The 72,089-nt window shown below is 38.5% G+C and overlaps 3 protein-coding genes and 1 long non-coding RNA gene across 7 annotated transcripts; 1 reads left to right on the top strand and 3 right to left on the bottom strand.

Annotated features, from left to right (window-relative positions):
- Positions 1 to 4,625: 4,625 nt before the first annotated feature.
- Positions 4,626 to 6,090, bottom strand: LOC140806088 (uncharacterized). The gene is made up of 4 exons (XM_073162565.1): positions 5,821 to 6,090; positions 5,623 to 5,696; positions 5,295 to 5,503; positions 4,626 to 5,191 (listed from the first exon to the last, which is right to left on the bottom strand). The coding sequence occupies exons 1-4, from the start codon at positions 6,088 to 6,090 to the stop codon at positions 4,626 to 4,628; spliced, it is 1,119 nt and encodes a 372-aa protein (XP_073018666.1).
- A 10,971-nt stretch (positions 6,091 to 17,061) lies between these two features.
- Positions 17,062 to 17,991, bottom strand: LOC140806083 (uncharacterized). Its single transcript, XM_073162549.1, has 2 exons — positions 17,554 to 17,991; positions 17,062 to 17,421 (listed from the first exon to the last, which is right to left on the bottom strand). The coding sequence occupies exons 1-2, from the start codon at positions 17,989 to 17,991 to the stop codon at positions 17,062 to 17,064; spliced, it is 798 nt and encodes a 265-aa protein (XP_073018650.1).
- Positions 17,992 to 44,139: 26,148 nt separating this feature from the next.
- Positions 44,140 to 48,592, top strand: LOC140829481 (sulfate transporter 1.3-like). The gene is made up of 13 exons (XM_073192747.1): positions 44,140 to 44,623; positions 44,706 to 44,754; positions 44,858 to 45,065; positions 45,145 to 45,319; positions 45,495 to 45,560; positions 45,681 to 45,794; positions 45,876 to 45,992; positions 46,091 to 46,217; positions 46,751 to 47,037; positions 47,135 to 47,325; positions 47,454 to 47,539; positions 47,647 to 47,723; positions 47,812 to 48,592. The coding sequence occupies exons 1-13, from the start codon at positions 44,300 to 44,302 to the stop codon at positions 47,947 to 47,949; spliced, it is 1,959 nt and encodes a 652-aa protein (XP_073048848.1). The 5' UTR covers positions 44,140 to 44,299; the 3' UTR covers positions 47,950 to 48,592.
- Positions 45,168 to 69,344, bottom strand: LOC140829491 (uncharacterized). 4 transcript variants are annotated; one of them, XR_012117475.1, is made up of 4 exons: positions 68,841 to 69,344; positions 47,552 to 47,932; positions 45,858 to 45,990; positions 45,168 to 45,293 (listed from the first exon to the last, which is right to left on the bottom strand). It is a non-coding gene; the product is annotated as an uncharacterized lncRNA (long non-coding RNA). The 4 variants fall into 4 exon arrangements; XR_012117476.1 differs by lacking the exons at positions 45,168 to 45,293; positions 45,858 to 45,990 and adding an exon at positions 47,307 to 47,432; XR_012117478.1 differs by lacking the exons at positions 45,168 to 45,293; positions 45,858 to 45,990 and having other exon boundaries at positions 47,356 to 47,702; positions 47,774 to 47,932.
- Positions 69,345 to 72,089: the final 2,745 nt, after the last annotated feature.

Here is a 72,089-nt window from a genome sequence, read left to right as displayed (position 1 = left end):
AAAATTGTGATTTTCATATACATTATTATGGACTAAATTAAATTAATTCAAGTGTTGAATTAATTAAACACTAGTGGACCTAGTAGAGTCCAAATAATTAAATTAATTCAAGTGTTGGATTAATTAAACAACATTCCAATTAGAAATAATTATTAAACTAGTGACTTGAGTGAATTCAAGTAATGTTTAATTAGTCTCAAATATGTTTGAGATAATTAAAATAAGTCCATGGATTTTTAATTGTTAAAAATCAAATAAATAGCATGCATGGGGAGGTGAAGAGTTGGGAGACAACTTTCTCAATATTCAAGACATGTGTCACACATGCCAACAACAACTTTTTACACTACCAAGGCTAGTCTTCCTCCCTTCATTCTTGCACATCTTGGCCGAAAATTCACTTCACTTTCTCCCTCATTTTTTTTCTTCAATTGTTGAGGAAACAATACACTTCTCAAAGAAAAATGCTCTAATTTTTCTAGTGTAAAATTAGAGTGGTTCTAGCTAGCTGGTGGTGGGCTTAATATTTGAGCAAGGTGGGCTCAAAGGAAGTTTGAAGATTGTCTTGTCATTCAAGAGCTAAGGTGTTTACACCTTAGTTGGAGCCATCATCAACCTCAAGAGGTTGATAGGTATGATTTCTTTACACCCTATGAATGTCATAGTTTGTGTTTTTCGTATTTGCTACACACATCTTGAGGTGCTCGGTTTTCTTGTTCTTGTTGAAACAAAAGTTTTGAAACTTCCGTTGCGCATTCGGGCACCCTAAAATCGATCCCTTTCATATTATTTCGTTGTGTCTGCAGAAGATCGCATAATGAAGGCCGAGATGAAGACGGAGATGAAAGTTGAAGTGGCTAAGTTGAAACGGAAGAAACCCGAGCCCTCCTCTGAGGATGTTGTATCCAAGTCCATCAGTCCCAAGTCTTCAAAGAGAAGAGCTGCCAAGGATAGCTCGGGGTCGGGCTTTCAACCTTCAGGCCCCCCGGTGCTCAAGTCAGCCATCCCTTCGGTGGGCAAGGGTAAAGGTATAATGGAAGATACCCCTTACCAGCCTGAGTTGGTGGGTCTGGAGGGAGCCGGGTCCTCCGTAGCTCTGACATATCCTTTCTGGCTCAGACTGATAGGCGTGGGGCTCTGGGGATGGTCCAAAACCTGGTCTCTTCCCGGGACCTGGGGATTCTGCACTCCGCCCCAGACTCCTTAGTTGAGGAATCCATAGTCTTCGGGTTGATGCAAGTATACTTCCTCTTATTTGTTTACTTGTCTATCATTACTTACTTTCGACTGACCCCTCTTTTATTATTATTATTATTACTACTTATTTATTTATTTATTTTTTTTACTGTTGCTTGGGTCGGCGAGTATACCATTCGAGCTCACTAGGCTCGTACTGAATCCCGAGCCAACGCCTCGAGCATGGACGACATCCTGGCTCGAAATCGGGAGTTGACTCAATGGATGCGGTCTATGAAGTCCGAGCACGATGATGAGCTTCTCGATGTCAGATGCGAGCTAGAGGGTACCCAAGACAATCTCAAGGCGGCCGAGCAGAGGATCCGGGACTTGGAAGAGGCAGCCCGGAAGCACCAGGAGGAGTCTGATGTTATTTGGGCTCAGAAAAGGGAGGAATTCATGCAATCCCCCGATTTTGATAGGCTTTGTGCGGGAAGGCAGTGGTCTATTTTGAGGAGGGGTTCAAGGGCTGCATGGCCCAATTCCGAGCTAGCGGCTATTCTGAAGCCGGCCATCCTGTGGAGTTCCTGGACTCAGAGAAAGCTTTGGACGCTATGCCCGAGGAAAGATCGGTGTCCGAGCCAGAAGACCAAGCTGACCACAGCGATGCTACTGACCCCCAATCCCCTTTAGTTTAGCTTTCTTTTGCTTATTAGCCGGGATCAGCGCTTTTGTAAGACATTTTGTGATTTGTGTAAACCTTTATTCTATATTCGCCACTAGTATTTTTTCATATGCGCACCCGAACACTACGATGGCCTGGGCCCCTGAACTCAACAATAAAATTTGACTAACTAATTTTATAAAAACCCGTACATTCTGGTTATCCGAAATATTTATCTTTAAATTGAAATTTGGACAAGTGATTTTGATAAAAATCCGAGCATTTTTTCTATCCAATCCATGGAATTTGGACAAGATTCTTGTAAAAATCCAAGAACATTGGCTATCCGAGCCATCGAAATTTACACGAGATTTTGATAAAAATCCGAGCACATTGACTATCCGTGCCGTCGAAATTTAAACGAGATTTTGATAAAAATCCGAGCACTTTGGCTATCCAAGACATCGAAAATTAAACGAGATTTTGATAAAAATCCGAGCACATTGGCTATCCGAGCCATCAAAATTTAAACGAGATTGCGATAAAATCCGAGCACTCTAGTTATCCAAGCCATCGAAATTTTAAACGAGATTTTGATAAAAATCCGAGCACTTTGGCTGTCCAAGTCTTCAAATTTTAAACGAGATTTTGATAAAAATCCTAGCACTTTGGCTATCCAAGCCATCGAAATTTTAAATCCCCGTCCGCTCGTCTCATCCATGGTCTTCGTTTTTCTAATTTCTGTATGAAAGTGTCTTCGAGCAGGGATCGGATATCGGGAAGTGTGTCACATTTGGGGCCTTTCCAAGGACTTTTCACATACGAGTATCATATTCGTGGGGTAACACCGAGCATGGTTCGGGCTTTTTGATTCGTGGACTTTGTACGTATGGATGCCACATTCGTGGGCTTTTTGTAATGCCGAGCATGGGTTGGTCTTTTTGATATGTACCACATTCGTGTATTTTGTGCACATGGATGCCACATTCGTGGGTTTTTCGTATTGCCGAGCATGGGTCGGACTTTTATTCATGGAAGTAGTGCATATGGATGCCACATTCATGGGTTTTTTTTGTAACGCCGAGCGTGGGTCGGGCTTTTCGATATGTACCACATTCGTGGAATCTGTGCACAAGGATGCCATATTCGTGGGTTTTTCGTAATGCCGAGTGTGGGTCGTGCTTTTCGATATGTACCACATTCGTGGAATCTGTGCACATGGATGCTACATTCGTGGGTTTTTCGTAATGCCGAGCATCGGTCGGGCTTTTTGACATGTACCACATTCGTGGAATTTGTGCATGTGGATGAGTGCAAACACCATAGTCTTAAAATGAAAATTCTTAACACCTCTTGGTTCACCAATTAACAACCTTAATAGGCACGTAAGAACCCGCGTTGGACAGGCTCTTTTTTATCACTATAACATTATTAAAATAATATTTTTTTAAGGAGTAATATTTCTTCAAATGTTTGGCGTTCCAAGGTCTTTTGCCCTTTTTTCCTTCAGCATTTTCTAGATAATAAGCTGCAATCCCGGCCTTCCCTAAGACTCTGAAAGGGCCTTCATATTTTGGATCGAGCTTTCCTCTTTCCCCGTGGTGCTGGATCTTCCTCATTACTAAGTCTCCTTTTTTGAAGGCCCGGGGGTAGACCCTTTTTTTGTAAGCTCATATCATCCTTTTTGCGGTAGGCGTTCATCCTTACTTTGGATCTTTCCCTTTTTTCTTCCACAAAATCCAACTCCATAGCTCGAAGGTTACCATTTTTCGAGCCTTATCCTGCCACCCGAGCACTCTCTTGTCCAATCTCGGGGGGCAGCACTACCTCTGTCCCATACACCATGTTGTAAGGTGTTTCCTTCGTAGCACTCTGGGTCGTGGTTCTATATGACGAAAGTACGCTCGGGAAGTTCATCTGCCCAGCTGCCTTGGGCTAACGCTTGCACTATTGTCTGATTGGTGACCTCAACCTGTCCATTACCTTGGGGGTAGGCCACGTAGGTGAACAGCTGTTGGATCTTCATTTCTTCACACCAGGTCCTAATTTTGGCTCCGCAGAACTGTCTTCCATTATCAAAAATGATTTTTCGTGGTATCCTAATCGGCACACGATATTTTTCCACAAGAATCTCAAGAATTCGCTTTCTGTAATCCGGGCCAGTGGTTCGGCCTCCACCCAATTAGAAAAATAATCTATTTCCACCAATAAGAACTTCCTTTGCCCCGAGGCTAATGGGAAGGGCCCCACAATGTTCATGTCCCACTGATCGAAGGGACATGATGCAATGACCGTCCTCATGAGCTCTGCCGGCCTTTTTTGTATGTTGGCATATTTTTTGAGAGCTGTGACAAGTTCTGACAAGGATAGAGACATCTTTCCTCAAAGTTGGCCAAAAGGATCTCGCCAACAGCACTTTTCGAGCAAGGGCCATGCTTCTTAGGTGATTTCCACAGCATACCTCGTGTATTTCTCTAAGCACGTCATTAGCTTCTTCTTCTCCCAGGAATTTTAGTAGTGGTCAGGAGAAGGACCTTTTGAACAAGATATTATCGACTATTACAAATTGGAGAGCCCTCCTCTTGGTTTCTCTTGCCTTTCTCTCTTCCCTGGTCAACCTCCTATGTTTCATATGTTGATAGATTTCATATCTCCAGTCTCCTTCTTTCACGTCGGCTATTATATCCTCCAACTGTTTGAGTTGGGAGACAAGCTCCCGACCAATTAGGTCGGGCTCGGTCTCCAAACTCGAAGCACTGGCCAGCTTGGCTAGTCGATCAAATTTCTAGTTATCTGTTCTAGGGATCAACTCCAAGATGAGTTCAGAGAATTCTTCTTTGACATTATTCATCGCTCGGGCATATTTAATCATTTTATCGCTCTTCACTTCGTATTTCCCATTACTCTGTTGGATCGCCAATTGGGAGTCCGAGTATAAGATCGCTCGGGAAACCCCCAAATTTTGGGCTGCTTTGAGCCCCAAGAGGAGCGCTTCATATTCAGCTTCATTATTAGACGCCTTGAAATCTAACCTGACTGAAATCCCTGTTTCCTCTCTCCATGGAGAAATAAGTACAATTCCGACCCCACTCCTTGTCTGGAAAGAAGACCCATCTACCAAATTTCTCCATTGTTCCTCCTCTTCTAGTTGTACTGTTTCTGCCACGAAATCGGCCAACACTTGTGCTTTTATCGCTTTTCGGGGTTCATATCTGATGTCATACTCGCTCAGCTCGGTAACCCACTTGATGAGTCTTCCTAAGGCATCTGGGTGTGCTGCGATCCTTCCTAGGGTGCTGCTAGTGAGGACGGTTATGGGGTGTGACAAAAAGTAGGGCCTTAATTTTCTGGCTGTAATGACCAGGGCCAGAGCTAATTTCTCTTGTGTAGTGTAATTCAACTCGGACCCTATTAGTGCGTGGCTTACAAAGTAGACCGGCTGATGGGCTGTTACCTCTCTTCTTACTAGGACCGAGCTGGCAGCCCGAGGGATGATAGACAGGTAGACTAGCAACTCTTCCCCTTGGATTGGTTTGTGGAGGACGGGGGAACTCTTTCAAATATGCTTTCAACTCCTGGTTGGTTTCTTCACTCTGTTCGTTCCACTCAAAGTTTCTTTCTCTCTGGAGCACTTTAAAGAACGGGAAGCTTCGGTCAGTCGACCTGCGATGAATTTAGCCAGGGCGGCTATCTTTTCGGTCAGTGTTTGAACCTCTTGTAGATTCCGAGGAGATCCCGTGGTGGATAGGGCTTCAATTTTTTGGGGATTGGCTTCAATTCACCTCCTTGTGACCATGTATCCTAAGAATTTTCCAGTCTTGACTCCCAGTGTACATTTGTTGGGTTGAGCTTGAGCCTATAATCAAGAAGTGTCTGGAAGGTTTGTTCCAGGTCGGCTATGAAATGAGCGGCTGCCCTTGTTTTAATGAGGATGTCGTACACGTACACTTCTATATTTTCCCTATCTTTCCTTTGAATACCCGATCCATTAGCCTTTGATATGTTGCTCCGGCATTTTTAAGGCTGAACGACATGACGACATAGCAATAAGTTCCCTTGGTCTTGACAAAACTCATTTTGTTCTGGTCTTCTTTCGCTAGTAGAATTTGATGGTATCCTTGGTAGGCATCCAAGAAACTCAGTAGCTCATGGACTGCGGTGGAATCTACTAACTGGTCTATCCTCGGCAGCGGATAACAGTCTTTGGGGCACGCTTTGTTCAAATCCTGAAGTCGACGCACATTCGCCATTTTCCCGTTGACTTTGGGACTAGAACGATATTTGACAACCAAGTTGGGAAATGCACTTCCCAAATGTGTCCAGCTTTCAATAAATCTTCCACCTGTTATTCGATGATGGCTTCCTTGTCAGGTCCAAAATGCGCTTCTTTTGAATGACGGGTCGGAACTTCTTTGAAATGTTAAGCTTATGCTCGGCCACCTCTCCTCGGACCCATACGAGGTCGGCCACGGACCAAGCAAAAATTTCCTTGTTCTTCTGTAGGCATGCTATTACTTGACTCTTCATGGATTCTTCCAGGGTTTTTGCTATCCTGACCGCCCCTGTTGGGGTGGGGGGAGATGATAATCCCTTCGCACTCTTCCTCCGCGGACAATGTCCCCTATCAAGTTTAGATGATCGTTCCTCCGAAGGCTTGGTCAGCCTGGATTGTCGGTTTTCATGGCTTTCTGTTCAACCCGTACTTCTTCCACGTAGCATTCCATGCTATTTTTTGATCCCCTCTTACTTCTCCGACCTCTGCGCCAACCTGGAATTTGATCTTCTCTTGTAGAGCTAAGGCAACCGCCGAGAAGGCGATCATGGCTAGTCGGTCCAGTATGGCATTATACGCCCAAGGGGCGTCTACAATTATGAAACTGATGATCCTGGTTTTCCTTGTACAAGCGTCCCCGAGCGTCAGTGACAAGTTTATCATGCCGATAGGCTGGAAGGCGTGTCCAATGAATCCAAAAAATGACGTTGATACTGGCTCAACTTTGTATTCTACCAAGTCCATCTGGTCCATAGTTTCTTGAAAAAGTACATTCACCGAGCTTCCAGAGTCAAAAATGTCCGAGCCACTTCATAATTAGCTATCATTGCTCGGATGACTAACATTTCATTACGGAGATCTGCCAGTCCGGCCAGGTCCTCTGGCCCGAACGATATGATAGGTCCTAGCTGGGTTTTTGCCCCAGTGATTTCCAGATTAATTAATCTTCTGCTATTTGTCTTTCTAGCGCAACTGGAGTCCCCATCAGTGGGTCCCTCAGATATCATGTTTATAACTCCTCGAGGGGGGGGGGGGGGGGGCGTGGTTGCTGATTAAGCCCGGACTGATTTTGCTTTGGGGGAAGGTATTGCTCATTGTGGGGCGGGCTCCCCTTTCTCTTGTCTCTGGGATCGCGACCTTCCCTAGTTCTCTTGGAGGGTCGGTAATGTAGCGCCCTTACCCGAGCACTACTAAACAGACTAATAAACATGCAACATTAAAGCTTAATAACAACAATTAAACAGCGGAAATCAATTACTTAATCATCTTACAACCCAAACGAAAACAAAACAATAACAGCAGTCTTAAACATTAATACAACTATAACGAAAACATAATCCGAACGAGAAAACGATAAAACACGGAAAACCTCCACTGGATCACCACTGAAAATCCAATTGCTCTAGCAACTGCCCTGGTCGTCCAAACCGTCCAACCTAAGACCTGCCCCGTGGAATGGGGTGCCCAAGATGAAAACAAGGACGTGAGCGACAATCGCCCAATATGAGAATGTACGAGTATACAAACTGATATGATGCATGCGAAATGCAATATGCTCGGATATCAAGGATCAAGTCAAGAATATCATGCTCAGTGTAGAGGTGCCTGAGTGTGTAGTCTCTGATCTTCCCTAGACATGTTTTGGCTCCCCCACTCATCATCAAGACGTGGACCTACAATGTCCAGGTCATCAGAGCTCGTGGATCCCGTCCGACACTGTAGCTCTCGATGTCCCATCGTCCACAATACAGAATAGGGCTGAGCAGCCCCAACAAACGAGGTATATCTCAAAAGATATCAGGCTCAACATGATATGTCATGCATAATATGCCAAAGCATTAAAACATGTATCATGCAATAGATAAATATGCAGCATATAAGTGTGTATACTACGCTTGGATATCTCATTCATTACATCACGTACCTCACTAGAACTCTCTCTGAAGAATGCGGTGAAGGAGACAAAAGAATTCGGCTTCTATTCTTAGGCTGCATCCGGACAACCAATGAGGCCATTTAAGTTCTTTTAAAAAAAGAAAATTTTTAATTTTCCGTTAATTTTCAAGCGAGAATTTTCGGGTCTTTACAATTGGTATCAGAGCGGTGGTTCCGTATAGGGTTACACTACTACTGACCACGAGAAGCTCACGAAGCCACGCCTTCGGTCTGTAAGTTTTACAGTTCAGCATTTTATTTAAAGCATGAATTATTTTGCCAGCATGCTTCCATGAAATAATTTCGACCAGATTTTTAGTATTTCAGTGTTCATTTCAAATAAATTATGGAATTATGCATGTTAGTTACGTATGGGTTATGTTGGAACAGTATGCCCCCTAGACGCCAAGTAGGACGCCCGAGAGGTGGTGGCGAGCACCGTCGCGAGGACGATGACGATCAGAGACAAGAGAGGCAGACACCTCCTCCTCCTCCTCCACCTCCACCTCCACCCCCACCTAACATGAATTCCCAGATGCTAGCTGGGATGACGCAGTTATTCGCACAGTTTGCGGGGAACAATGCTGTGGTGACTAGGCCGACAGGGCCAGAGGCCGTTTACGAGCGATTCATGAAAATGCGTCCAAAGGAGTTTCTGGGACGTCTGACCCCATGATTGCCGAGGGATGGATCAAATCCCTCGAGGTCATCTTCGAGTTTATGGAGCTGGGAGACGCAAACCGAGTCCAATGTGCCACCTATCTGTTCATTGGAGACGCCCGCTTATGGTGGGAAGGAGCCTCGGTAGCCCTGACCTTGGCTACACTTTCATGGACACGCTTTACGGAGGTTTTCTACTCCAAGTATTTTGCTGAGGAGGTTCGCACCAGGCTGACCACCGAGTTCATGAGCCTGCGATAGGGTGATATGACGGTTACTGAGTTCATCGTAAGTTCGAGAGGGGCTGTCACTTTGTGCCCCTGATAGCGATGATTCAGAGCTAAGTTGATGCATTCCTGGTGGGCCTACGGCCGATCTATGTGCCGGGATTGTTAGGTGTCTGACCACTGCTACTTATGAGATTGCGGTCTCCAAAAGCCCTAGCCGCATAGCAGGATCTGCTGGTATACGAGAAGGATCGCCAGGGCAAGCGCCCAGCCCATGTACCACACCGCCCTCCTCTCATCAGCCTCACCAGTAAAACAAGAGGCCATTTCACTGTGCTGCCTAGAATCAGAGGCCAGCAGCCGCAGCAGCAGCAGGGGCGCCCAGCCCCGAGGACTGTTGAGCACCCAGTCTGTCCCAGGTGCTCACGCCGCCATCCTGGAGCGTGTATGGCTGGCTCAAGAAAGTGTTTTAAGTGTGGCAGCCCAGACCACATGTTGCTGCAATGTCCTCAGAGGAATCTGCCTACCCAAGGCAGAGTTTTCGCTTTCCATGCCGCGGAAACCAACCCGGAGACTATGTTGTTGACAGGTACCTTTAAGCTTTAAGTTATTACTGAATTTCCGTGTTTTTGGGAATCGGGATTGAGAGTTTGAACTTAGAATTGCAATAGGGTTGTATGCTCTACTTAGTATTATTTTCGGGACTTAGTTAGAAGAACTGTGACCTTTGCATGTCTATAAGCTTAGCTCTTATGATTTTTGGGTTCAACTTAGAGTTCCGATCTTCCAAGGAGAATTTTTATAGCTGGTTCCGCTACCAAGGCCTTGATAGATTCAGGGGCCACACACTCGTTTATTTCGGAGGTCTTTGCGAACTTTCTCAAGATCAAGATCATTGGGCTAGACATAGCCTTTTCATTAGTGTTGCCGTCAGGCGAGGAGATGGCAGCTACCAATGTTATCCGAGATATAGACATTGAGCTGCACGGTAATCTTGTTTATGCTGATCTGATTGTGCTACCGATGCCGGAATTTGACATTATCCTAGGGATGGATTGGCTATTGAGGAACAGAGTGTTGATAGACTTCCAGCGGAGATCTGTTCTTGTCCGACCGCCTGGAATGGAGCAGTTCTTATTTGAGCCGGACAGGTACTTTTCGTTACCGCGCATTATTCCATATGTTCAAGATAGGAAACTCATGCATAGAGGGTGTCGGGCATTTCTAGCCACCTTCTTATCTGTCCCCGAGGAACCCAGCCAGTCAGCCTCAGATGTTCCGAATGTCGTAGATTTCTTAGACTTTTTTCCCGAAGACGTCTCTGGTATGCCACCTGAGAGAGAGGTGGAGTTTTCCATTGAGCTTATGCCAGGTACGGCTCCGATATCCAAAGCGCCGTACCGACTAGCACCGACAGAGATGGCAGAGCTTAAGAAACAGATTCAGGAACTTCTCGACAAGGAGTTCATTCGCCCGAGCTTTTCTCCATGGGGCGCGCCGGTCTTATTTGTGAAGAAGAAGGATGGCTCTATGAGGCTTTGCATTGACTACCGGGAATTGAACAGGGTTACAGTGAAGAACAAGTACACACTTCCGAGGATTGAGGATCTGTTTGACCAATTGCAGGGAGCTTCGATTTTCTCCAAGATTGATCTGCGTTCCGGTTATCACCAGTTGAGGGTGAGAGATGCTGATGTTTCCAAGACTGCTTTCAGGACTCGTCATGGTCACTATGAGTTCCTTGTGATGCCGTTCGTTCTGACGAATGCGCCAGCGATCTTCATGGATCTCATGAATCGCGTATTTCAGCCGTACCTCGATCAGTTTGTGATAGTGTTCATAGACGACATTCTCGTCTACTCCAAGAATCAGGAGGATCACAGCAGACATCTGACCACAGTGCTGCAGACCTTGTAGAAGCACAAATTATTCGCAAAGTTCAGTAAGTGCGATTCTGGTTAGAGAAGGTGGCGTTCTTGGGCCACATTGTTTCTAGTAGTGGCATTGAGGTAGATCCGACGAAATTTGCTGCAGTCAGAGATTGGGTTGTGCCGCAGAATGCATCTGAGATCCGCAGTTTTCTGGGGCTAGCAGGATATTATAGGAAGTTCATCCAGGGATTCTCCTCTTTCACCGTTCCACTCACAGCACTGACAAAGAAGAATGTGAAGTTTGTGTGGAGCGATGAGTGCCAGAAGAGCTTCGATACTTTGAAGCAAGCTCTTATTTCAGCACCAGTTTTGGCAACACCGTCAGGACCCGGCGAGTTTGTTCTGTATATCGATGCTTCGAAGCTCGGTCTTGGCGCAGTATTGATGCAGCATGGGAGAGTGATAGCATATGCTTCTCGACAGCTGAAAACCCACGAGAAGAATTACCCTACTCATGATCTAGAGTTGGCCGCCGTAGTTTTTGCATTGAAGATTTGGAGGCACTATTTGTATGGGGAGAAGTGCCAGATCTTTACCGACCACAAGAGCCTCAAGTATTTCTTTACGCAGAAGGAGCTGAACATGCGTCAGAGGCGTTGGTTGGAGCTTGTGAAAGACTACGATTGTGACATTAGCTACCACCCGGGTAAAGCTAATGTAGTTGCGGATGCTTTGAGCAGGAAAGTCGCAGTGATGGCTCATTTGACGATTCAAAAACCTCTTCAGTTTGAGATGCAGAGGTCTGATCTTGAGACTTATCCTCGAGGTAGAGTTCCTCGTCTATCTACCTTGACCATTCAGTCTTCCCTTATTGACCGTATTCGCAGTGGTCAGGCATCAGATGAGCAGTTGGCACAATGGAAGAAGAGAGATGAAGCCAATGGCAGTGTCTTGTATACAGTCAGCGACGGTATTGTGAGATACCGAGACAGGATATGGGTTCCTAGCAGTGATTCTATCCGAGCAGACATCTTATCAGAGGCCCATATGTCCCCGTACTCCATTCACCCTGGGAGTACGAAGATGTACAAAGATATGCAGCTATTGTATTGGTGGCCTGGTATGAAGAAGGTCATCAGACGGTTTGTGTCCGAGTGTCTGACCTGTCAGTTAGTGAAGGCTGAGCATCAGAGACCAGCAGGTTTGCTCAAGCCTCTTCCTATTCCTGAGTGGAAGTGGGGGAACATTACCATGGATTTTGTGACCGGATTGCCGAAGTCAGCCAGGGGATCGAATGCTATTTGGGTGATTGTAGAGCGTCTTACCAAATCAGCGCACTTCTTGCCTATTAAGACGACATTCACCATGATTCAGTATGCAGAGCTGTATAACCGGGAGATAGTCCGACTCCATGGCATTCCAGTTTCTATCGTATCTGACAGAGATCCCAAATTCACTTCCTCATTTTGGAAGAGTTTGCATTCGACTTTGGGTACGAAGTTGCTGTTTAGCACAGCTTTCCATCCGCAGACAGATGGGCAGTCGGAGCGAGTTATTCAGATTTTGGAGGATCTTCTTCGCGCTTGCGTCATTGATTTCTCTGGGAGTTGGGAGTCGAACTTGCCATTGGTAGAGTTCACCTATAACAACAGCTTCCAGTCTTCTATTGGTATGGCACCGTATGAAGCTTTGTATGGCTGCAAGTGCAGATCTCCTATTCATTGGGATGAAGTAGGAGAGAGAGCAGAGTTGGGTCCAGAGATTGTCCAGCAGGCAGCAGAGGTAGTAGTCAAGATCCGTGATAGGATGAGGACTGCTCAGAGTCAACAGAAAAGCTATGCAGATCAGAGAAGGAGAGATCTATAGTTCACAGTGGGCGACCATGTCTTTGTGAAGATAGCACCTATGAAAGGTGTTATGAGATTTGAGAAGAAAGGGAAGCTCAGTCCGAGATTCATTGGACACTTTGAGATCATTGACAGAGTTGGGACGCTAGCGTATCGTGTGGCTCTTCCGGCGAATCTGGCCGGAGTACACAATGTGTTCCACGTCTCTATGCTGAGGAAGTATATGACGAATCCTTTGCATGTGCTGAACTTCGAGCCGTTGCAGCTTACTTCGAACTTATCTTATGAGGAGAGACCCGTGCAGATCCTAGACAGACAGGAGAAGAAGCTTCGGAACAAGCTGGTTAAGCGAGTCAAAGTCAAATGGCTTAACCATTCTGAGGAGGAAGCTACGTGGGAGTCTGAGTCAGAGATGAGAGAGCGTTACCCCGAGTTATTCGGTGAGTTCTAATTTTGAGGACGAAATTTCTTTTAAGGGGGGAAGGATTGTAGAACCCGTAAATCAGTCTACGTATAAGCCATGCATAATTCTAGATTTTTAAAATTTAATTGACTTCATTGCTTGATTATTTTAAATGCATGTCTTTGAAGTTAATTATTTTATTATTTCAGTTCAGTAGTTTGATTTTTAGCATTTCAGTTATTTCAGTGAGGCCGGACTGGAGTTGGAGTTTTGAGATAGAATTTAAGATTCGATAAATATTTCCAGAAGTTAATTTAGCTAGCAAGTAAGTTCATTTAAGTTAAAAAGGAGGTTTGATGATTTAATTTAATTACTTGAGGTGATTAAGAATTAAGCTCATTTAAGTTGCTTAAGTAAGGGTTTTATTCACTAAATTATTTAAGAGATTAGTGAGGCTTTTAAGAGTTATTAATTTAGTAAATAAACAACACTTCCCATTCATTTTAATGTGTAAATTTCGGCCACCCCCTTGCCTAGACAACACCTTGCCAACTCATCAAACTTTGACCCCTTCTTGATATTTAATTTGTAGGATAATTCTATGATTTATTTAGCACCATTTAATTAATTAAGAGCTTATCCTAGCCTAGACTAGCAAGTGGATCGGCCACCTCATTCTAGATCACCCAACAAATATTTGATAGCAACCATAATTCAAATTTCAAAGAGAGAAGAATTGGTCATGCCATCTTAATCCCTTTATTAGTGGATCTCCACTCACTCTCCTATCTTTCATTCTCCACCCCTCACCACCAAAACTCAGAGTATTTTTTTCAGTAGAAAACCGTGGGAATTCAGTAGGAAGCAGGGAAGAAAATCGAGAGTAAAGAAAACAAGAGTAGCGCTCCACCTCCTCCGTGCCGCGTCGTCGTCTCTTCATTTCGTTTTTATTTCAAACGATAACCAAGGCATGTCTAGATTCTTTCAAACCTCAATCAAGTCATATTATCATTTATTTTTCAGTACATGATCATGTTTATTCAAGCAAAAATCGAGATCTATGTCAAAACATTTTGAAACAACACATGCAGAATTTTTGATATTCCTTGGCAAGCTTCACGTTTTTCTTGGTTTGTGAGTTTCAGATGATTGGTTCGACTCCAGGCTCCCAAGGCGACATATGTACACGTAATAGGAGGTATTAGGATCAGATTGGTCCGTTCGTTCAAGCCCCTGGTTGCTGGAAATTCAGAAATGGACAGCAACTTCTCATTTGGTCCATTATGAGTTTCGAAATTCAGTTTTTATGGCAAGGAGGAAGGATCTGATCTTGGCTGCCCCAAGGGCCTATATCCATGGTTAGATCACTCCCCTAGCATGTCTAAGACGTGACTAAGTCACCCTTTTGGTGGCTTGGTCCATGGCTCATCGGTTTTTAATCAAAACATCAAAACAGCCCCCTATAACCCTTCGGCCCCTTCCATTTTTCAGCATCTGGTTTCGTTTCTTTTGTTGCTTGGTATGGATCTTGGTTGGCCTATGGCCCTTATCCACGGTTCATATCATGCTCCTAGATGTCTAGATCGGGCCATGGTCAATCAAATGGCCACTGGAACGACGCAAGACATTGATCAAGGCAAAACACTACACACGCATGCACGTTGGTTCTCAGTTGGAGTTTCGGTTGAGTTTTGGTGTGACGCGGATTGTGGCTGGCCTAGGGCCCTTAGCCATGGTTCAAATCACTCCTTGGGATGTTGGTAAGAGTCTCTGGTTGGTGGTTCACGCCCCAATGGCCGGTAGTCTCGGAAACAACACAAGATACACGATTGTACAGTTGCTGGAATTTTACAGCAACTTGCTGTGTCGGTTCGGAGGCTCGTTCGAGTTCTCGGTCGGCTTTTAGCCTATGGCCTTAGACTGGACAGTGCCCCATTGAGTTAGGAAGGTCATGTTTTTGACCGTTTGTGATTAGGATCATTTTTGAGGTCATACGAGAATTTACGGTGTGATGTGCCAAATTGACTCTCGAAAGAGCGTTTCATGTTTTGGCCTCCATTTCACCTAGATTTCGACCATCATCATTATAGGTGCATTATTTCGGTATTTTAAGCGTATTTTTAATCATGACTTTATGTCGGTTCAGTGTCGGTTCAGGTTGGTTCGGAGTCATGATTAAATGCGAAGTCATTAGGCATCATAGTCGCATCTTTTGAGAGTAAATTGTGTAGTTGGTCACGTTTAAGCTATTGCATATTTTTCATAGCACAGTTAGGTTGCAGCGAGCCTGGGGACGATCCAATCCAATCCATTTGGTAAAATTACAGGATTTTTCATTATGCCAGTTAATTATATTACGTGCATGAAAACAAAAAATGATTATTTTTGAGATTTATGCGATATGGCTTGTGGTTCATTCACTATGTGGGAGTATTATTTTATATGGTCGCCAGTGATCGCTCAGTTCAGTTTGGTATCACCCGGTCGCCAGTGACCGGCCAGCTCAGTTCACTTTCAGACTCCCCGGTAGCCAGTTACCGATCAGTTCAGCTTAGTGCAGTGGCCACAGGCGTAAAACATAATCTCAACAGAAAAAATTTACCAGTTATTTCAGTACAGGGCTCCAAGGAGCAAACATTTTTACTGTGATTATCAGTTCAGTTATGCACGTATTATAATTGCTCAGTACAGATTATTTTCAGCATACCTCATGACATGATATTTTATCTCATGCACATTTTACTTCAGTATTTTCTCGTTACCTACGATATTTGCATGCTGAGTCTTTAGGCTCACTAGACTTGATTGTTGTAGGTACTGATGAGGCCAGGGCCGAGGGCGGGGACCAATGAGCCAGCTTGGGTCGGCAGTAGTGGCACCCGAGGACCTCAGTGCAGCAGTTGTTATTTTATTCCGCAAACATTTTATCAGTCGTTGGATATTTTTTAAATTGTGATTTTTGGCAAACTTTATTTTCTTCCGCTGCGATATTTTAAACTTTGAACGGGATTTATCAGTTGATTTTATGAATGAGGCCATTTAAGTTCTTTTAAAAAAAGAAAATTTTTAATTTTCCGTTAATTTTCAAGCGAGGATTTTCGGGTCTTCACAAGACCGTAAATCGATCTTCGAATACACTGAAGTCCCTTGCAATTGATCAAACAAATCATCAATCCGTGGTAACGGATATTTATTCTTGACTGTTACTCGGTTTAACTGTCGATAATCTATGCAAAGTCGCACAGACCCATCTTTCTTTTTAATGAACAACACTGGTGCTCCCCAAGGAGACACACTGGGTCCAATGTACCCTTTGTCAAGAAGATCTTGTAATTGTTGTTTCAACTCTTTCATCTATGTTGGTGCCAATCTATAAGGCGCTCTGGAGATAGGTGCGGCTCCTGGTACCAACTCTATCTACGCTTCCGCTTCCCTCTCCGGAGGAAATCAAGGAATTTCATCGGAGAAAACATCAGGAAATTCATCGACAATTGGAATGTTCTTAACGTCGATTACATCCTTCGATACATCAAAAACATAAATGAGGTATCCTTGTCCTCCTTTCGCTAAAGCCCGTTGTGCCTTTACAGCAGACACTACTGGCATTGGAGGTCGAGCTCCCTCACCAAAGAAGAACCAATGCTCGTCTTCTTCTGGACGAAAATGAACGACACGTTGATAACAATCTACCATCGCTCTATACTTAGTCAATAGGTCGATTCTCATAATACAATCAAAATCTTCCATAGCCAATATCATCAAATTGGCAGACAAGTATTTTCCCTCAAACTCTAACAAACAGTCTACTACAAGTCGCTTAGCAAAAACCTCTTGTCCCATCGGTGTAGACACCGACATCAAAACATCTAATGACACGTAGGGTAGTTTATGCTTCTTTACAATAATTGATGCTATGAATGAATACGATGCCCCAGTGTCAATCAATACATATCAAGAATACCACATAAAAGAAAATTACCTGCAATTACTCTCTCGTTATGCTCCTCAGCTTGTTCTTGGTTTAGGGCAAACACCCTGAACTCGTGGGCGTTGCTGAGATCCTTGCGATATTCCTCCAGGACGAGAACCTTGAGCAGGAAAACATTTCTGTTGAACAGTGGCCTCAGACTGTTTTCTACTGTAAGACCCTGACATAGAACCTCCTCCTCTACTCTGATTCTCCAAATTAGGGCAATCCCTCTTCATGTGACCAAAACCACCACAGATGAAACATGCACCTGTTTCTCTTTGACAATTCTCCATTTGGTGATTGCCTCCGCAGTGGCCACATTGCAGCTTTTTCCTACCAAAGCTGTGCACCCCTCCAAAACCGGAAGAAGAAGAAGATACAGACTTCTTGAAAGACTGACCCCTTGGTCCCAACGAACTATAACTTTTGCTAGCTTACATAGCCTTCCTCCTAGCAATACTGATCTCGGCTGGACGACAACGATTCACTAATCTTTCGTACGAAGTAGGATCATCACAGACAGAAACCCGATCAAAAATCTCCTGGTTCAAACCATTCAAAAAGTGAGAATATTTTGCTGCAAAATTCTCACTGATGTGAGGAGCGTACGGCAACAGATCCGTAAAACGCTTCTGATAATCCTCAATGTTCGAATCTCCTTGCTTAATGGTCAACAGTTCCATCTCTTTCGCCTGGCGAAGAGCTGGCGGAATGTGATGATTGATGAAGGCCTGGCGGAAATGTTCCCAACGAATCCGCCCATGCTGCTGAACTAGAATAGCATAAACAGGTTTCCACAATTTCCGAGCTTTTCCTTGGATCAAGAAATTGGCTACCTCCATCTTCTCATCCTCGTCATAGTGCAGCACTCGAAAACACTGCTCCATGATATGGACCCAAGCTTCAGCAACATCAGCATTTTCATCTCCGGTCAACGGTGGAGGTCCAATTTTCATTAAATCCATAATGTCGATTCCTACGTCTCCTTTCATCATGATCTCGGTGACGCCTTCCGTCACGATCTCTACGACGATGTTCTCGGCCAGCCTCATCATCGCCATAACGGCCATGTCCTACGCTTCCGTGACTGCTTCCATCTCCTGACATCTGAAAGGAAACCAAAATTAAATTCTAAATCCTCAAAACAGAATTACGAATGTCCCAAAAATCTTTTTATGCTCTGATACCACCAAATGTAGCGCCCTTACCCGATCCACTACTAAACATACTAATAATAATGCAACATTAAAGCTTAATAACAACAATTAAACAACGGAAATCAATTACTTAATCATCTTACAACTCAAACTAAAACAGAACAATAACATCAGTCTTAAACATTAATACAACCATAACGAAAACATAATCCGAACGAGAAAATGATAAACCACGGAAAACCTCCACTGGATCACCACCGAAAACCCAACTGCTCTAGCTACTGTCCTGGCCGTCCGAACCGTCCAACTTAATACCTGCCCCGTGGAATGGGGTGCCCAAGACGAAAACAAGGACGTGAGAGACAATCGCCCAATACGAGAATGTACGAGTATACAAACTGAAATGATGCATGCGAAATGCAATATGCTCGGATATCAAGGATCAAGTCAAGAATCTCATGCTCTCTGAAGAATGCGGTGAAGGAAACAAAAGAATTCGGCTTCTATTTATAGGCTGCATATGGACTATTTCAGAAAATCCGAACCAATCTTATCTGTTACATGTCAGAATCTCATTTGTCTAGTTGGATTTCTCGAGATAATGAAATCTGAAGTAGATCGGATTATTCATTTAAAATTCGGTGGATACCAACAGCTTAATCTCGGATTATCAATTCCTTGATAATACTTAATTAACAACTCATTAATTATCTCTTAATCAATACTTAATTCAAAACAAGGATTCGGGTCATTACATGTAATCCGCTCCCTGCTGAATTAAAATATCTTTCATTTGGGTGTCTTGCTAGACGATGCGTTCTATCTCGTGGCCCAGGTGTTTGCATTCGTCGATGGTGTTGTTAGAGTAGGTGCCCGTCGAGCCAAGTGTTGACCGAGTGTTCACAATGAAACTCTATGTATAAGCAATCTTTATTTTAATAATATTTGAAATTATTGTTTTGGCACATCTTTATCTGTATATCCATGCTAGTTGCATAGATAAAGCCCTTGAATATACAAATAGTAGAAAGAATATGAGATGCTCATATATTGAGTATCATGAAACTCATATTTGGAATACTGTATATTCTAAACAGTTCCTAGTCGATTCAGCCGCCGCTAAGAAGGATATAGGCCGCTCGAGTTCGAGACTAGTATCTGCGATGTGAGTACCATGTTTCATTGGTAGGGGACATTGTGATGTACGATCACGCAGATAGGTGCTCCTGGTAGAGTGCACTGAACAACCCTCCCTAAAGGACTTTCCAAGTGGTTCTCATTTATCGAGTGGAAACGTCCTAGTTTATGGTTGTACACCATTAGTCCTTATGACCCGGGACAACATTGAGACTCTATGTGCTAGCATTGCACTTTGACTTGTTTACCGACTCTCAAGGGGTCATCAGGTGGCAAGGTTGGGTGTTTTGTCGAAACATATAGGAGTCAATGCATTGTAGTCGGGGATTCACCGCTTACCTTCGGGTATGGATATCCTATGTGTTCTCATGTGTATGTAGGTTGAAATCCCTGATCAGAGTATGGTGGTAATTATGAAAGTGGTTTCATAGATTACACCATCGATGCAACTACGACATGACACATAGTATCGATTCATTGACAACTCTCGATAAACCAATGGTTGTCGAATCGATCGGGATATATGAGTTGAAGGGACCATATTGTACGCTAACCATAATTGAATGGTTCTTGTAGGCACTATCATTTGATACCTAGGGAATCATGTAAGCGATGCTGCTAGGCGTTTAACATGATTGGTTGGGTACTATCAGACTTGAGTTCTGACGTTCTTGTTATCAAGGAGTTGATAAGTAAGAATGGAGCAATTGAGGTATGCTCATATAAGGACATGTTTAGTCCGAATCACATGGAGATGTGAACCCACGGCTAGTTGTATCAATGAACCATTGAGGGCCACACAAGTGCTAGCTTTCTAGATCCCGTTGAGAAGTAAAATAGTTCAATGTGTTGAACGGCTTGTAAATGAGTTTATAAGCGTAAGTGATAAACATAAAAATTGTACATTAATTAAATGTTTTATAATATAAATATATAGTTTTTGTTTTATTAAATGTTTAAAAATTATATGTTTTATAATAAATTGTATAAAATATAAGTTGTTGTGTAATTATAAGTTTTTACTATTTTTACAGGTTCGATAAAAGAAGAATAACCTTTGCGTTGCAAATGGGATTAAGATGATTCTTGGACCTGTAGAAAGTTGATGATAATATCTACAATATTGATGACAAGCAAGATATAAAAATTGTAATGCCCGAGAATTATTGAATTGATAAATCAAGATTATCAATCTTCATTAACGAGAGACTCGGAAGATATGAGAATGCATGTCATGCAATGAGGGAAGAAAAGATATGAGAAAATAGGGTTTGCAAGACCGCACCCGCGCTCAGAACAGGAGTGCACCCGCGGTCAGTAAAAAAATGGAAATTTCGAAGGTGAGGCCGAAGCATCACCGCACCCGCGGTGCAACCAAGACCGCACCCACGGTGCATGGACAGAAAGTGGCAAATTTTATTCGAGATGACACCGCACCCGCGGTCTTGTAGGCAGCGCACCCGCGGTCGTTGCCTCGAACATTTTGGATATAGATCACCGCTTGAGCGCACCCGCGCTGCTACGCTCACCGCACCCGCGGTCATGCGGGTTGCATGAGAAATGATGCCACGTTTCAGACTTTGCATGCAGTATATATATAGATGTTTGACACGCGAATTCATCAGAAATTCAGAAAGAGGCGAGGCTTTTGATATTGACTGAAATTATATATCAGAATTGTGTTAGTATTCAGAGTCTGAATTATATTGACACAGATTATGAAGTCCAGTATTATATTTGTGATGTTTAGATTGACGGGGTAGTCAGATTGTATTGTTATGCTGTCGAAACATCAGTAGATTGATATTGATCAGATTCAGAGATGACTTTGATTAGATTGTGATATTATTGATATGACTCAGATTGTATCCTGTTCAGATATTGATCAAATTATATACTGAATTGAGTATTGATCAGAACAGATTATGTATTGAGTTATTTACTGATACAGCGTATTCGATATTGTTTTTTCAGAGGGATATGGACAGAGTTGAATACAGGACATCGTCTTCGTCAGACCGGAACGACAAAGGTATAATTCATGTGATATCTGGGAAGATATAACTCAAATCAGATCTCATTTGAGTTTCCCAATAAAATCACATACTAGACTTATTGTTTATCTTTCGATATGATTATGATTTGTTTATAGACTTTATATTCAAATCTTTTGAAATGAACATGCTTTGTTTACAGATTGTTATACATTGCATTTGAGATAGGAAAGTTTGACAGATAGTCAGACTTCTAGACGTTCGGTGTATCGTTACGTAGGAGCAGACACCCTCCTATTGTAGATTATTCGATACAGATATGACTGAAGTCTAGGAATAAGACGTACGTCACCTCGATTGGGAGGGTAGGTGACAGACAGTGACGTCTTATTCACACCGGGATCCCTAGAGTTATGGTTGAGTCGAGTCTAGACATGATTTGACTAGAACTGCATGTGTTTAGAGACGTGGTTTCATAGACTATGAAACCCATGTTTATTGCTTTCAGTATGATAGCATGTTTATATGATTTGATTTAAATTGCATGTTTATCTGAATTGAGTTGCATGCTTATTTTGAGTAGATTTCATAGATTATGAAATCTATTATTGTTGAATATGTTCATGATAGCATGTTTTATGATTTAGATTATTTATATGCATGCTTACCATGTTTTATACTGGGATTTATTCTCACCGGAGTTATCCGGCTGTTGTCTTGTTTTGTATGTGTGCATGACAACAGGTGGGGCTGGTTCAGGGTCATGAGGATGATAAGAGAAGACGAGTTAGCGTGGTGATTCCGGACTTGTAGCAGACTTGGTTTATTACTTGAACTTAGTAACTGAACCTTAGACTTAAATTGTACAGTATTGTACTTTTATACCGAAATGTAGTTGTTTTTATACAGAGATGTATATTGTTAGATTCCATTACCTTCCGCATTTATATTTCAAAAAGAAAAATTTTTAGACCCTATTTATCAGAATTGATAATTGAATCCCAAAGATGATTAAGAAAATGATTAGCGTCCGGGTCCCCACAACAGGTGGTATCAGAGCCATAGATCCTTTAGATTGAGATAGTCAGAACTGATAGATCTTTTAGACTGAGATAGTAGAGAATGAGCGGGGTAGATTGAAATTTCTTCCTTGCATGTGATTGCTAGCATGAGATTTAATATAATGTTGAATTACATTATGGGTGCTAGCATGATTTACTGTTTTCCCTATTACATGTTGTTTGTATCGGAGTTGATTACAGCATGTAATTGTTAAGCCTGAATCAGAACTGAGTCGCGATCAGAAGTATATGATCAGAGGAGGGCTGAGACAGATTGTATAGACTGTGTACTAACCGGTTTGATATTCAGATATACCGCCTCGGAGAATTTCAGAAAAGGGCAGTACTTCGACTGAACAGATAGATATATCAGAGAATCAGATAGAAACACAGATGAAGAGGTTTCAGTCGTTTCGACCGTCGATTCTGAAGGGAACTGAGACACCAGCAGATTGTGAGAATTGGCTTGAGGAGACAGAAATGGTATTTGAATTTCTTGGTCTCACAGATGAGTGTAGAGTTAACCTGATTGAGAACCAGTTGCAAGAGACTGGAAGAAGATGGTGGTTACTAACCAAAGGAGCTTTAGAACAGAGTTGTTCAGTAATATCGTGGAAGATCTTTAAATTTGAATTTTATCAAAGATTCTTCCCTACATCATACAGACAGGACAGAAGTGCAGAGTTTACTAACTTGAGACAGGGTCAGATGAGTATTGATGAGTATCTGGCACAGTTCTTCACCTTATTACGTTTTACCCCTCTTGTGGCTAGGAATGATGATGCGATATCTAGCCAGTTTATTCAGGGATTGAATCCTGAGATACGTACATTGGTGAATGTGAAGCAATCGAGTAGTTTTGCTGATACATTGAACACATCCAAAAGAGCAGAAACGGTTCTGATAGGACAACAGGGAGTATCGTATGATCTTCCAGCATCGAATCCACAACAACTGCCTTCCAGAGTTGAGATTGGCAGCAACAGTGATAAAAAGAAAGAACCATTGAAGATCGAAAAGAAACAGTTTAAGAAGTTAGGAGGTGGACAGAGTAGTTCATCTAGCTCCAGTGGTTCCAGTCCGAGTTATACTGGAGTATACTGCAGAACTTGCGGAGGAAGACATTCCACCGAACACTGCCAAGGAGTACTTAGTAGATGCAATGTCTGTAAACAGTCGGGACACTTTGCGAGAGTTTGTCCTCAAAGAGATTCCCGAAGATTTTAAGGAACAGAATCATCTGATGACACTGATTGTGGAACAGACCCAGATATAGTGACAGGTACTATTCTTTATGATTCTATTGCATATGTATTGATATATACTAATGCATTGCATATGAGTATATCTGATGGAGTAGCATGGAGACATGTTGTATCTGGTTTGGGTCTAGTTGTACTGTAGTATTGATTTCCTAGCTTGTTGAGGAAATGTTGATATCAGAGATTTCTGTATATATATGGTATACTACAGTAAGATGAGAATGAAATAGAGATAGAGATAAATTATGATGTACTTGTGTTTGCTGATTTGAACGCATTATTGATATGTATATGCTGAACAAGTACAGATATATTGTAGAATTGTTCCAGAAATGGTAAGATTCAGACCAGAGAGGACTGATCTGTGGAGATACCCTAGTAAGGATTCTAGATTTGGAATTCCTTTGATATCTGTATTATATATGACTCGATTAGTACAGAAAGGAGCAGATTGCATCCTTATGTATTCAGTAGATCCACTGAAATCGAGCCCAGAATTGACAGATTTGCCAATGATGTATGAGTTGGCTGATATTTGTCTAGATAAGATATTAGATTTGCTTGATATCAGAAAGATAGATTTCAGAATTGAATTCAGATCAGATGCTGATTGTTATTTTAGAATTCAGTACAAAATGATATTGAGTGTACAGAATGATACAAAATGAATTGGAAGAATATTTGAAAGATCATATTAAATATTCTGAGAATTATTATTCTTGTATACAGAAATTGTTCAGATATGTATTTTGTTTGAAACAGATTGTATTCAAAATAAATGATATCTGATGTTAGTATACTGATTGATTTTGAGACAGTTGATATTGTGATCAGTGACGGATCAGATACCGATATCAGAAAGATCAGAAAGTCAGAAATGTCAGAATTGTCAGAAATTGATATTATATGAGTTGACAGATTATCTGATATGATTGTATTTTGAACTGCTTGAGAATTATTGCTTCTAGACCAGTAGTTTATACAGATTGTATTGTTTGGGGAGCATATTATATTTGCAGATGATGTATAGCAGTTGATCAGAATGGCATGAAGATCTGATTGATTTGCCATAATCGATAGTATTGTTAGAACTTACAATCCTATATATTTACTAGATTAGTATAGAGTATGGTTATTCTGAATCAGTATTGATACAGATTTTATGAACCGTTGAAAATATATACAGTTCAGCTTGTATCAGAAATGAATTCGAAAATTTTAGTAATTCAGAAACGTGATCAGAGTGGTCAGAACAGTATTTCGATAATCAGAGCAGAGTATCGGTCAGGAAAACAGATATGTGATTTGGTATTTTGTATTAGACTGATTGTGTTATGATATCAAAATGTTTCAGAATTGTATAACAGAGTTGATATTTATAATAAGAGCCGAATACCAGGTAGGTATTTTTCTTTAAATTTTATTATTAACTGATTTGTTTATACCGAATAGTTTGAATCTGAAATTACAGATAGTGTCAGAAATGCATTGTAGTGGATTCAGTGTTCATTTTGCTGACTGAGAATGTATGAGATCTGAACAAACAGGTATGATATAGACAGATTAGATCAGTCGTGACAGAATTTGTACAGAAATGTTGGCAGAAATTGTAATGATATGTCTGAATTGCTAACAGAAAAGACAGAAAGATAGAAATCAGAAGATTTATTACAGATTTAGTATATTTCTGATTCGATATGGGGAGTATATTTTGATGAATTTCTTAATAAGATTTTCCCAATATTTTCCAGATTGTGATATAATATGATTATGATTGACAGACTGTTCAATCTATATCTATTAGTTTGTACAAGATGATATACAAACAGAACCAAATGACACAGATTGTTGTCAGAACATAGTCAGAGTGACTAGAATATAGAAGTAGATTATATCAGATGGTGATTTTGATTGAGATAGCAATTATAACAGATCATACCATAAGTTATTTTGCAGGTTATTTACAGATTGACAGACAGTCAGAATATACTATCCAGATATTGGAAGATATTCAGAGAACTGAGGTGCTGGATGTTAGCACGAGATGAGAGTTCATATTGTCATTATATGAATTATGGAATAATTATAACTATCAGATTATCAGATGGGTAATGAGATAGTTACAGACAAGATATTATACAGTGAATACTACAGAATTCTCTTGCAGAGCAGGCAGAAAAGAATGAATATAGTTCAGAATGGACAGACTAAAGCAACCAACGTCGGATGATGATGATTGGTAATTGAGACTAAAGATTGTATATGTCGTGAGCTATAGATCGGTATATACGGATGTTGTATAGCCAGTAATGCGAGATTGATTCTAGCAGAAAGAATTGGAGAAGTATTATGACCTTATACTTAGTAAATTCTTATTCCAGACCGGAATCAGACATTTGAGTTTTGATTTAACTCTGGTATGCATTTCCTATGTTATCTCCGAAGTGATTGTTTATGAGTTCGGGGACGAACTCAGATCTAAGAGGGGGAGAAATGTAATGCCCGAGAATAATTGAATTGATAAATCAAGATTATCAATCTTCATTAACGAGAGACTCGGAAGATATGAGAATGCATGTCATGCAATGAGGGAAGAAAAGATATGAGAAAATAGGGTTTGCAAGACCGCACCCGCGCTCAGAACAGGAGTGCACCCGCGGTCAGTAAAAAAATGGAAATTTCGAAGGTGAGGCCGAAGCATCACCGCACCCGCGGTGCAACCAAGACCGCACCCGCGGTGCATGGACAGAAAGTGGCAAATTTTATTCGAGATGACAGCGCACCCGCGGTCTTGTAGGCAGCGCACCCGCGGTCGTTGCCTCGAACATTTTGGATATAGATCACCGCTTGAGCGCACCCGCGCTGCTACGCTCACCGCACCCGCGGTCATGCGGGTTGCATGAGAAATGATGCCACGTTTCAGACTTTGCATGCAGTATATATATAGATGTTTGACACGCGAATTCATCAGAAATTCAGAAAGAGGCGAGGCTTTTGAAAGAAAAATCCTTACGCCTTTTAGATTTAAGATTTCGAAGAATCCGTGTATCAGAATTCGGATCTGAACGCAGCAGCGTGTTCCTCTCGACACGAGCTACATAAGGACGTAAGTTTTGTTACGTTTAGACAAGATTTGAATTTATGATATTGTCAGAATTGAATATGAATCAGATATGATGTTTCTACTACCGTAGATATGGTATAATTGAAGACAGATTAAAGGACAGACTGTTTTTGTAATTGTTATGATTTTTGAAAGATATTGACTGAAATTATATATCAGAATTGTGTTAGTATTCAGAGTCTGAATTATATTGACACAGATTATGAAGTCCAGTATTATATTTGTGATGTTTAGATTGACGGGGTAGTCAGATTGTATTGTTATGTTGTCGAAACATCAGTAGATTGATATTGATCAGATTCAGAGATGACTTTGATTAGATTGTGATATTATTGATATGACTCAGATTGTATCCTGTTCAGATATTGATCAAATTATATACTGAATTGAGTATTGATCAGAACAGATTATGTATTGAGTTATTTACTGATACAACGTATTCGATATTGTCTTTTCAGAGGGATATGGACAGAGTTGAATACAGGACATCGTCTTCGTCAGACCGGGACGACAAAGGTATAATTCATGTGATATCTGAGAAGATATAACTCAAATCAGATCTCATTTGAGTTTCCCAATAAAATCACATACTAGACTTATTGTTTATCTTTCGATATGATTATGATTTGTTTATAGACTTTATATTCAAATCTTTTGAAATGAACATGCTTTGTTTACAGATTGTTATACATTGCATTTGAGATAGGAAAGTTTGACAGATAGTCAGACTTCTAGACGTTCGGTGTATCGTTACGTAGGAGCAGACACCCTCCTATTGTAGATTATTCGATACAGATATGACCGAAGTCTAGGAATAAGAAGTACGTCACCCCGATTGGGAGGGTAGGTGACAGACAGTGACGTCTTATTCACACCGGAATCCCTAGAGTTATGGTTGAGTCGAGTCTAGACATGATTTGACTAGAACTGCATGTGTTTAGAGACGTGGTTTCATAGTTGAAACCCATGTTTATTGCTTTCAGTATGATAGCATGTTTATATGATTTGATTTAAATTGCATGTTTATCTGAATTGAGTTGCATGCTTATTTTGAGTAGATTTCATAGATTATGAAATCTATTATTGTTGAATATGTTCATGATAGCATGTTTTATGATTTAGATTATTTATATGCATGCTTACCATGTTTTATACTGGGATTTAATCTCACCGGAGTTATCCGGCTGTTGTCTTGTTTTGTATGTATGCATGACAACAGGTGGGGCTGGTTCAGGGTCATGAGGATGATAAGAGAAGACGAGTTAGCGTGGTGATTCCGGACTTGTAGCAGACTTGGTTTATTACTTGAACTTAGTAACTGAACCTTAGACTTAAATTGTACAGTATTGTACTTTTATACCGAAATGTAGTTGTTTTTATACAGAGATGTATATTGTTAGATTCCATTACCTTCCGCATTTATATTTCAAAAAGAAAAATTTTTAGACCCTATTTATCAGAATTGATAATTGAATCCCAAAGATGATTAAGAAAATGATTAGCGTCCGGGTCCCCACAAAAATCCTCTCACAATTGGGATCAAATTAAGCAACAAATAAAGTTACCAAAAGAGTGGCAGTTTTACCATGCTCTAGTATTTTGACCATATCTCTCAAATTACTTGGTCAAATGGTTTGAAAAAATACCACAACTAGACAACTCAATTATCCACATGTTTCTTTTTATGTGAAGAAGAAAATTCGGAGAAGAAGATTTTCAAAAGTGATGTGTAATATAATATAATATCTTGGAACACCAATGAAGACTTCTGTGTAAAAAAATAATATTTTATTTGAGGTTGTCTCCCCAAATTTGGCTATAAATATGGGTGCATTGTAATGTATTGAGATATCCCTCCTTCTATGAACAAACCTTTTGAGTTCATAATATTTCTCTCTATATTTTTCCTTTATTTCTTCATTTAAATATAATTAGCATGATAATTTCATATTCAAAGTTTTACACTTTGAATAATGAATAGCTAACTTCCTAAAGTTGCTCCTGAATCACAGATAGCTTTTTCCACTAACTGACCCCCTATTTCACATGGTACGACAAATTCTCCGGGGTCTTGCAGCTTCTGAGGAAGACTTCCTGGCCTACCCTTATAATCTCCTCCAGTAAATGCTACTTCTTCCTGCTCGGCAGACTGAATGTTAGAGTGCAGGTTCTTGAAGTCTTCAAGACCTTTTTTCTTTTGAAACTCAGCTATCAATTGTAAAAATCTTTGGGGGTAGGGAAGTAACGAAATATCAATGCATTGATCAAAATCATAACTCTTACCTTTCTTACCTCGATTTCCTTTGCTTGGAGTCGGCTGATCAACTTTAGCTTCTCTGATTACTACTCCAATCTCTTCATTCTGTATAAAAATGGAATTCACCTCTCTCAGATTTGGGTCTGTGGTCTTTTGGACTTCGCCTGACGGTTGAGACATGAGTTGCTTCGTTATCTGCCCCACTTGCGATTCAAGGATTTTCAAGGTAGTGCCAATACTTGCCATAAGGGTTTCTAGGTTGTCAATTCTAGACTCAGTCCTAGCCATTCTCTTGACAGATTCAGCAACAAAAGTCCCAACTAAATCCTCAAATGATGGCTTCCCTTCCCCATTTGATGTATTGAACACCGGTGGAGGATTCAATACATTCTCGTTATTTGCGTAAGAAAAATTTTCATGGTTTCTCAAACCAGGATGATAAGTATTAGGGGGAGGATTACCTCGATATGCTCCATAGCCTCCAAAGTTCTTGTTGTTGATGTATTGGACTTCTTCAGGGAAATGTGATTCTTCAACAACAACCGGTTGTCCCTCTGTGTTTGATTTACCCGCTTTATTCATAGTCACTATCTGTGTAGTCAATGCTGATACTTGCGCAGTGAGTGATGTGATAGGATCCACAGCATAAACTCCAGCAGTCTTTTGTATTCCTGACCTCTCAGATGGCCATTGGTAGCTGTTAACAGTCATTTGCTCAAGCAAGTCGTAGGCTTGAGCAGGAGATTTGGCAAAGATCGTGCCACCTGCCGCTGCATCCAAAGTTGTACGCGTCTGACCATTCAATCCATTATAGAAAAGCTCGATTTGTACCTAGTCTTCAAAACCATGATTTGGGCACCTCCTCAACAACTCCTTATACCTTTCCCAAGCTTCATACAATTGCTCGAAGTCAGTCTGTCTAAAAGTGCTGATCTCAATCTTTAATTGTGCAGACTTCGCAGGGGGAAAATATTTAGAAAGTAACTTCATCGCCAGCTCCTGCCATGTCGTAATGCTCCCCAGTGGCAATGTTTGGAGCCATCCTCTAGCTTGGTCCCTAAGAGAAAAATGAAACAAGCGCAGTCAAATAATATCATCAGAAACACCATTTATTTTTACCGTGTCCGTAATCTCCAAGAATGTTCTGAGATGTAGATGAGGATCTGCAATCGTGGCTCCCCCGTTCTGTTGAACCATGTTTATCAATGCAGGCTTGAGCTCGAAATTGTTGGCGTTAATGGTTCCTCGAGCAATGCCAGAATAGTGCGTGTTGATCACTGGTCGGAAGTGATCTCTGATTGGTATAGCCTCAGGCGGAATCTGTTGGTCGTTTTCTCTGTTATCAGCCATCGCTTTGATTTCTTCCCTTCTCGCTTTTCTTAATCTTCTCACAGTTCGTTCGATCTCCGGATAAAAAATAAGCGAGTCTGGGTTTTGCGATCTTAGCATGCACTGTCAAACAGAAAAAATGAAAAACTCAATCAATTTAAAATAAAATAAAAGCTCTAAATTAAAATCTAGACTAATCGGTAACAATACAGATATAAATTCAAATTTGACACTCCCCGGCAACGGCGCCAAAAACTTGTTGCGCGTTTTCACTACCACAAGTGTACGGTGTCAAGTTTTAGTACTGGTTAGAATACAGATATCGATCCCACGAGGAGTGTGTATAAAAATGTATATCAATGCTCGTAATTAAAATAGTCAAGACTTTATTTAGAAAATCAAATAAAACGTTGGTTTTTTTGAACGAATTAATTGAAAACAATGAATTAATTAAATAACTGAATTGAGAAATAATAATGAAAGAAAATATCTAGAGAAATGATTTCACAAAATTTCCACGAAAAAAATTCACAGTTGAATTTATATTCCTGAATTCCAATTATTTAATGGCCAAGAGCACTTAGATTATTTTATTCCCCCTTTCCCAAGTGACGAATAACTGTATCTATCAACTTCGATTCAATTATTCCTAATTAGAATCTAAGTTGAATAGATAAATGCAGACAATGTTCTTACTAAGCCTAGCTAAAGTTATACGCCTTCCGAACGCTATAAACATTTAACGATGTGTTCTAATGATCTATAATCCTAATCCCTCTCCCGAGTTGTATAGTTAATCAAACAACAAACAATTTATGGCCAGTAAATTGCAGTGCAATAAACACAGAGAAACACAAGTAAACATGAAATGGAATTCATTCTGATAAAATAACCACGTCAAATCATCGTGTCCACAAAGCTACATCATTCTCTAGAATGAGAAATTAGTTCATCACGAAATCGAGATAAAAACGACGCATGTTCAAAGTTTTAGACATTGACATATGAGAAAATAGAAACGCAAAAGACAGATAACAAATCCGAAGTGTCGTCTCTGTCCCCAGATTCGTGGCTCTTCGTCTTTGTAATCGATCTTCGCGTGTCTTGCCTTTGTCTCGCCTTCGCTCCGAGTCTTCTTCCTGTATTTTCGTCCAAAACGGCGTGTCTCCCTTCGTTTTGACCTACTTGTACCTTTATATATTAATCTGGAATGCGGCGCGCGTGCGGCACGCGCGCCGCATGAAATGGCGCGGTGGCGCGCGAGTTGCTGTGTCTGGCCGTGCATGTGTGCGTGCGGTTGCGCGAGATCTCGCGCGATGGCGCGTAGGCGTCTGCTTGTTGGCTCGTACTTGCGCGCGCGCGGTTGCGCGTGATCTCGCTCGGGCGCGCGCGAGGTTCTGGTCATTTGCTTCATCTGTGCGCGCGCGGCTGCGCGTGAAGTGGCGTGGCCGCGCGCGTCTCTCGGGTCTTTCGCTGCTTCCTTGTGCGCGCGGTTCTTTCCGAGTGCTTCATGGCGCTATGTTTCCTTGACTCTACTTGACTTCGTGTCCACTATTTTCTCCATTCCTGTAATGACAACAAAAACAAACCAAAAACGCATAATTCTGTTCGAAACAAGCATAATTCAAAATGAAATTTAATATAAAATAAGTGCAAATCTTGCACTTATCAACCAGTCACTCACCAGCCATCCTAGGACCTAGACCGTGCCCTGAACACACTACAAGACTAGATCTAGCAAGCCATGCACAAGGATGTGCATGGTTCGATCCTCCCACACTTTTGCATGGCTAGAATGGGCCCTAGCCATGCGCCTACCCCTTCCCAGCCTATTAGACCACTTTTGAACAGTCTTGACTCCTGGATTAGACCCTAACAAGCCCAACCCTTGCCTAGACAGTCCCCCTTCGCGGCCCCTCCTTCATTTTCTTAAGGACCGCACGCCCTAGCCCCAAAACAGCGTGCACTCTTCCCAGACTTTGCACGGCCACTCTAGGACCCTCGTACCATCCCTTTATGTCTCCTGGACGTGACCCTAACAGCAGCAAGCCGCCGTGCTCTCCTAGGAAGGAAGGCCGTAACCTTAGGACTCTAGGATTCCCAATCATGTTCAACATGTTTCCCCCTACTGTCCAGCATTTGATCATACTCCTAAGTGTCCTTAAACATGTGGAAAAACATCCCTTCAAGGTACCCTACCATGGCAGCCCCTTCACGCATCATTAACATGAGTTTTATATCATCAAAACATGAGTTATATGCACATATGCCCATAAAAAAGAAAATAAATCTTGCGCAACATATTTTTCATGCAAGGTCAATCAAATAAACATAATATAATGTGAAAAATGTTTGAAAGAAAGTTAAGGCGTGTCTTTGTGTGTATTACACACGAAAACGTTTTGGCGATTCGAGGGACGTCGATGGAGAGAACCTTGCTGAATTTTTCCTCAAGCTTTTCATGGCTACATCAATTCTAATATTCATTTTCATCAAAATAAAAAATTATAATATTAATAATTTTTAATTTATTATATGAAATATGCACATTATGTATAAGGGCACCCACATTGGGTGTTAAAGGGGTGTTATAACACTCCTTTAACACCCACTCTCCAATGTGAGTGGGCGTAACGCATATGAACATCCATGTGTCAGTTTATTTTTTTTTTAAATTGCACATTTAGCGACGGTTTTTGAAGCAACCGTCGCTATTAGCGTCTGCTTTATAGAAACCGTCGCCGATTTGCTGACACGCGGGCCCCATGTGTATTGAATTATTTTAACGCCCAAAGAAATTGGACATTTAGCGACGGTTTTGGAAAAACCGTTGCTATTTGCGACGGATTTTCAAAAACCGTTGCTAAACGTTGTTAGTTATTTAATGTATTGGTTTAAAGTATCCATTGGTGAATATAACCGTTGCAAAATAGCCGTTGGAAAGTAGCCGTTGCAAATTTCAATATAAATAGACACCTTGTACTATACAATTCTTCATTCTACAAACATACAATTTGGCAAACAGATACACTTGAATTTGTTTACTCCAAAATGTCTCAATATTACAGTAGTTCAACCTCTAGCTCGACAAGTGAAAAAGTCCAAGTTGAAGTTGATGACGAAGATTATGATCCGGGGAAAGAGCTAATCTCATTGTTGATACTTCAACAAAGTCGACAAATAGTTGAATCAAGTCAAAGTAATAACATGATGCGGCGAAGAAGAAGGTTCATCCAAATAAATCGTGAAGCCGGGCATGCGAGGCTCTTCAATGATTATTTCTCCACAAACCCGGTGTATCCAGATCAAATATTTCGAAGACGATTTCGCATGCGAAGAGAGTTATTCTTTCGAATAGTGAATGCACTTGAGGATCGTTCACCGTATTTTCAGCAAAGGGACGATGCTGCGAGAAGAAAAGGCTTGTCACCACTACAAAAATGCACGGCTGCAATTCGTCAATTGGCGTATGGAGTCCCGGCCGACCATCTTGACGAGTACCTACTCATGGGTGAATCAACTGCCATCAAGTGTCTTTTCAAGTTCTGCGGATATGTGGTTGAACTATTTAGTGATCGATATTTGAGAAGGCCAAATGCTGATGATGTTCAACATCTTCTTCAAATGCATGATGAAAGGCACGGGTTCCCTGGAATGTTGGGCAATCTTGATTGCATGCATTGGGAATGGAAAAATTACCCAGTTGCTTGGAAAGGCCAGTTTACAAGAGGCCATGGGTCACCGACAATCGTGCTTGAAGCGGTCGCGCTCAAGACTTGTGGATATGGCATGCATTCTTTGGTGTCGCCGGTTCACGTAATGATCTTAACGTGTTGTACGAATCTCCCGTATTCAATAACGTCTTGCAAGGAAATGCACCAGAGATTAATTTCATGGTCAACGAGACTCAATATACGAAGGGGTATTACTTAACAGATGGAATATATCCGAAATGGGCCACTTTCGTTAAGGCTTTTCCTTGCCCGGAGGATCCAAAGAGGAGGCTTTTTAAAGAAAGACAAGAGTCTGCAAGAAAAGATGTTGAACGAGCATTTGGGGTGCTCCAAGCTCGATGGGAAATTGTCAGAGGTCCAGCTCGTTATCGGTACACAAAAAAGTTAAAATATATTATGTTAGCATGCATTATTTTACATAACATGATTGTCGAAGATGAGAGGGTTCACGTGACAAATTGGTACAACGATGAAGGTGACGAACCCGCACAACCCGTCCAGGGCTCAAATCGAGGATTTCATGAATATCTCCGAACAAATTCCGAAATACGTGACACTCATATGCATCACCAACTTTGTGCCGACTTAGTTGAACATAGTTGGTCACAATACAACAACAATCCTTGAATTAGTATTTTGCATCTTCTGTTAAATTTAATTAATTTTCTTTTATTTTTATGCAAATGTTATTTATTATCATATTTTGTACCATTTTATTTTAGGTTTATAATAAATTTTTAATTTTAAGTAAATGACACTCATAAAATTAAATTATTTTACGTATTGAATATAAAAAAAAATTATTATTAATATAAAATAATAATAATTTAAATTTCTTAAAAAATTTGAAATTGAATTTATTTAATGTAAAATAAGAGTAAGATGAATGAGTGGACAGCGGGACCCACAAATAATGAGTGTGAATGTTAAAATGAATGTGGGAGAATAGATGTGTTAATGTAATGTGTACGTGGCATGTGGACCCCACGATTTTTGATGAGGTCGTTGGTGTTCAGAGACGGATTTATATAAGGGCTACACCATTTTTAATAATTTAGCGACGGTTTTTCAAACCGTCGTACTAGCGACGGTTTATTCAAAAGTAAATAATAACAGTCGCTATTGATGACGGTTTTTCAAAAAACAGTCGCTAATGGCGACGGTTGATCCAAAAACCGTCGTACATCCGTCCAATCAAATACCGTGCCTTTATAAGGATGAGACCAAATTCATCACATATCCTCTAATCCGCCCCACCTCAATTCTACAAAATTTCTCTCCCAAGTCCCAAGCCCTTTAGCGATAGAATAGAATTACGGACTCCCGAAGAAATCGAATTGTTCATCGGCAAGGCAACAATCCAGGTAAGAATCGGCTATACATTTTTTATTTTGTTTTTTATAGCTTCTTTGTGCATGATTTGTGGTTTCTTGATTGTTTGTTGTTGAGTTGTTTATTGACTATTACTTGTTTATTTTTTTTAATGCAGCAATAGATTTCATTTTGATGGAGTTAAATACTCGGTTCAATGAGTCATCGGTGGAACTTCTTTCTCTTAGTACAACTTTAGATCCTAAAAATTCATTTGACTCATTTAACAGTGATGATATTTGCAAGCTTGCGAAGAAGTTTTATCCTGAAGATTTCACAGATCAAGAAATTGTTACTTTGGAGTATGAATTGATACATTATAAACTTGATGTGATGCAGAATTTAAAGGTTTCTACACTTGTTGAGTTGTGTCAGCAATTGACCGAGAGTGGACGGTCAAGTGTTTATGTTATGTTGACTAGATTGATTCATTTTGTTTTGACATTACCTGTGTCTACTGCCACTACTGAGCGAGCTTTTTCAGCAATGAAGCATGTGAAGACGGCACTTCGCAATAAAATGGAGGATGACTTTCTTGCCGATTGTTTGACACTCTATATTGAACGAGATTTAGCTAAACATATTGATGTAAATTCTATTATTGATGAATTTTATGTTTTAAAATCTCGTAGGGCACAACTTTGTTGAACGATATAATGTAATTTTTTTTTAATAATATATAACTTATCATATTGAGTTCAAGCCCCCCCAACTTTTATTTCTGGATCCGTCCCTGTTAGTGTTATAACACCCATCAATGCGAATGCTCTAATGCATTATCACATCATATTAACCAAGTGAAGTTATATACCAAAATAACATTAAAATATTCATTCATAATTTCAATTTGTCTCACCGTGTTGGACATATGCTTTCTTAACAGAAATATAATATATAAAGGAAAGTTATTATAATATATTTGATATATTTAAACAAGTTGTTATTTGTCTTTGATTCTTGTTTAAATTTCAACCGGCACAGCACGACAGAAAACTAAACGTGGAAAAAAGACAAGTTGCTCTTTGAAAAAGTCACCTGACCAATTATTTGATCAAACATATATAATCTGTATACTCACATTTTTTCCTTATTTCTAAAAATAACTATATTTTTTTAAGTAAAAAATAACTATATTTTTGTCCCCATCTTCGGGCCGAAAATGTTTGACTTTTTTTTTTTTATTTTCCATGTGCAGTGTAATCAATTAACTTTAAAGTTTTAAATGTTTTCGGACCATTATTGAAAACTAACATAAAAGGGACAAATTTAAATAAAAAAAAAAATAGGAATAAAAATTGTAATTTTCGCGATCAAGGAAATACCAAATTAAAGGGAAATTTGGGCTAATACCTGCATCTAAGCATACTATAATTTTTTATGATTTGAGAACCTACCGGTACTATCTTGCGATGTGCATTAGGTTAACCTCCAAGATAATACATCGTCTGAAAACCATGTACTTGAGGTAAACCATATTGGGTAAGCACTATGAGATAGAATCGTGCAAGATAGTATTGGTTGAAAAAATCGAACACACGATCATTGACCCAAATGTTCACCAACTTAGACACCAATTTTAAGCCACCACACATACCATCTTTTGTTAGTGTTTAAGATTATTTTAACGTTGTTGGCCAAAAACGTCCCAAATGGTAACACCGTTTTTGGCAAAATTTTGAATTTGAAAGTAAATCTTGCGTAATCTTTTTAGCCAAGTATATGTGAGGAAATCTGTTTAGACAGATCGCGTTGCATTTTAGAGTAGATATCTTGTGAGACGGTCTCACGAATCTTTATTTGTGAGACGAGTCAACCCTACCGATATTCACAATAAAAAGTAATATTCTTAGCATAAAAAGTAATATTTTTTCATGAATGATCCAAATAAGAGATCCGTCTCACAAAATATGACCCGTGAGACCGTCTCATAAAAATTTGTGTTTATATTTATTTTATATACGACAACTCACAAAATGAAAATCATAGACCCACGTAAAAGTAACATCGACTAACAAAAATCAAAATTGAGGGGAATATTCCTTATTCTCTTGTACAACCACTAAATCCATTTTTGAAACATGAAATATTTGTTTAAGTTGTGAATTGAAATGTATCCAATATTATTTCGAAATCATTTTCACTCTTATTCGAATTTAATATGATTTCAAATCCTTTAATTCAGGTGTAAGTAAAAGTAACCTTGTGTACTTAACTTATATATTGCAACAAAAAATATGGTTATGTTTATTTTCACCCCTCAAAAAGAAGAAAATGGTATCAAAGATTTCTCTGCAGAGTTGAAATATATAATTATTTTAGATACTAATTTAATGGAAAAAATCTAAAAAGTTTCCAAAACTAAAAAAATTGGAACTATGGAATTTAGGGTTAAGTCGATGCTACATGTCGGGGCACTGTCCCCATATGGTTTGGATGGATAAGATTCACACATATATGTGATTTTAAAAAAATTAGTGGGCCCCATATATGTATGGCTAAATTTGGGCCCTTGATTTTTTCATGGGGTAGTACCCCTGCACGTAAGATGGAATCAACCGAAATTTAGAGACATCCAAAATTGAATATTTTGGAGATTGCGCTTCAATTTTTCTTCAAGAAATAAAAAGATGCATTTAACCACGCTGTTCAAAGATAAACCTCTATTCTTTTTATATATACTAGTAAAAAAGCACGTGCAAACGAACTTGATTGCATTATGAATATTGGTCGTAAATTTGCAAATCAATGCAGACGAATATTTTTTCACAATTATTCAATAACAAATATTATGTTAGAACATTTAATGTTCACAATCTTAATTTTGATTTTAACAAAACTTGTTATTTTGTTTCTAATGAATTTATCTAAGTGCGCAGAAGCTGAAACTGATCAGGATTCGAACTGATCAGTTTTCGAGCCAAAATGAAGCTATTGAGACGCAAAATGAAAGCGCCAACTGATTGCCCAAACTGAACTAGTTCAATTGAGATATCAAAAGACCGGTTCAACTGATTGACCAGCTGATCGGCAGTTCAGCAGAAGACCTTCAGAAGCCCGGCCAGCTGATGAAGAGCTCAACTGATGAAGATCCCAGCTGACCAGTTCAACTGAAGCATCGAAATCATTTCAAATGCGTGCCAACTGATTTCACCAAATAAATTCAAGATCAGTTCAACAAACCAGTTCAGAACATCAGTTAGGAATCAATCAGTTTTCAGAACACGACAAACTTATTCAAATGAAATCTAGATGTGCGCATTGAGGAAAAGCTTTTGTCCAGTTAAAGGACCATAACGAACGTTGCGCCAGAGATTAAAGCCAAAACGTTCCAAAATGGCTGTCGGAAAGTACATGAATATTTTGAGGAACGAATTCAAATTACAACGAACATATTTGATGAGTCTTTGTGTACGATCACATCGCCTCTATAAATACCAGACCAAGATCATCAACATACAAGTGTGGAAAAACATATACATGAGTGCGTGAAAGAAGAAGGGCACGCATAATGCATATCAGCTTAAAAGAAGCAATCAACCCAGATTTGAGCGAACACTTCAAAGCGTTATCGGCTTAGTTTAGATCATTTTTTCCTCAGTGTGTGAGAACACTTTCGTGTTGTTTTTCATATATCAGTTCTCATACACATGCACACACATCATCACTCACATATACAGAAAATAGGGAGTATTGATAAGTTGATTGAGTCTTGCACAAAGACAATAAACTCAGTTCGGGTTGTTATAAGTTAAGTTCTCATCATAACTGAATTGATATATGCAAGAACTGCTTCCCCTTATTTCAGTTATTCAGTTTACACAAGCTAAAATGCTTTCAAATCAGTCAGCTTTCTTAAAGAAAGATTATTTCGAGTATTTTCCGCTTGGTTTGACACCAAACTCGATTTAATTCATCGGTGTTTACAATACATGGAAGTATGATATAATAGTAAAAACAATACATGTAAGTACTCATCATGTTTCCATTTAAATAGGATCTATACAATGAAATGCCATTGTCATTCGTTGGTTATTAGCGGAATACCGAAAACGTTCGGAACAAAATATGACTTTCAAATTAAGTTTCGAATTAGTGGATGCTGCCAAAGGGAGTCATGATACCAAGTTGAACCTTGAGATTTAACCCTGGAATTAAATTGTTCAACTAAATACAAAGAAAAAAGAAAAGTAAATGAAACATACACTACTCGTTTTTCTTTAAAATGTATTAGAAATTTTTTTTTTTGTACTTGCTCTCGGCCGAAAAGAACACAAAGATATATTTATAAATTAATTTTCATTAAAATAAACTCACCAACTAATTATTTGAAAATCCAAAAAAAACACAATTCGAAACATGAAATCATAAACGTCAACCAAACCTATACTTGCATTTTTCAAAATAAAGCGTAAACATCCTATTCTCTCAAAATCTCTCCAAAGAATCATAAGTCATAAAATTTTAAAGTAAACTTAAATCATAAACATAATTTCAGAAAACTAGCAAAGGTCATCAGATTATATGCACCATCAGTCCAGCTAGTTCAACCATCAAGCCCTCCATCAAAATCATGTTCACCTTCATCGATCACACCAAATGAGTCTAATGATTCAGCAAACCTAAATAAGGATAACAATTAGTAAATAGCTTTTACTAAAAAATAGCTTGATAACTCGTCGATAAAAATAATTTTACAAAAAAAAACTTTTCATGAATATGCATAACATTAAACCTTTCATCATAAACATTTCTTTTCGTCATATACGTATACATTTTATTTTTATTGAATTCAAATCGTTAATTGTGACTTTGTTTCAGCTGTAGGTCGATGGATCCATCTATATATAACCACGGTACCAGGCGGGGACATCAGCGACACTCTCACCCGTCAATTGAGCCTTGGTCTTGCATATCATCATATCTTTGCGATGAAAATTCGATCGTCAGGCTCTCTCTGGGGCCTTCTCCCGTAAACGGGCTCCCCAATCATATCTTTTTACGTTACAATCAAGTAACCTCTTTCAACCTTTCATTATTTCATCACTTATAAAAAATCTACGCATATATATCATTTTTCTTTTAAACCAAGAATACAACACGTCTTTTGGTATTAACGTTCCATCATAAAATTCCATAAACATTTAAAATAAACATTTTAATATTCATGATAGCATTCAAGGCACTGCTAGGACGTCTAACATTTTTCAGGTGTAAAATGACTGTTTTGCCCCTGAAATCCTAACTTTCTCAATTTATCTTTAGACCTTAAAACGACGACCCAAATTCATCAAATCTTAACGGAACACCTTAAAATACACCCATAAATATTTATTAGATGTAAGCTTACGCTCCTCGACTAATTTCTCGATCTGTTTTAAAGCTTAATCTTACGTCCCGATTTTAACCTTAATCGGCTCAAATCTTAATCAAACTTCAACCTTATGTTATTAACACACAACCAAACCATATACAACCCTTAATCTCAAAACCCTAGCTTAAATTTCCATGCACCCCTCGGCCCTAGCACTCAACCAACAAGACCAAGGCCTATGAACAGCACCCCTTTAACCCCTCTAGGACAATCATACACCCTCTTGAGACCCCTGGGCGTGTTCCATATGCAGAACACAGCCTTGCCCTTCTAGAACCCGAAATTCGGAAACCTGAGTTTATCAAAACCCAAATTTCGTTCAATATTTTGCCCTACCTTGTCCAGCCTTTAAACATGAACCTAAGGACCCTTAAACATTTGGAAAAAGATCCATTCTCATTGCCCTACCATGACAGCCCATTTGTGCAACATAAGCAAGAGTTTTAAAGATGAAAACTTTAGTTTTATCATGTTTATGGCATAAAAACGAAAATATACAAAGTGTATCATGTTTTTCATGCAATCATGTATCAAAAAGTATAATATGGTGTGAAAGATGAGAGAAAGAAGATTAAAGCGTGCATTTGCGTATTTTTTTGCACGAAAACCGATTTGCGATGCGAGGGACGTTGGCGGAGAGGGCCTTGCTGAATTTTCCCTTCAACTTTCGTGACTCCCTTCTAAAAAAACGTTTGGTGTGCGGCGTGTTTCTGCTGTTGGGAGAGTCCTAGTATGTTTCTTGGTGAGTGGCGTGTGTTTTGTGTGTGAGTAGGTAGGGTTTTGGGGCCTTGTTTGCTATATAAAATACATGACACAAGTTTAGGCTATTAGCCTAGTATAATAGGCCCATTAGGTAGTAAATAAAATATTTGTTTTGTGAAATTTTCAAAAATATTAGTCGAGCCTCTAAAAAGTCCCTATTTTCATCAAAAATTGATTGTCGGTTTAAAATACTACGCGACGTGTAAAAACACCTAAAAAAGCATCATTTTTGAAAATATCATTTAAATTACACCCGATATTAAATAATTAAAAATAATTATTTAATATAATATTTTTCTCTTCATGGTCTCCGGTCTCCGTTCCTCGATTACGTCTCGAATAACTTTTAAAACACAATTTTATGCATTCTAATATAAAACTACATTTTAACCATGTAAACTGTGGGGCCCTTAGCTCCTAATCGTTATTACAATGTAATCTGATTAGGGTTAATTAATCACAGCGGAAAACGAGTTTAAAATTTCTTTACAATGAGCCCAAAATATCTCTTCTGATATTTAAATACTAAAAATAGTATCTAAATTCAAATCATAAAACACGCCCACACATAGTCAAAATCAATCACATACAAACAACTCATATCCTCGGGACATGCCCCGGTATATAGATACATATACATATATACTGGGAACAAGACATAAACATAAAACCTCAGCCCAAGCTGTGGCTTCCTCCAGAAGTACCCTCTCCGGTCTCCTGATATCCTGGAGTACCTGTCATTGTCCACACACAAAGACAACAACAGCCCCCTTTGGGGGTGAGCAAAGCTCCGTATGGAACAACCAATCATATATACCACAGATATCTAAACAATGATATATGGTATGCAATGCATGTATGTCGTGGAGGTATTAGGTCAAATGCCCATCCACTGAGCACATGTCAAAATCAATCGAATCGCTATCAAATCAAATCAATGCTCGAGCTGGCACACCGGCCGATATGGGAATACATGTATGATAGCGTCGACGAAGCGCCATCAATCCCACATCTCATATCCAATCATATGGGGCCACAATTGTCTATGCTTTACGGGTCATATAATACCGGCATAGCGATTGTGTTCACAAACCCCGGAATCCAATCAAATCATATCAGGGTATCCAAGGATCATAGCTCAACGTGCATGTCATGTATCGATGTATGCATAAAATGATGTGTGTTAACAAAACATTTATTTTGTACATCGATACTCAATCTCAATGTCATGTATGCCACATCCAATCATCAAATAGGCACATAGACACGTATTCCAATCCAATCCAATCAATCCAATCATATATCATATAATACAGATACCTGTCGTATGTTACCCGGTCGCAACATACCTCAATTCTTCGTTCCAGTTGATGTAGCTTGAAAATATCAGTATAATACTTTATCTACATCAATAACATAATCATTCCAATCAATAACATATCCTAAAATCATTAATACGAGTTTCAAATATCATTTGAAACTTCAAAAATTCATATCAAATCAAAATCATAACATAATTCAATTCCGACTTCGAATATAAGTTTATTGTCGGATATTTTGCTACATATCAGAAATTCAATTTCAAATACATGCTATTCCAGCACTTTGATATTTAAAACCGCTGAAATCAGAAGAAAATTACCTCAGTCTAAAGCCCTCGACGCGCAGATTACAAATATATAATTTGTTTCGCGTTTAGACGACGTTTCGAAGTCGAATCGGAAGAAAGAATTTCGAATTTCCCTCAACTTCCTCTCGAGATTATCGGATGAAATGACAAAAGAGAAGAAAGAAATTCAATCTTATCCTTACCACTCTCGCGCTCGGGCGGTAGAATTCTCGCGCCCGAGCGCGAGACATTCTGTCCCCGAGTTGCACTTATGCCGCGCTCGGGTGGTAGAAAGTTACCGCTCGGGCGCGGAACATTCTGCCCGAACCCTTGCAATTTCAACCCTGGCGCTCGGGCGGTAATTTCCTACCGCTCGGGCGCCACATGTTCTGTACAAAATATCAATTTTGTATTATACTGGCGTCCGGCCTTTCCAATCGAGCTCTTACAACGTCAATTCATATACAATATTCATTTCTCAATTCATTGTCACGATATACATCAAAGGTATAATCACATATCAAATTCATTGATTATCGATAATCATATAAGATTTACGATAATACGATACACGGTCCTTACATAAACATGCCCACCATATTCAATAAATGCAAATGAAATAATTTAATTAATCACTTTTTATTTTTTTAGATTTGCATGCAGTTGGATTACATTATCGCATTTTAGATTTTGCAATAAAATTAAATAGATACATGACAAATCATAACATAAAACATACCAAAAGACAAATATAATGTATGAGAGCAATTCAGTAAAAAAAAATAATGACTACAATTCAGAAGTCATTTGTTGTTCTATTATAGTCCTTTTCAGGTGATTTCTAAATGTTGTTCAAATGGTATTTGGGTACAACCACTTGTTCCTAGGAAACAGGACACGATTTGATGAGGATATTTTCTGATTATACTTTGGTTTTAGGCATTCTTATACGAACAAAGAAAATTTTGATGTTAGAATTAAGGGTCAGGATCTGACTAGATCAACAGTGACCCGACATATAAATTAATGAAAATCATTCAAAATGAACATCATTTTCGTAATCTTTTCTGCTTTTCCGGGTTGATTTTCTGTTTTTCCAGGAACAATGAGTGCCAATCGTATTGCAGACGAGGCCGATATTTCGAGCGCCGTTTCTTCTGGTGGCCACGCTGATAGCTTGCCTTATGTTCACAAGGTGGGAGTGCCTCCTAAGCAGAATCTGTTGAATGAAATCAAATTCACCTTCAAAGAGACCTTATTCCATGATGATCCCCTAAGGTCTTTCAAGGACCAACCAATAGCAAGAAAACTTTTACTCGGGATTCAAGCTATTTTCCCGATTCTCGACTGGGGAAGAAGGTATGATCTTTCCATGTTCAGAGCTGATCTCATTGCAGGACTCACCATTGCAAGTCTCTGCATACCTCAGGTATTTTACGTGCTCGAAACGTGTCGCCGCTGACTAGAATCCTTGGTCTTAATTCCTAACATGTCTCATCTTCACCATGTAGGACATTGCATATTCAAAACTTGCTAACTTGGATCCACAATATGGGCTGTGTAAGTTGGTGCACTGTATTTTCAAGATGTCTCCACTACTTTTGACATGCAAATGAGCTTTACTCGAGAAACTCTTCTCAATACTTTCCATCAAATTGTGCAGATAGTAGTTTTGTTCCACCCTTGATATATGCCTTAATGGGGAGCTTGAGATATATCGCAATCGGCCCTGTGGCAGTGGTGTCTCTCTTACTGGGAACATTGCTTCAGAAGGAATTCGACCCCGAACTACAAAAAGTAGAGTACCAACGTCTTGCGTTTACTGCGACATTCTTCACCGGAACCACTCAATTTGCACTCGGTTGCTTCCGGTATCGTTCTTGTAACATTAACATCTCTATAAACTTCAAGTTTGGTCATTATCAATTCTTGTAAATGGTTCTGTTTCAGGTTGGGTTTCTTGATTGACTTCCTATCTTATGCTGGCGTTGTCGGGTTCAAGGCAGGAGCAGCCATTACCATTACCCTTCAGCAGCTTAGAGGTTTACTGGGAATGCAGAATTTCACCAAGAAAACTGGCATAATTCCCGTGATGAAATCTGTGTGGAGCAACGTGCATCATGGGGTGAGATTAGATTTTGCACACACCACAACATTTACCACAATCCCATGTCCAAATAATTTCAAAATCATATAAGTCTGCCTCCAAAATCGCGAATCGTTCGATATCTGTCGTTGATCTGAACTTTCAAGTAGCGTCTGTGATGTTATGAAGCTACATGTTTCAATTTGTACTGCAGTGGAACTGGGAGACAATCGTAATAGGAGTCACGTTCTTGGTTTTCCTACTACTTGCCAAGTATATGGTATGTTCCCCAATAAATTGTTCCTAATATATATAATTTTCTTCTTTTTAACTTCTATATTTGTAGAGTTCTCACGGTTTTATCATAATATTAATTCCCAACAAAATTTTCTTGGCTCAGGGTAAAAAGAACAAGAAATTATTTATGATAGCTGCCATATCTCCATTGATTTCAGTTGTCGTTTCGACTTTCTTTGTTTACATCACCCATGCAGAAAGGAAAGGAGTCCAAATTGTATGTGTTTTGACATCGTCAAATTTCATATAAATCAGACAAGCAAATATCTAACACACCAACCTTCTATCCTGCCTGAAGGTGAACCACATTACAAAAGGCATCAACCCTTCATCCGTACACTTAATCTATTTCACCGGTAGCCATGTCGCCACGGGTTTCAGAATCGGTGCGGTGGCAGGGATGGTTGCACTCGCTGTAAGAAAAATATATATGCACAAATTAAAGACACAAAATCCCTATTAAATTCGAATGTCAGAGCCGGACCTCGTGGTAACTTGAATAACATATGGCAGGAAGCTGTAGCGATTGGCAGAAGTTTTGGAGCGAAGAAAGATCATCACATCGACGGAAATAGAGAAATGGTAGCATTAGGTTGCACGAATATCATTGGCTCCATGACATCTTGTTTCATAACAACAGGCAAGTCAAATACACGAAATACACATACACTATCACAGTGTCGGACATGCAATGAGGCATGAGACACAAGGATATTGCGGAGCCACAACGTCCGCACGGCTGTTGCGACTATTTAACATACATGTTTGAAGGTTTTATAAAAAATCATTTTCTATAATTTATTAGGAGTGAATTAGATTTCAATCTTAAATCTTGAAATGGTATACACTTTTTAGTTTCTTACAAATGTAATATTAGATGGACCATTCAATTTTAAAATCTGACAAAAAATTGAATATTAAAATATGTTCAACTTCATACTTCTTTTAAAAATTTTGATACATTTTCTCGATGTTATTGATTTTTATTTTCAATGCCAATAATATTTGGTTTATATGCAGTAGTATCTTCTGCATAGAATATCAGATATTACCATAGCTATAGTTTTTTTTTATATACACTTGCTATCATGCGTACCATTACTTATAATTTTTGGAATAAATAAGATGTTAAATCCTACATCAACTATATTTATAATTTAACACTAATCACAGGTTCGTTCTCGCGTTCTGCTATAAATTATATGGCCGGATGCAAAACGGCTATGTCAAACATCATAATCTCGTGTGTCGTGTGCCTGACTCTACTTGTGATCACTCCATTGTTCAAGTACACCCCAAATGCCATTTTGGCTTCCATCATAATATCAGCTGTCTTAGGATTAGTAGATTATGAAGCCATGATTTTAATATGGAAGACTGATAAATTCGATTTTATCGCTTGTATGGGAGCATTTCTTGGCGTCATTTTCTCCTCAATTGAGATAGGCCTTCTCGTAGCGGTTGGTGCAAACAGCTAATGTTCCATATATGTATATTTTTCGTCTTTCTTCTTCGAGTTCATTCAATCATAGGAATTTTTTAATGTCAATACAACAGGTTTGTATCTCTTTTGCCAAGATATTTCTCCAAGTTACCAGGCCGAGAATTGTTGTACTAGGTAAAATTCCAAGAACTACAGTTTACAGAGATATGGAGCAATACACAGAAGCAACAAAAGTTCCTGGTGTTCTGATTGTGAGAGTTGATTCTGCCATCTATTTTTCCAACTCCAATTACATAAAGGAAAGGTATAGATCCTTCCTACCCTCTTACAACTGATTTCAAATCTCACGAAAATGTACGTATATTTTAGTAATTAATATCATGCATCTGCTGCTCGAGCGAGAAAAACCACCTGTCATGATTTATTTTGCAGGGTATTGAGATTGCTAGCAGATGAAGAGGAACAGCTTCAAGAAAAGAACCAACAGAGGATTCAATACTTGATAATCGAAATGTCATGTAAGAAACAACCTTTCTGCGTTGTTCTTGCGATTTTTCCAATCAATAAGTCCAGCATATCATATAAATTATCTTAAGGCAAACACTTCTTCCATCTAAACTTTCAGCTGTAGTAGACTTAGATACCAGTGGCATTCATTCCATGGAAGATCTGTTCAAAAGTCTACAAAAGAGAGACATACATGTAAGTCAGTGACGATATCAAGGCGACGGCCAGATCATTTAAAACTTAACATGTAATCCAAGTATCTTGTTTACTTGTGTATGCCCAGCTTGTTCTTGTGAATCCCGGACAGTCCGTTCTTCTCAAGCTTCATGCATCAGGCTTAGCTACAACAGTTGGAGATGATAATGTTTTTCTCACAGTCGAAGATGCTGTCACGACTTTGGCTCCTAAGATGGAACCATAGATCATTCTAAATGGGGCCAGGGAATGAGGGGATAGGAAAATCATATTTACATGCATAACTATGAATGTATGCGTATGTCTAAATGTCGCTACCAGAGACGTTTTCAATTGTAGTCAATATATTTTATTAAGGTAAATATATGAGATCTCACATATTTAAAAAAAGAAAAATCAAAAATATTATCTCGATTAAGATGATAAATATTTTGATATTTGATTATCATATCCCGGATAAATACCATCAAGATAAGTCAATCAATTCAAATTCTCTGGATGATGGTGAGAAAACATCTATAAACGATGACCACAAGGTCCTTAAATCTGTACAGTTATTCCGAAATACAACATCCCATAAATTGCATACAGATTTAGAACATATCTTAGTTCGGTGTTCGTAGGATCTCGTTAGTTCTAATCTCAAATTCAACATCAATGGCTAGAGGTTAAATCTCATTCCTAAATTTAATTTTTCACCTATTAATCTTTAGTTGTTATCTCGTGCATATGTAGATCGAATTTAGTTAAGTGTTATGCAATAGTTTTAATAATCGTTGGTATCAGAGAGGTTTTGACTCCATCTTGACATTTTTTAGATTTTTAAGTTAGGAAAATTTCGGAAAATTATATTGATGCATTTTAAATTTGTCATTGTTGAAATAATATATTTTAATATGGAAAAGTAATAGTTGAATATTTGAATGTTGAAAATAAGAGTTGTAAAGTTAGAAATTTGTGTGTGATGATGTAGGTAATGATGTATTTTATTTTTGGATTATGTGTAATGAAACTCTATAAATAGATCTCTCATTTGTGAAGAAAATCACAATTGAGTAGAGAGAAAAATATTATAAAGTGTGTAGTTTGGTAAATTTTGAGAGTTTGAGATTTTTACTTTTTACCATAAATTTTTACTTTTTCACAACACGTTATCAGCACGAAGCTCTAAAAGTCCTACATACTATTCCAAGCTCCAAACAGAAGAAAAAGGTAACAAAAGTAATAATATTTATTTTACTGTTATTTATTTATTGTGTATTTATTTAATATACAATATAATGTTATTATTAGAAATAATAAAAATAATTTTTCATAAACTTGTTATAAATCCTGGGAGGATGTTAAGACGACATCCCACACTCCCGGTAAGGGATACGACAAGTATAAAAGCCTATAAGGTTTTTAAACAAAATAAATTATGACACTCATTATAATATTATGATATGATATACATAATTATTTAAACATGTCTAATATTATATACATCATATGATTACCATAAAATTATACAAATACATACATTTATTTTTTGTACACCAACGGTCATAAACGGTAACAAACGGCTAGTTTTTGTCCTATAAATATCATCTCACAAACACATTCAATCACTCCAACTTTCTCTTCTTCTCTAAAAATTATTCATCATCAAATTTTTCGAAGAAAAAAGAAGATGGCTTTCTCAAGGATATTTTTAATTATTTTGGTTATCATACTCACGAGTCTTGTATTTATCGGAGAATATCCTCCTCGTGCGTTTTCTTTATTTTTACAAATACTTGTACTTGTTGTTTATCCGTTACTTTGTATTGCAATATTTATTAACTAATAAAATGCATCGTAATTTTTTTTAGTACCACCATGTCAAATTTAACAAAGCTCGAATTTATTGCGCTCGACATCACGGGAAAGAATTATATGCCATGGACTCTAGATGTAGAAATGCATCTTGAGTCATTGGGTCTAAGCGAGACCATTAAAGAAAATGGCATATGCACGTCACAAGAAAAGGCAAGAGCCATGATATTTTTGCGTCGACATCTCGACGATGGATTGAAATGTGAATATCTGACTGAAAAAAATCCCATGGCTTTGTGGAAGGGATTAAAAGAAAGATTTGAACATATAAGGGAAGTTATACTTCCGACCGCCCGGGATGAATGGAACACACTGAGATTCCAAGATTTTAAAAAAGTCAGTGATTACAATTCGGCGATGTATAGAATAATCTCGCAATTAAAATTTTATGGACATGAGGTCACAGAATCTGAGATGCTTGAAAAAACATTTTCCACATTTCATGCATCAAATATTACTCTACAGCAACAATATAGAGTACGTGGATTTGCGAGATATTCTGAGCTCATCGCCTGTCTTCTTGTGGCGGAAAAGAACAACGAGCTATTAATGAGAAATCATCAGTCCCGACCCACTGGATCAACAGCATTTCCAGAAGTAAATGCTGTAAGTAAAAATGAATTTATACCTAGAAACCAAAATCAATTTCAAAGACAAGGTTTTGGTCGAGGTCGAGGTCGAGGTCGTGGACGTGGACGTGGACGTGGACGTGGACGTGGAATTGGTCGTGGTCGTGGACGCAGCCGTGGTTTTGAAAATAATAGAGATAGTTATAACTCATCTCAAAAGAGCGTCCCAAACCATCCACAGAAAAGACATCATGAGAATACAAGTGTTAATGAGAATCACTCAAAAAGATATGAAAGTTCTTGTTACAGATGTGGTACTCCAGGACATTGGTCCAAAGTTTGTCGAGCCCCTGAGCACCTTTGTAAACTTTATAAAGAATCATTAAAGGGGAAAGAAAAGGAGACCAACTTCACTGAACGCAGTGACCGTTTGAGTGATTCAACTCATCTTGATGCTGGTGATTTTATGAATGATTTCTCTGGAAATGATCAACATGTTGGTGGGATAGAAATGAACAATTTTGATGCTGCAGATTTTCTCAATGATTTTTCTGAAAATGAACAATATAGTGGTAGAATATAAATGTACAATAATTTGTTTTTCATGTATTCATATAATAATGTTTTATTGTACAATTATGATATGTGTTATATTTATATATGTATTGTCAGTAATTTTATTTCATTGCATATTTTTTTGAAGTTCAAATATGGAAAATGCTATGAGCAAAGCTGAAGTTTGCATACCCGATAGTGGTACAACGCACACTAACCTCCGAGATAAAAGGAACTAAAACCAACAAAAACAACGGTGAACACAATATCAAGTCCTGTAGACTTGATTAAAGGATGTGGTAAAGCACAATTTTTGTTACCTAATGGTACAAAATTTTTGATCAATGATGCTTTATATTCACCACAATCGAAAAGAAATTTGTTGAGTTTTAATGATATATATTCCCATGGGTATGATACTCAAACAATGAATGAAGGGAATGAGAAATATATGTGTCTTATCACATATAAATCAGGAAAGAAATATGTGATTGAAAAACTATCAATGCTCCCTACTGGATTGCATTATACACATATAAGTCCCATTGAATCAAACATGGTAGTTGATAATTCCTCGATATTAACCAATTGGCATGATCGATTGGGACATCCTGGTTCAACAATGATGCGAAGAATTATAGAAAATACACATGGTCATCCACTGAAAGACCAGAAGATCTTTCAGAATAATAAGTTTCAATGTAAAGCATGTTCTCTTGGAAAACTTATTATAAGACCATCACCAGTCAATATCCAAACTGAATCACCAATGTTTCTTGAACGTATTCAGGGTGATATTTGTGGACCAATCCATCCACCATGTGGACCATTCAGATATTTTATGGTATTGATTGATGCCTCCAGCAGATGGTCACATGTATGTTTATTGTCAACTCGAAATGTTGCATTTGCAAGATTAGTTGCTCAAATAATAAAATTGAGGAATCAATTTCCCGATTATACAATCAAGAAAATTAGACTTGATAATGCTGGTGAATTTACTTCCCAGACTTTCAATGATTATTGTATGTCTATGGGAATCATTGTTGAGCATCATGTTGCTCATGTACATACACAGAATGGATTGGCTGAATCATTGATTAAACGTCTGCAAATGATTGCTAGACCAATGATTATGAAAACAAAGCTCCCTATTTCTATATGGGGAAATGCAATTTTACACGCTACTTCATTAATTCGCATCAGACCAAGTGCATATCATAAATACTCCCCATTGCAGCTTGCATTTGGTAAAGAACCAGACATTTCTCATCGGAGAATTTTTGGATGTATGGTGTATGTGCCTATTGCACCACCACAACGAAAGAAAATGGGACCTCAAAGAAAGGTTGGAATTTATATCGGTTATGATAGTCCATCAATCATTCGATATCTTGAACCTCAGACAGGAGATGTGTTCACAGCACGTTTTGCTGATTGTCATTTTAATGAGGAAATCTTCCCAATGTTAGGAGGAGAACAAAAACATACCGAAAAAGAAATTACATGGTATGTATCATCATTGTTACATCTGGATCCAAGAACAAAACAATGTGAAAAAGATGTACAACAAATTGTACACTTGCAAAGAATAGCAAATCAAATACCAGATGCATTTGCAGACACAAAAGGGGTAACTAAATTATATATACATGCTGCAAATGCCCCTGCTCGAATTGAAATTCCAAAGAAACAAATGGAAGATACTCATGATGTCATTAAATGCCTGAAGCGTGGAAGGCCAGTCGGTTCCAAGGATAAAAATCTTCGAAAAAGAAAATTCATAGAGAAACATGATGATCACAAAATAGAGAATGTTGTTCCTGAAGAAACACATGATGATGAAAATGTTCTGTCAGAACCACAAACTGACGAGAATCATGAAATCTCTATCAATTACATTAATACTGGAAAAATATGGAACCGAAAAGATATAGATGAAATTGATGATATATTATCTTATAATGTGGCAATCGACATCATAAATGATAATGAAGATCATGAACCAAAATCTTTTGGTGAATGTAAAAATCGGCAGGACTGGATAAAATGGAAAGAAGCCATCCAGGTTGAATTGGATTCGCTAAATAAACGTAATGTTTTTGGACCTATAGTCCTTACACCTGAAGGTGTAAAACCTGTTGGATACAAATGGGTTTTTATTCGAAAGCGAAATGAGAAAAATGAAATAGTAAGATATAAAGCTCGACTTGTTGCACAGGGTTTTTCTCAAAGATCTGGAATTGATTATGAAGAAACGTATTCTCCTGTGATGGATGCAATTACGTTTCGGTATTTGATTAGCTTGGCGGTATCTGAAAATTTAGAAATGCGTCTTATGGATGTTGTTACAGCTTACTTATATGGATCACTTGATAGTAATATATATATGAAGTTCTTATGGATGTTGTTACAACATATCTGGTACCAATTGAGCTATTGCCAAGTACCTTATATCCAGGGAGGTCTTGGGTTCCATTCTGGGAAGGCACAAACTATAGCCTGGACTATAGAAGTTCTATGAGTAACCCGTACGACGCCTATGGAAAGCCCGTGAGGGAAAAGGCCCCATAGAGGGACCCCAAGATCGGGATAGCCTTGGGTCGATCGGGGCAGTGGGCCGTATGGGCGGTCAACTGGGCCTGTAATGGGTCGTTACAATAAAAGGATTGTAATATCCCAAGTTTTTATTGTGATATGATCAATGATTTCATGTTTTATGGTTATGGGATATTCATATATTTATATGGTTAAGTTTTAGTGTTGTTTATAGTTCATGTTATTGTCAATGGGTTAGAGAAATTATAGGGGCCTAGTTGTTGATGAATATGGGAATGGTCAAGTTTTGGTGATAGTTTTATGCTTGATTTTTAGAAGGAGTTTGGTTGTTAAATTCATAATAATTGAGTGGAATAAGAAAATGTTGGATATTAATTCAAGAAAAGTCATTTTTTAGGAGTTCGGGTCGGGCGTCGCTGTGCGGTGCAGCGCAGCAGCGCACCCGCGCTGCCATAGGCAGCGCCGGTGCGCTGCCTGTCCGAGACAGCAGCGCACCCGCGCTGCCTTAGGCAGCGCACCTGCGCTGCCTGTGCGGGCAGCGCCCGCACCCGCGCTGCAAGGAGGCGCGCGGGTGCGGCGCTTCATATATTTGGCCGAAAAGTGTGGTTCCGAAATGCGATTTTAAGGTTATGAATTGATTTTTATATCAAGGTATTGAGAAATATCTTCATTCTTCATTTCTCCCATTTCTCTCATACGTAACTTCTCTTTTCTTCTCCAAAATTCTTTCTTCTAAATCTTCTCCAAGTTCAAAGATTTTGAGGAAATCTTAGCATCTCCTAGTCTAGGTGCTAGCTGCAAGGTAAGATCTTAATTATTTATGGGTTTTGTGAAGAATTGTTGGGTTGGATGGATGCGTTGAATTCATGGATCTAAGTATATATGATGTTAATTCATAGTTTTTATGGTGTTTATTGTTGTAGGGATTCTATTGAGGTCATCTTTGCAATCAAGTGTTGATTGGGTTGTAAGTAGAAGCTATTTCTTGTGCTCACATGATATATATGTATCCAAGCCATGTTTATTGATGTCTAGCTTCTTTTATGGTTATATTATGCCATATTCATTGTTATATATTCAAAGATCCAAGAATTCTATTGATTCCATTGTTAAAGAAGCTAGCAAACTATTGTGCCTATCAAGTGTTTGATGAATTGTCCCAATAAATTCACATGCTACAATCCTTTGTGCATATCAAGTGTTTGATGAATTGTCCCAATGAATTTCATATGCTACAATTCTTTGTGCATATCAAGTGTTTGATGAATTGTCCCATTGAATTTCATATGCTACAATCCTTTGTGCATATCAAGTGTTTGATGAATTGTTCCATTGAATTCCATGTGCTACAATCCTATGTGCATATCTTTTTTTTTTTTTGATGAGAAACTATTAATATTTTATTAAATAATAAAGATTGTTACAGTTACAGTGGATGAGCAATCCACAGTTGAGCAATCCACATACATCATATGCTAGGAAATTAAACTAACAAATGAACTTCCAATCTCTAGCTAACTCTGATAATGTGATGTGCTGAAATTGAGGATTGATTATTGCCCAAGTAGCCACTCTGACTCTGATACTATCCCATATATCTTCGCAAGATTTGTTCTCTTCCCTGAAAATTCTGCTGTTGTGTTCCATCCAAATAGACCAAAAAGTGCAATGCACCACTAAGTACCAAAAGTTCGTCATACTCTTTCCCTTGATGAATCCCGGCTCGATGATTAACATGTCTTGCGATCTTCTTGGAAAAACCCATTCGAATCCTAAATGTTGCATAACTTGTGCCCATATTCTCGTCGTGAACGAGCAATGTAACAGAATATGGTCTTGAGTCTCGTCACTTTTCTTGCATAAGGTACACCACTGTGGGGACACAGCAAGTCCCGGCATCCGCTTTTGCACTACGTCACAGGATCTGTAATTTCCCCAAAGCGACAATCCAAGAAAACACCTTAACCTTTAGTGGAATCGGTACTTTCCAGATATTGTAATGGTATGGGAACACACTAAAAGAATTTGTGTGAGTGAGTGAGTCATATAGAGATGAGACCGAAAAGACTCCAGAGGGATCTCCTAACCAAACCCTGACATCCGCAGAACCCACACACAATCTAACCGTATCTAAGACACCTAAAAGAGTAGTGAACTCCTCCAACTCGGTATTGTTTAAATCCCTTCTAAACCTTATATCCCACTGAAAAATGGACTGTCCCTGAGACTCAACTGTGGAATAAAAATGGTTGATTGGTTTGTTTACAGTGGACGAAATACGGTAAAGACTAGGAAAACACTCTTTAAAAGACACCAAACCCACCCACCTATCCTCCCAGAAACGCATAAAGTTCCCCCCCTTAAGCACCGTCCCTATTAAGTGGTGACAAGTCGAGTAAGCACGAGAGATGAACTTCCACGGGCTTTTGAATGTAGAATTCTTTGCAAGGTTCACATCACACCCATTCGGTTGAAACCCATATATGCTGCCCACAACCTTTTTCCACAGAGGTTTGTCTTCCACTGAGTTTCGCCACCACCATTTACCTAATAGAGCCAAATTCCTCAACCGTAAATTAGGCAAGCCCAGCCCGCCTCTCGCTAAGGGCTTGCAAACTTGTTGCCATCCAACCACATGACAGTGCTTCTCCCCATCCGGTCCATCCCAAAGGAAGTCCCTCATCAATTTCTCCAAATATTTTGCCACTCGAGACGGCATCTTAAAAAGAGACATGAAATATGTTGGCATTGCGCTCAGCACAGATTTGATCAAAGTCAATCTACCACCTCTTGAAAGGAATGACTTCTTCCAATTAGCCAGTTTTTTGCTCAATTTCGAAACAACGGGTTCCCAAAATTCCATTTTCGATGGGTTTCCTCCCAATGGTGCCCCCAAATATTTAATAGGCCATTGTTCTCGCCTGCAACCGAGTTCCTTCGCCATCTCCTCAACCTCAAAAACAGAATGATTCAAGCCTAGTATCGCTGATTTGTCAAGATTGATTTTCAGCCCCGAATTCGCACAAAACAAATTTAGCAACCCCACCGCCTCCCTTAAATGATCAGCAGATTGCACAAGGAATAGAGTGTCGTCCGCGAATTGTATGTGAGAGACTTCGACTTTTTCCTTTCCAACTACTAGACCGCTCAAAATGTTGTCCGTCTTGGCCCTGTCTATCATGCGTCCTAAGCCATCAATCACTAGGTTGAATAGAAAAGGAGATAATGGATCTCCTTGTCTGAGTCCTCTTTCCCCTCTAAACTTCCCCCTTGGTCTTCCATTGATAAAGACCGAGAAGGAGACATTTGATATGCATCCCTTTATCCATTTTCTCCACCTTTCCCCGAACCCTTTCTTAAGAAGGACAAAGTCTAGATATCTCCAGTCGACATTATCATAAGCTTTTTCGAAATCAACTTTCAAAACCCACCCTTGCTTCTTTTTCCGTCTATGCTCCTCCACCACTTCGTTGGCAATTAGACAACAGTCCGTTATCTGTCTTCCTTTGATGAAAGCGCATTGGGTTTGCGCTATTGTGCTGTGCATAACTTTCTTCAATCTATTTGTTAGTACCTTTGCCATGATTTTATACAAGCTCGTCACAAGGCTAATAGGTCTGAAATCTTTAATCCGCATCGCTTCTTTTTTCTTTGGGATAAGGCAAATATATGTTTCATTCGTGATTCCGTTGATAATTCCTCCATCGAAAAATTCAGCGAACACTTTCAATAGATCCGGTTTAACTGTGTCCCAATTCTTCTGGTAAAAAGCCATTGTAAAACCATCCGGTCCCGGAGCCTTGGATCCATCACATTCGAACACCGCAGCCCTGATTTCTTCCTCCGAAAAATTCTCCTCCAATCTTTCTGCCTCTGTCGAAGCTAAAGGGCACCACTCCAAATCTTCGATGCCCGATCCTTCCCCTTCCGAAGTCCTATACAGATTCTTGTAGAAGTCAACAATGAGTTTTTGGATCTCAAATTCTTCCGTTATCACCGAGCCGTCCTCCAACTCCATCTTCTCAATCGTTGCTCTATTCCTTCGTCCTGTCAGTAATGAGTGAAAAAAGCTAGAGTTTTGATCCCCCTCCTTGAGCCATTTTATTTTTGCCTTTTGACTTTTAATTTGAATACTTCTGATGTTCAAACTTTCCAGCTCGCATCTAGCATCTCTTCTTTCATTTTTTAAATCTGCTGACCACTGTCCCCGCGCCTCTTTTGCGTCCAATTCCGAGATTCTATTCTGCACCTCGGTGATTTTGACGTTGACATTTCCGAAGACCTCATGATTCCAATTCTTTGCTTCTCTTTTGATGTGTTTGAGCTTTGTCATGAATTTGTAGCCCTCCCATCCTTGAGTTCCGCCCGAATTCCACCATATTTTAACCGACTCTTTGAAATTGCGATGCGACAGCCAAGCGTTTTCGAATCTGAAAGGTGCAGGACCCCATTTCACTTTCATAGTGTCCATGATGAGGGGATGATGATCCGAAGTGATTCTAGGAAGCACTGTTTGTCTGAATGAAGTGAAGATGTCCTTCCACCCCCTTGAAATGAGAAACCTGTCTAATCTGCAACATATTGGGATATCCCTGAAATTAGACCACGTGAATCTTGCATTTAATAAAGGAGGATCGTGAAGATCCAGTTCCTCTATTAAGTTGTCGAAACAAAGCATACTTGTGGTTAAAGATGTGCTGTTCATTTTCTCACTCAAATTTCGAACCACATTAAAGTCACCTCCAACACACCACTCTTCTCCGCATATCGAGTTCAGGCCAGCTAATTCATCCCAGAATAATTCTCTTTGTCGTGGCTTGCACGGACCATACACAGCCGTGAACCACCACCTGATTTCATCACTGAACTTAATCTGAATAGATACCGAAAAATGTCCAATCAAGTTGTCGCTTACCACCACGACTCTAGGATCCCACATTACTAATATTCCACCCGATCTCCCCTCTGCCGGCAAACTGATCCACTCCACGAATCTCGATTTCCAAATACTTGCAACGAACCAGCGATCCACTACATTCCTCTTAGTCTCTAGAATCACAACAATGTCCGGATTTTCTTTGCGAATAACCGTCCGAACTAGTTCCCTTCTTCTCGACGACCCTCCCCCTCTAATGTTCCACGAGCAAATCTTCATAACAACCTTTGTGAACCCTTGGAAGTCGCACCTTTCTCATAATTGATACCCCACTTCAGCCTATCAAGTTCTCTGCTTAAGCTGGCCGATGGCTTTTTAAGTTCCTTGACTGTTTTGTAATCCGAGTTGACTCCCCCACTTTTCTTTTCAACAATAGGTGTGATCTTCGCCGACTTGCCCTTGGATAATTCGCTCTCGGAACTCGACTTGTCATGAATAGTTATTGACAACCCCCCTAAGAACCCTCTATACAAACTGAAAGTACAAAAAGACGCAGGAAGAAGAGAATGGAGTTTGAGTGAGTGAGGAAGAGTCAATGGTCGAAACCTGGAAAGTACCTTGCCCACTACAGGTGAAGTGTTGCCTAGGGAAAGTGGAGCTTTGTTGACCTGTTTTGTATTCTCCTGAAAGTACAGCCCCTGTAGGTCTAATTCTTCGGTGTCAATGCCTTCCAAAGAATCCGTGTAATTCGATAGGTGACTCCCGGAATCTGAAGATGCAAATGAATCATCGAAACATTCATGTTGGGGGTCATCAAAATCCCCTTCCATGATCTCTTCCTCCGTGAGCATGTCATCCGCCTTGTAATCTCCTTCTATTTCTGTCAGTGCCGCGTCATCCTTGTGAACTCTTCTATTTCTTCGGCGATAGGTGTAACCGAGAGAAGGCAGTACTTTGGTTGTGGCAATGTCGCCTTGATGTTTGGCACTGATATCAGTTGCTGTGTCGATTGCTGAAGATATTGTGGTTCGTCTGAAATCTTCGATATTTTTTGGCGCAACTCGTTGTAATATTTTTACCACCTTTCTTCCCATTTTCTGATCTCCATCCAATTTTTTACTGGGATTCCCTGCTAGTGCTGGTGTTGACTGCGTAATTATTTGCTCTTCAGTCGGCTTATCGTTTTGATAGGAGATAGTATGTCCCTCTGCATTATTGATCCTTTGGATGTTGGAATTTCCCCACCCCGTCGCCATCTTCTTCCCGTTAACCACGACTTGGGCGTAAGTTTGCTTTGCGTAAGATTCATAAGCCATAATGTCGAAAGATTCCACAGATATGTCGAGCTCCAACTCTTCCCCGTTTAGTTGTACCATAATTTTGTTTTGGATAAAACCATCTCTGGTACCTTTGACCTTTATCTTGGCAGCTCCCAACTCTCGGAAAGATAATGTGTCATGACTGATCTCCACCAATCCTCCGCACCGATCCCCAATAGTTTTAAAGTTGATGAATTCCCAGAGATTCCACGGCAAACCATAAATTTTTATCCAGCTGTTGCAACACCTGTAGACTGTAGGCGACGAGTTGATATTTGGTCTCCATTCCTCGAACAATAAAGATACGCCGCCATCAAAAAATCCCCTTCGCAGTTGAAAGTAACGAAGAAATTCCGTCCGGTTTGAAGGCCACCACACTGCTTTATTTGCCTGGAATGGGTATAATGTGATTCTTCTCTTGACATCATTGCCTAATATCTTTTCAATCTGTTCCCATTGTATGTTAACTCTTTCCTTGGTGACGATAATAGCTTCTTGCCAATTCCTCTCGTATCGTTTCGCTTCACAAGTCTGTTGACTCTTCTGTAAATCTCGTTGGAAGTCCCATGCTGCTCTTGGTAGAGGCCTGTGATGAGGGATATCTTTGGTAGGGGGATTTTCATGATCGACTGTAGCTTTAAACTGTCTCTGAGCATTCGCTGTCAAAAATCTAGTGAGTATGTTTGAAATCCTTGTCCACCCAAAAGAGTTCGCACCGCTTGGCACAATGATGTTCTGTTTCCTCCCCAACAGATTGAATCTTGAGATTTCAATGAACTGCCCTCTCCTGTTAGCAAATCTTTGTAATATTACTGTCGAGCTTTTTCCCCTGAGGCGATAGAAATCCAGCGATGGTTGATGCTTGTGTAATATTTCCTTGAGTTTTGAACTGACCCATGCTGCCTCTTCCCTAGCCAATTCCAGAAAATAAGTCGCATTCCTTGTTGTTTCCGACCACAATATCGAAAATCCTCCGTTCACCTTTCTAAGTGAAAAATTTTTAAACTCAATCTTAACCACATCTCTGAAGTCCATCGGCGTAAAAATTTTTGAAACTAAACTGAAATGGAGTGTTGAATATAAATAGAAATCGGCCGTCCAACAGTTGTCTATCGGCGCCGATGACGAATGGGGGAGCTAACGAAGGTCCGAGAATGAAGGAGAAGTGGGTAAAAAAAAAAACGAACTGACAGAAGGAAACCGAAAAAACGAGCCGCCGGTGGTTAACCGGTGGTCCGTGTCGTTGACTTTTTAGGGTTAACCAGTCGGATACGTTTTGTATACGGCGAGGACACGCCACAGATACGTTTTTGTATACCCAATGTGCATATCAAGTGTTTGATGAATTGTTTCAATGAATTTCATATGTTCCAATCCAAGGAAATGATAGTAATTCATGCATGTCATTGTCCAATCACATGAAGAGTGTCTCTCACAGCCTGGTATATATTTTCATATATCACAGAGATGCTATACATAGATTATCTCTCACAGTCCGATATATATTTATATATATCAACAGAGATAATATTCACAGGTCACAGATTACAAGTTACAGACTATCATTTCATTTCATGGTTATCTCTCACAGTCCGATATATATTTATATATATTAACAGAGATAACATTCACAGATTATAGATCATTGAGCTATTGTTTCATATTCATGCTATGGTATACCATCTAAATTATTCTTTCATTATTGTTCATTGAAGATGGTATTGTTCACTTTCATTGCCATTGAGATATTTCAAGCCAAGCCATATAAATATGTATTTGTTATGTAAAGTTCTCTACTTACTGAGTTTTATCTCATTCCAGTTATTTCATGTGATGCAGGTAATAAAAAGATTTGAAGCAGATTGTCCAAGGAGAAGAAGTCATATAGCTATTGAAAATGGAACAACTTTTATTTGGTTATGTTAATGTTTTATTGGTGTGAGTTGAAAATTTAAAGTTTTAAAAATATCATGTATTTTATTATATGTATTGTGGGTATTTGATTTATGATGTATTGAATTTATGTATTGTTTGGTTTGTATTTTATGAAAATGGTTACAATGGATATAAAGTATATTTTCTTTACGATAAATGCTTCCGCTGATGTCAAGTTATTTTTAGATTTAAAATGTTTATTTAAGTGGGGTGTTTCAATTGGTATCAGAGCAATGTTCTTTGGACCATATATGACTTCTTCTGCCTAGGACAATCTGGTATGTTTTCAATCCTTCATCTATTGATTTTAACATTGACATTTGATTCTATTCCATTGCCATTGATGTATTCTTTCATTCCATCCATGTTAACATGAGCACCTATATAGGAAATGCCTACCAAGCGTAAGAATGTTGAAGGGGATGATAGTACTACTTCCTCAGATAAGACTACTCGTGTAGTAGATGAATTTACTAAGTTATTGAAAGATCAAGCTAAAGTTCATGGTGATCAGATCCAACAGTTATTGACTATGCAAACTACGATTCAAGGTCAAGCACAAGAAAGAATTCAAGGCGCGACAAATAATTCTGAAAATGGTGCTTATGATCGCTTCAGGAGGATGAATCCTCCTGATTTTATTGGTGGTCCTGATCCATTATTAGCTCTTGAATGGGTCAAAGCTTTGGAAGCCATCTTTGACTATTTGAAATTTTCTGATCAAGATAAAGTTGGTTGTGCTGTGTTTATGTTGGTAAAGGCTGCTCGTATTTGGTGGGAAGCCACCAAAGTGACTATTAATGTTAAAGAACTGGTGTGGAACGAGTTTAAGGAATTATTTCATGCCAAATATTTTTCAAAGGAAATTAAGGCCAAGAAAGTGAAAGAGTTTCTGGAGTTGAGACAGGCTTCTTTGTCTGTTACTGAGTACATACTGAAATTTGAAGAAGGTTGTGTGTTTGTTCCTTTTATTGCTGAGAATGACAAGGATAAAGGTGAACACTTTATTCGTGGTTTGAAATCTGAAATTTGTAGGGATGTCCATATGTCCAAGGTAGTGAATTATCAAGAAATTGTGGAGAGAGCCTTACTTGCTGAACATGATGAGCACGAGATAGAGAAGGATAGACAGTTGAGGAGACAAGTTTTTCAAGCTAGAGGTCAGGGTCAGGGTTCAAGTGTGAATGTTAGAGGAGGAGGTTATAAAGGCAAAGGCAAGATGGATCAGCGTAGTAGATTTCCTATGCCTCATACAGATAATGAACGACTATTGTGTGCCAAGTGTGGAAAGTCACACAAAGGAGAATGTTTAATTGGCAGTGGTCGTTGCTATAGATGTAAGGAAGTTGGACACACAGTTTATAACTGTCCTCTTTCTTTTGGAAAAGGAAAAGTGCAAGGTCGAATCTTTTCAAGGACAAAGGAGGGCGCAAATCTTGATGCTTCAGTCATATCAGGTAATATTTTCATTTTGGAGAAAGAAGCACTTACCTTAATTGATACTGGTGCAACACATTCTTTTATATCTGAGGAGTTTATGCATACTATATCTGTTGAACCTACTGTGGTGTCTGTTCAATTTAATATTGTGTTGCCTTCTGGGGAAGAAATTTGGACAAATAGTATAATTAAGGCTGTCCTGTGTTGATGGGATCAAGATTGTTGTATGCAGATTTAATTGTAATTTCAATGGTTGCATTTGATGTGATATTGGGTATGGATTGGTTGTCTGCTTATCGTGCTGTGATTGACTGTGTTAGCAAGACAGTAAAATTTTTAGCAGATGATATTGAGAAGGATTTATTTGTGGGTGGTACCTCTTCATTAAGTATCCCTATTATTTCTTGCCTTCAAGCTACTAAATTGTTGCATAAGGGTTGTGTTGGTTATTTAGCTTCAGTTTTGGATACAAGAAAGGAAAGTAAAATACAGATACAGGATATTGATGTGGTTCAGGATTATCCTGATGTATTTGATGATGATGTACCTGGATTACCACCTGATCGAGAGGTAGAGTTTGTTATTGATTTAATTCCAGGTACAGCTCCAATTTCTAAGGCTCCTTACAGATTAGCTCCAACTGAAATGAAAGAATTAAAGAATCAATTGCAGGAGCTATTAGATAAAGGTTTTATCCGTCCTAGTTTCTCACCATGGGGAGCTCCAGTTTTATTCGTGAAAAAGAAGGATGGATCATTACGATTATGTATTGACTATCGTGAACTGAATAAGGTAACTATTAAGAATAAATATCCTTTGCCAAGGATAGATGATCTTTTTGATCAATTGCAAGGAGCAATAGTATTCTCGAATATTGATCTTCGGTCTGGTTATCATCAATTAAAGGTGAGAAATGAGGATATATCAAAGACTGCTTTTAGAACGAGGTATGGACATTATGAATTTTTGGTGATGTCTTTTGGATTAACCAATGCTCCTTCAGTGTTTATGAATTTAATGAATCGTGTCTTTGCACCGTATTTGGATACCTTTGTCATTGTTTTTATTGATGACATTTTGATTTATTCTAAGACACGAGAACTTCATAGAGATCATTTGAGGATTGTGTTGAACTTGTTGAGGGAAAAACAATTATATGCAAAGTTCAAGAAATGTGAATTTTGGTTAGAACAAGTGGCATTTTTGGGCCATATTGTTTCTAAGGAAGGAATTTCTGTAGATCCTTCTAAGATTGAGTCTATTCAACAATGGTCCATTCCAAAGACAGTTTCAGATGTGAGAAGTTTTCTGGGTTTAGCAGGATATTATCGAAGGTTTATAGAGAACTTCTCAAAGATAGCATTGCCATTGACGAGTTTAACTCGTAAGTCAGTCAAGTTTGAGTGGACTATAGCATGTCAACAAGCATTTCAAGAGTTAAAAGATAAGTTGACTTCTGCCCCTGTGTTAGTACTTCCTTGTGGTACTGAAGATTTTGTGGTTTATTCAGATGCTTCAAAATTGGGGTTAGGTGCTGTACTGATGCAGCATGGGAAAGTGATAGCTTATGCTTCTCGTCAGTTAAAGGACTACGAGAAAAATTATCCTACTCATGATTTGGAGTTAGCAGCTGTGGTGTTTGCATTAAAGATTTGGCGACACTATCTTTATGGTGAGAAATGTGAAATTTTTACGGATCACAAAAGTTTGAGTTATTTGTTTTCACAGAAAGGATTGAATATGCGGCAGCGGAGATGGTTAGAACTTCTCAAGGATTATGATTGTACCATTAGCTATCATCCTGGTAAAGCTAATGTGGTTGCAGATGCTTTGAGTCGCAAGTCAAGTTCAGAATTAAATGCTATGATTTCTAAATTTTTGTTGCTTGATTTGCAAAGGAATGAGATAAGATTGGTATCTTCAGGGACAGTGGCTCGTTTATCTATATTAGTTCTCCGCTCAACTTTGTTTGATCGAATTTTGAAGGAACAACAGTCTAATGTTCAGTTATTGGAGTTAAAAAGGAATAAAGAATTATCTGGAGTTTCTGAATTTGGATTGAATCGTGATGGTTTGATTACCTTTCGAGGTAAAATATGTGTTCCTATTGGTGATAACATACGAAGAGAGGTACTCATAGAAGCTCACACGGCGCCATACTCTGTACATCCTGGTGGTACCAAGATGTACCAAGATCTTCGACGTCTTTATTGGTGGCCAGGTATGAAGAAAGACATTGCAGTATTTGTTTCTGAATGTCTAACCTGTCAGCAGGTTAAGAGTGAACACCAAAGACCGGCGGGATTATTGCTATCTTTGCCTATACCTGCAATGGAAATGGGAACACATCACAATGGATTTTGTGGTTGGATTGCCAAGGTCTCAGAAAGGTTTCAATTCTATTTGGGTGATTGTTGATCGATTGACTAAATCATCGCATTTTCTTCCTGTCAAGATAACATATTCTATGAATCAATATGCCGATGTATATATTCAAGAAATTGTGAGACTTCATGGTATACCGGTATCTATAGTGTCAGATCGTGATCCGAGGTTTACTATCAGAGTTCTGGAAAAGTTTACATCGAGCTTTGGGCACGAAGTTAGCCTTTAGCACCGCCTACCATCCTCAAAGCGACGGGCAATCAGAAAGGGTTATTCAAATTCTTGAGGATATGTTAAGAGCTTGCACAATTGATTTCCCTGGGAGTTGGGATTCCAAGTTGCCATTGGTTGAATTCACGTATAATAATAGTTACCAGTCTTCCATTGGCTTAGCACCTTATGAAGCCTTATATGGAAGAAAGTGTAGATCTCCTTTGTATTGGGAAGAGGTAGGTGAAAGAAAGATGTTGGGCCCTGAGTTGGTTCAACAAACAGCAGATGTTGTGGCGTTAATTCAAGAAAGATTGAAGACAGCTCAGTCTAGACAGAAAAGTTATGCCGATGTGAGAAGACGGCCTTTGGCATTCGAGGTTGGTGATCATGTTTTTATCAAGATAGCTCCTCTCAAAGGAGTTATGAGATTTGACAAGAAAGGTAAGTTAAGTCCTCGATACATTGGACCATTTGAAATTCTAAATAAGATTGGAGAGCGAGCCTATCGTCTTGCTTTGCCACCGGACTTGGACCGAGTTCATAATGTATTTCATGTATCCATGCTTCGTAAGTATATTGCGAATCCATCTCATGTTCTTAGGTACGAGTCATTGGAACTTTTGTCTAACCTAAGCTATGATGAAAATCCGGTTCAAATTCTTGATCGTAAGGTTAAGGTGTTAAGGAACAAAGAAATTGGCATTGTCAAGGTTCTTTGGAGAAATCAAGTGATTGAAGAGGCCACGTGGGAACCTGAAGAGGAGATGAAGCAACGTTATCCTAATCTATTCGTTAATAGGTAATTTCGGGGACGAAATTTTTATAAGGAGGGGAGATTGTAATATCCCAAGTTTTTATTGTGCTATGATCAATGATTTCATGTTTTATGGTTATGGGATATTCATATATTGATATGGTCAAGTTTTAGTGTTGTTTATAGTTCATGTTATTGTCAATGGGTTAGAGAAATTATAGGGGCCTAGTTGTTGATGAATATGGGAATGGTCAAGTTTTGGTGATAGTTTTATGCTTGATTTTTAGAAGGAGTTTGGTTGTTAAAATTCATAATAATTGAGTGGAATAAGAAAATGTTGGATATTAATTCAAGAAAAGTCATTTTTTAGGAGTTCGGGTCGGGCGTCGCTGCGCGGTGCAGCGCAGCAGCGCACCCGCGCTGCCATAGGCAGCGCAGGGGCGCTGCCTGCCGATGCAGCAGCGCACCCGCGCTGCCATAGGCAGCGCCGGTGCGCTGCCTGTCCGAGACAGCAGCGCACCCGCGCTGCCTTAGGCAGCGCCCGCACCCGCGCTGCAAGGAGGCGCGCGGGTGCGGCGCTTCATATATTTGGCCGAAAAGTGTGGTTCCGAAATGCGATTTTAAGGTTATGAATTGATTTTTATATCAAGGTATTGAGAAATATCTTCATTCTTCATTTCTCCCATTTCTCTCATACGTAACTTCTCTTTTCTTCTCCAAAATTCTTTCTTCTAAATCTTCTCCAAGTTCAAAGATTTTGAGGAAATCTTAGCATCTCCTAGTCTAGGTGCTAGCTGCAAGGTAAGATCTTAATTATTTATGGGTTTTGTGAAGAATTGTTGGGTTGGATGGATGCGTTGAATTCATGGATCTAAGTATATATGATGTTAATTCATAGTTTTTATGGTGTTTATTGTTGTAGGGATTCTATTGAGGTCATCTTTGCAATCAAGTGTTGATTGGGTTGTAAGTAGAAGCTATTTCTTGTGCTCACATGATATATATGTATCCAAGCCATGTTTATTGATGTCTAGCTTCTTTTATGGTTATATTATGCCATATTCATTGTTATATATTCAAAGATCCAAGAATTCTATTGATTCCATTGTTAAAGAAGCTAGCAAACTATTGTGCCTATCAAGTGTTTGATGAACTGTCCCAATAAATTCATATGCTACAATCCTTTGTGCATATCAAGTGTTTGATGAATTGTCCCAATGAATTTCATATGCTACAATCCTTTGTGCATATCAAGTGTTTGATGAATTGTCCCATTGAATTTCATATGCTACAATCCTTTGTGCATATCAAGTGTTTGATGAATTGTTCCATTGAATTCCATATGCTACAATCCTATGTGCATATCAAGTGTTTGATGAATTGTTTCAATGAATTTCATATGTTCCAATCCAAGGAAATGATAGTAATTCATGCATGTCATTGGCCAATCACATGAAGAGTGTCTCTCACAGCCTGGTATATATTTTCATATATCACAGAGATGCTATACATAGATTATCTCTCACAGTCCGATATATATTTATATATATCAACAGAGATAATATTCACAGGTCACAGATTACAAGTTACAGACTGTCATTTCATTTCATGGTTATCTCTCACAATCCGATATATATTTATATATATTAACAGAGATAACATTCACAGATTATAGATCATTGAGCTATTGTTTCATATTCATGCTATGGTATACCATCTAAATTATTCTTTCATTATTGTTCATTGAAGATGGTATTGTTCACTTTCATTGCCATTGAGATATTTCAAGCCAAGCCATATAAATATGTATTTGTTATGTAAAGTTCTCTACTTACTGAGTTTTATCTCATTCCAGTATATTTCATGTGATGCAGGTAATAAAAAGATTTGAAGCAGATTGTCCAAGGAGAAGAAGTCATATAGCTATTGAAAATGGAACAACTTTTATTTGGTTATGTTAATGTTTTATTGGTGTGAGTTGAACATTTAAAGTTTTAAAAATATCATGTATTTTATTATATGTATTGTGGGTATTTGATTTATGATGTATTGAATTTATGTATTGTTTGGTTTGTATTTTATGAAAATGGTTACAATGGATATAAAGTATATTTTCTTTACGATAAATGCTTCCGCTGATGTCAAGTTATTTTTAGATTTAAAATGTTTATTTAAGTGGGGTGTTTCAGTTTTTATCCCAATGGGTTTTTCCTAGTAGGTTTTTAACGAGGCAGTACAAAACACGTAATGAAGACATCATCGTATCATGATCATCATCACAAGGGGGAGTGTTGAAATAATATATTTTAATATGGAAAAGTAATAGTTGAATATTTGAATGTTGAAAATAAGAGTTGTAAAGTTAGAAATTTGTGTGTGATGATGTAGGTAATGATGTATTTTATTTTTGGATTATGTGTAATGAAACTCTATAAATAGATCTCTCATTTGTGAAGAAAATCACAATTGAGTAGAGAAAAAAATATTATAAAGTGTGTAGTTTGGTAAATTTTGAGAGTTTGAGATTTTTACTTTTTACCATAAATTTTTACTTTTTCACCACAGTTATTACTTTTTATATAATTTTCAAGCAAAAAAAATCCAATTTTTGGTGTTATTTTCGAAAAACAAATAAGGTGGACAAGAAACCCAAACCTAATAATTGGTGAAATCATCACCGTACGGAACTTAACTCCGGCAAATAATAATAAACGAAAGCCCACGTCGGGGCGACCCTTTCTACACCGCGAAGATGAGCCATTGTTTTCTGGTCTCCTACCTCGATTTTCGACCATCCAATCAGCGGCTATAGAGGAAAAAGGTCGACTAGGTGTGCCAACATGTTGAAGATGACAACCGACTAGAACTCGCCATCATTTGGACATATTTCTGAAAATCCCGATCGACTATCTACTACGCGATTTCAAACCTATTTTTTCAGTCAAGAGCACGACGACAAGGAGCGGGAGTGGTCAGTAGAGGTCGACCGTCCATGGGTAGTAATGGTCGACCATCCATAGGGTAATGGTTGATGGCCGATGATTTTGCCGGAGAGGGTGGCGGGGCTGCCCATCGATTTTTGAGGGCTAAGGTTAGGTTTTCGAAATTAGGGTTCAATTTGAGAATTTTTCTTGGAAAATTTGACACTCAATTTTCAGCCTAGAATAATATCAAATTATGAATTTTCAAATATATGGATTTTTTTATTTATAGGCATGTTTGTATTGCTAATTTATGAAAATTCTAAAACTTGATTTTGGAAATATTGTCCATCCAAAATTGTGTGTAATTGTTGTTTAGTTATTATGGAAAATTTAATATTATGATTTATCATAATAATAACACATGCAAATAAATTTTAATATTTTTCATATTAAGATTCATATATTGTTCATATTTAATTATTTATTTTGTTTCACATAATTTTATATAAACGTATTAAGTTAAACTCGTAAATTATAAAGTTAGAAAATAAATAAAAAATAATTGGCATATAAAGATCCATAATATGGATACTAAAGTGATAATAATTATGAAATATATATGAAAACATAATTTGGGGAGCTCTCCAAAAACCGATTTATATTATCTTGACTTACCACTAGTCTCCTGAGAAATGTGGTTCCGTTTAAAAGTTAAGTATTTAAAGGGTCTTAGGCAGCCTTACCTAATTTTTTTAAAAGTACTCTTGAAAGTGTTAATTGTGCGATTAAATAATTATTATATGAAAAATTAAGCAAAACCAAAATTATGTCCAATGAACTAGTATAATATTAAATAATTATAATTTAGTCACAACATTCTTAGTTATGCGAAATTATACATTAAACATGTTAAGCATCATATGAAAGAAATTTATTATGTTAAATTATTAAGAACATAAATATTTAAACATTAGTTATTTTTTTCTTAGTGATTTATATAATTTTAATTTATTGTGAAGAATAACCACAACATCTATAATTCAATTAAAATTATACATTAATTTTTGAATCACATTTATTTGTAACAAACTTAAATTAAATAAAATTATCCATCATTTTTGTAGTACTTGAAGATGAATAATTATGCAGAATAAATATATTATACATAAAAAATTCAATATCCTTGTTATTTGTATTATTTTAATTGATTGAAGAGTAGTTATAATATTTTTGCATTAAACTAAAATTATACATAAATTATTAAAAATCACAATTGGTCATAAAAGATATAAATAGTAATTAATTGTATTTGAATAATAAATTTTATCCCATATAAAATTTTCTTGTATTAAATATAATTATAAATTTTAGCCCATATAAAATTTTCTTGTATTAAATATAATTAATTAGGATATGATATTGAATTATTTTCTTAATTTACCCACATGAATTAAGAATGAATATAATTCAATATTTACATCATTAATTTATATGAATCTAATGAATTAAAACTTATCCCATGATTTATAGGGCTAAAACATGACATATAGTTTAATACTTCATCTAGTAATGTTAGCAGGTATCCTATTTATTTTGCAGCATTTTTTGTTGTTAATTACTCTGATATTAATTTTGTAATTCTCGATATTCAAGATTATAGGATGTTCAAGATTATAGTTATAAGGAGCGAAACCGAAGATGTGGGGACCCGGACGCTAATCATCTTCATAATCATCTTTGGATTTAATTATCAATCAAGATAAACATGGTCTAAAAATTTTTCTTTTTAAAATATAAGTGCGGAACGTAATGGAATTTAACTAATATACATCTCAGCATAAAAGTACAATAATGTACAACAATTATTTAAACTAGTCTAAGGTTCAACTACTAAATTTCAAGCATTAAACCAAGTCTACATCCAAGTCCGGAATCACCACTCTAATCTCAATCTCTCATCATCCTCTTGACCCTGATCCTGCCCCACCTGTTGTCATGCACACATACAAACAAAACAACAGCCGGATAACTCCGGTGAGAATAAATCTCAGTATAAACAATGTATACATGCAATTAACTGAATTAACATAAAAACATGAATTATATCTTCTCACATATATGATAATCGAACAACATGTATCAATGTTAATCTGTAAATAAAACATGAATCGTAATCTACGAAACATAAATCAATACGGATCTGTAAATCAAATTCTAGTCTCAATATCTAAGACTCGACTCACCTCTCATTCTAATCTAGGGATCCCGGTGAATAAGAACGTAACAAGTCTCCCACCTACTACTATCAGTCGCGGTGGCGGTACGTCTTATTTCTGGACTTTGGTCTAGCTGTATCGAATAATCTACAATAAGAACAATATCTGTATCTGTAGTGCCCAAATTCAGTACACGTATAACCCATGCATTCATTTAATTATTAAATCATTTAATTAGTTTAAATGAGTTTTATCCATGCATAATTTATGAAAGCTCATTATTTTAAATTATTCATGTCTATGTTGATGCACGTTAAAACGTTTGTCGAGTTTCATGTTTCAGGCGATTATTCGAAGCGGGATTGAGGAACAGACCCGGTGACGATTTTGGCAATTTAAAACGTGGTATTCTATTTTAAGTTGAGTTGGGGGCATTTTAAATAATTTATGGAGTTTTAGCATTTTTAAGCCTAAATTATTTATTTGGTAATTTTAAGACTTTAAAACTTTTAAAAGTTTAGCAAGTGTGCACTTTAATTTAATTAGGGGACCTTATTTAAAGATGAGTGGGAATAGTATTTTTAATTGAATTGTTATTTGAGTCAACCTTTTTATTAGCACCTTGGTTAGTAAGGTTAATTATTAATTAGCAAAAGTTAGTCTCATAATATTTTAAAACACACGCTACACACACAAATTACACACGTTTACACACACCTGTAGCGCTCAAAACACACACACAAGTCTCAATTCAAGTTTTATTA

This window comes from Primulina eburnea, chromosome 1, assembly GCF_022965805.1.
Source record: "Primulina eburnea isolate SZY01 chromosome 1, ASM2296580v1, whole genome shotgun sequence".
Lineage (NCBI taxonomy): Eukaryota > Viridiplantae > Streptophyta > Magnoliopsida > Lamiales > Gesneriaceae > Primulina > Primulina eburnea.
Note: the sequence above shows the minus strand (reverse complement) of the source record. Positions and strands in the feature narration are given on the sequence as shown.

Bases quoted from the DNA above. Each gene is read 5' to 3' on its own strand.
- LOC140806088 (XM_073162565.1), bottom strand. From the start codon at position 6,090: ATGGCGAATGTGCGTCGACTTCAGGATTTGAACAAAGCGTGCCCCAAA. The intron at 5,697-5,820 runs GTATTCAAAGGA...TCTTGATTATAG, and splicing joins ATCAAAGGCTAATGGATCGG to GCTCAAGCTCAACCCAACAA. The intron at 5,504-5,622 runs GTGAATTGAAGC...AATTCATCGCAG, and splicing joins GGATACATGGTCACAAGGAG to GTCGACTGACCGAAGCTTCC.
- LOC140829481 (XM_073192747.1), top strand. From the start codon at position 44,300: ATGAGTGCCAATCGTATTGCAGACGAGGCCGATATTTCGAGCGCCGTT. The intron at 46,218-46,750 runs GCAAGTCAAATA...CACTAATCACAG, and splicing joins ATCTTGTTTCATAACAACAG to GTTCGTTCTCGCGTTCTGCT. The intron at 47,326-47,453 runs GTATAGATCCTT...TTTATTTTGCAG, and splicing joins TCCAATTACATAAAGGAAAG to GGTATTGAGATTGCTAGCAG.
- LOC140806083 (XM_073162549.1), bottom strand. From the start codon at position 17,991: ATGGATTTAATGAAAATTGGACCTCCACCGTTGACCGGAGATGAAAAT. The intron at 17,422-17,553 runs GTTTCTGTCTGT...CCAAGGGGTCAG, and splicing joins ACCAGGAGATTTTTGATCGG to TCTTTCAAGAAGTCTGTATC.